The 61,880-nt window shown below is 44.0% G+C and overlaps 2 protein-coding genes across 2 annotated transcripts; one reads left to right on the top strand and one right to left on the bottom strand.

The window, feature by feature from the left end:
- Nucleotides 1-12,318: 12,318 nt before the first annotated feature.
- On the top strand, nucleotides 12,319-18,740 carry EXOC8 (exocyst complex component 8). The gene is made up of 2 exons (XM_075267775.1): nucleotides 12,319-12,819; nucleotides 16,742-18,740. Exons 1-2 carry the CDS (start codon nucleotides 12,371-12,373, stop codon nucleotides 18,351-18,353), a joined length of 2,061 nt encoding a protein of 686 aa, XP_075123876.1. The 5' UTR covers nucleotides 12,319-12,370; the 3' UTR covers nucleotides 18,354-18,740.
- A 5,038-nt stretch (nucleotides 18,741-23,778) lies between these two features.
- NTPCR (nucleoside-triphosphatase, cancer-related) lies at nucleotides 23,779-52,151 on the bottom strand. Its single transcript, XM_075267810.1, has 5 exons — nucleotides 51,876-52,151; nucleotides 48,309-48,471; nucleotides 39,110-39,209; nucleotides 30,706-30,915; nucleotides 23,779-23,916 (listed from the first exon to the last, which is right to left on the bottom strand). Exons 1-5 carry the CDS (start codon nucleotides 51,907-51,909, stop codon nucleotides 23,836-23,838), a joined length of 588 nt encoding a protein of 195 aa, XP_075123911.1. The 5' UTR covers nucleotides 51,910-52,151; the 3' UTR covers nucleotides 23,779-23,835.
- Nucleotides 52,152-61,880: the final 9,729 nt, after the last annotated feature.

Below are 61,880 nucleotides of genomic sequence, written 5' to 3'. Positions count from 1 at the left end.
AGTCTTTGTGGTTTCTTAGCTAACTGTTTTTTAATATGTATAGGTTACCAGGGGGGCCCCCAAGCGGACTCCCCGAATGGAATACTCAATGCAGATGTGAACTGGGCTATAGTGATGTAATGGTGTGGTGCTGAGACACAAAAGCTGCATGTTCTACATTGCTACTGGATTAACAGTATTGTACAGCTGGAAACCAGCTTCTGCTGCAGGAGTCATTGCATGTAAGTAGCTAGATAGGGTGACTCCGTATATCACCCCATCAACTCCCCTTGTGATGGGATTGCAAGTTCAGAGTGGTTGCAATGGCAGCCTGGAGCCACAAAATGGCCTCCTGGTTTCCATGTACAGATGTCCATCTGAGCTGGCCAGAGAGACAACCTAGTAGACCTCTAGTAAAATGTACAATAAACTGAAATTGTTATTGCAGTATATTGAACAGGAAACAAGCATATGGTGAACACCATTGGGAAAAAAAAAAAAAAATTGTTGGCTTTTTGGTCACATTGCTCCCACGAAAAGAAATAGTTATCAGAAAGTCACATGCCCCCCACAAGAAACATGAAGTGTATATATGTATACATATATTACATAAAATGACAGATGTCAAATTTGAAAAGTAAGAATTGAGCCCTACAGCCTCCAAGTTGATTCCCCGCAGCACAACGCCCCAGGGTTCCCAAATCACCTGGAACTTCTCCTCCTCCTTATTCAGGAGCACTGTCTGGAGAAGTACAACTCCTCAAGAGCCGGAGAAACCACCTGTCTACAGTGCTTGGCCACCAGATATCTGGCTGAAGTGAGTAGGTGAATCAGGAGTAGAAGAATATATTTATGTAGTCTTTCAGTGAGCAGGTTAAACTGAAACCTTTTAGAAACCAAAGGGAAGCGTATACCCAGCACCCGTTCAACCAATCTAAACTTGGTGCCAGAAGGGGTGAAGTAGGGGGCAAGACCAAAACAAGTGATAAATATGATCTGGACGAACAACACACCTCTAGCATTTATTCAGTACAGTTGCATTAAAAGAATGCAGCTAGGCCGGAGTGTGGTACCAATGCATCAGCATTTTATAAAAGTTTTTTTTGTATGTAACATATCTGGAAGTCTTGGATGCCCTCCTCCATATCCGCGTCCAGGAAACATCAGACCAAGACTCCCCCAAGTAACCCTCTGACCATCTCATATAGGGGAGCTTAGGAAAAACACCTGGGTTGGCTTGTGAGAATCCTGAAAATATAAGAGATAAGGCCAGCTGTAGACAGTTTGGTTTTAAATGTTTCTCTCACACTCTGCAAGGTCCAACGTAGCAGTGGTGTAACGATCGTGGTATAATGCTGTGTGCGGGCCACTGTGGAGCATATAATACTGTGTGGGGGCAACTGTGGACCAAATTATACTGTCCCAGTATTGTTTACATGCCGTGTGCTTCACTGTTCACTCACCATATTCTTGATAACTGCAGTTGTGGATACTAAAGCTGTGTCCCTTTCAAGTATCTGAGATATCGCTGCAGCACCCATAACCATCACGATCAAGAATTCATTCTAGGGAGGGGTTAGGGGACAAGACCTTAGTTACGCCACTGCAAGGTAGCAATGACTGTAGTGACTGAGGCTGAGAGCAAGCCCAGATAGTGTGCTGGGCTTGAAGAAGGGGTGCCAACTAGTGAGGCTTTAGGAAGTGTAGGCACCATGATGGCCTTGTGCTCTGTGCGTGGTAAAGATACAATTGTGCCACACACACATTCTCTGTGGTGGTACATGGGGTTCTCCAACCCAATCCAATATTCAAAAGAAAATCACAGCACAAATCGATATTGGATAAGATACAGTTTATTGGCTCAACAGAGCTTAAACATTTGAGAAACATCCACCAGTGAAGTAGTCACATATATTTTCATAGCAAAAGTTAAAATAAAGTAGATGCTATACAAGTATAATACATACAAATAAACAATATATAAAACAGAAAAAAGTAATCTAGAACATATAACATAAAGATGCCATTACATGGATATATAACTGTTACTAAACAACTAATTTACATTAGGAATGCAATATTGTAGAGACAAAGAGGACAAAATCCAAAAAGTGGATACAAAATGATGTATCCTACAAGTAAATATATGAAAATATGTGAAATATCACTTTTTTGTCCAATATCATGATAGCAGAGCTAAGGTCAAATTATGTAATGGGATATAGTAACTGTTTGTAAAAGGGTAGCCGCATATAAAAAAAAAAGTTAGGTTATGGTGATTATAAAGCTGTTTTAGTTTATAAGGTACTTACACGATGAGAAATGTATATAAAAAAAAGGGTCACAACAGTGAGCATACAATGATTGGCATTACCATATCAAGTGTACGTGCCCAAAAATGGAGAAAATGATGGGGCTTACATGATGGTTGTGGTCAAGGTGGAGAAGGGATAGAAATCCCTAGATATTTCAGTTGGTGGATCACAAGGTATATATGAGCAACCGTGTCTGCTTATAATAAGAACAGCCCGACCCTCATGAGGACCAGCTGGAAGATAGCGCATCGGCAGTAAAGTAATAGTCACTTGACCGCTGCACTCTAATCATATAGGAATTCAGGGGCGTGGGCATATGATAGCATGTGGTATGTGACATGATCAGATATCTACTGCTAGGCAGACTCACATAAAGAAATGGGAATTAGTAAAAAAAAAAAAAAAAAAGTCATTTTTTTATTCATATGATAATTAGACTGGTGCATGATACATCGTGCACCCCCTTTGGTATTGTTTCCTATGGGAGGCTGCTAATGCTGCTGACTCAGCTTCCAGTTTGCACACACACATAGGAGATAATAGGAGAGATGGGTGCTGCTGGTAACTTCCTGTGCTGGCTCATTAGCATATGAATAAAAACAGACTTCTTCAGAAACCACTGAGGCAAGCTACATAAATAAAAGGTAAGTGTGGAATAGCCTTTCTAAAGACTATGCAAGGATGTGATTAGTTAAAAATGACTTTTCCCAATGATAGAGCCCCTTTAACAAAGATGACTGATCTGTACCAGCGTGAAGCCATCTTGTTTTCTGTTTGGGCCTTTGCTAAAGTATTGTCACTTGTTCCAGTCTCCTGCTCCTCAGAACTGTCTTTCCCAGAATGTTTCTACTCCTTGCTGTAATACCCTTGTGATTGACACTTCGAGCCGCACCCCTGGACTACTGCTCCTCAGTACCTATCTGCTCCTGGTTTATTTCATCTGGCCACCGGATTCCATCCATGTATATCAGTATCGTAACAATAACATCTTCTCTGAAAAAGGAGAAGCAATTTTCCACAAATACATTAATAAAATAAATAAATAGAACTGCAGGATAATATACATGTAATCAGTCACAATTCAGGAAATACATACAATATTCATATTATAACATTAAAGGGGTTTTCTGGGTAAAACATTTTTTTTGTTTTTTTTATATGTCTATTGGAGCTATTACTGGGTTAATAAATGTACCTATATACTTTTTAGTGTGTTTTGAGTGACTTCTGGGTGTCTCTGGAGGCAGGGCCGCCATCAGGAATTTTGGGGCCCCATACAGCCTAAGTGTCTGGGCCCCCCCCCTGCCATTTTTGCTTTGCGCGCCGTGGAAATTTTAGCCCCACCCACTGTTATGTTGACTCCGCCCACTCATTAATTTTCCATTTGCCCGCACACTGTATAATCCTCCTACAGTCACCCGTAAATTATATGTCCCCCTCCGTCTCTCCCCTAGCTTCATATAGACCCTTCATCTGCCCCCAGATTCATGTCCCCTCCATCTCTGCCCCCAGATTCATGTCCCCACATTTCTGCCCACAGATTCATGTCCCCCCATCTCCATACCTCCCAACTTTTGAAGAACTAAAAGAGGGACAAAATGTGTGGCGCGCTTAGCGCGCCGCAGCAAATTTAGCCCCGCCCACTTTTGTGTTGACTCCGCCCACTTGTTAATTTTTCATGTGCCCGCACACAGTATAATCCTCCTACAGTCACCCGTAAATTATATGTCCCCCCTCTATCTCTCCCCCAGTTTCATATACACCCTTCATCTGCCCCCAGTTTCATGTCCCCCTTCCATCTCTGCCCCTAGATTCATGTCCCCACATCTCTGCCCCGTTTCATGTCCCCTCCATCTCTGCCCCCAGATTCATGTCCCCCCAGATTCATGTCCCCCCTCCATCTCTGCCCCCAGATTCATGTCCCTCCATCTCTGCCCCCAGATTCATGTCCCTCCATCTCTGCCCCCAGATTCATGTCCCCACAGTGTCATGCCGTCCCCTCCTTCATCTGCCCCAGTGTCATTCCGTCCTCTCTTTCATCTGCCCCCAGATTCACGTTCCACCTCCACATTAAACTTACCTTCTCCTCCGCTCCCTCGCCGCTCTCTGCGCGTCTCTCTGCTGACACATGCGGCTGAAGGAAGGAGCTGACACAGGTCAGCTCCACGCTTCGCCGCTGGGTGTCTCTCTCGCTGACACATATGCGGCTGAAGCGAGGAGCTGACCTGTGTCAGCTCCTCAATTCGCCGCTGCCGGCTCTCTCGCTGACACATATGCGGCTGAGCCGGGTTCCGGCTCAGCCGCATATGTGTCACCGAGAGAGGCGGCAGCGGCGAAGTGAGGAGCTGACACAGGTCAGCTCCTCGCTTCAGCCGCATATGTGTCAGCGAGACAGGCGGCAGCAGCGAAGCGAGGAGCTGACCTGTGTCAGCTCCTCGCTTCAGCCGTGTATGTGCTCAACTCAGATCTGCGTCCTCTGGACGCAGATCTGAGTTGAAACAGGACATACAATGACTGCTGCCGGCGCCAGGGGGCCCGGGCCCCCCCCATTTTAAAATTTGTCCGGGCCCCTGACGCCCTGTCTGGGGGCCCCTAATGTCTCCTGCTTCCTGCATAATAAAGCTTTATCCTAGTGAACAGAGAGACCAGGTCCTTTAGCCCAGTAGGATTTAGACTGCTTTATATAAGCAAGCAGCACTTATTCCAACCCCCCCTATCTCACAGCAGGGAGCTAGGTGATGTGTATGTGTGGTGCAGACACAGGCTGGCTCCGTACACTCAGCCCCCCCCCTCTCCCCCCACACAGCGGGGAGCTACATCATGTGGCTCCCTCAGCAATGAGCAGGGGGCCAGGTGCTAGTGTCCATAATGAAGTGAATAAAGTAAGATAGTGGACAAACAAAGCAGTTTTGCTGAAGCAATGTATTTAGGAAAAGTCTTAAATCCACATTAACAAGCAGTATAGATAGAATCATTGTTATGATACCACCCCTTTAAATTAGCCATCGCCCCCCTAAACCGCTTCAACGCCCCCCAATCTTCTCTGTGCCCTTTACTGCCCCCCTATAGGCCTCCAGCGCCCACAAGGGGGCGTTATCGCCCACTTTGAGAAAGACTGGTCTAAGTGAAAGTGGATGTACTGGCTGCCTGTGAAAGAAATCGTAGAGGGTATTTCAGAGAAACTATGGAGGGTAGCCTCTTTCCTGAAATCTATCAGACATGTCGTTGATACTTTGCTCTTGGGTGTTTTTGTCAGAGACGATTCTGCTTACCTTTGTGAACGAAAAAAGCTATTTTTTTGGTATTGGGGGATGATTGCTTGTTAAGTGGAGGAGACTATTGTGATCCGTTGGTTTAGTGTATATATCAAACTCCATGTGACCTGTAGTGTATCTAGAAAGTTCACTTTCTCTTGGTCATGATGTAAAGTAAACTGTAAATCTGCATAAAATGTTACTAAGTAAGTCATGAATTGTAAAAAATTAAGTCCACTGGACCTCCCCTTGTTATGAGGTCAGGTATATGTATTTTTCTTACACCATATTCATGTAGATGTTAGTGTAGGGAGGGGGCACATAAGAGCCCATGGCTGTAACCTGTATCTGTAGGTATAGGTCATCCCCAAACAGAAAAAGTTATTGTAGTTGAGACATAACTACTTACTATCACCCATAAAGTCATCATGTTCTAGGAACGTGTCTATTACATGTAAGCTCTTAGGATGCTGGATTGACTATATGTATAAACTATACACAACTCTAGGTAACCAAAATGCTATCTGATGGGAGGGGGGAACAGTTCTTAAGTGCTGAAAAAGTGCACCTTGGCTTATACTCGCATCAATACGGTAATTGAAAATGTCACATGACTGGTCCGCAGTGAAAGACATCTGCGGGAGGCCGCTGGAGCAGCAATAGGTGAGTGGTGAGGCAGCGCTGCCTCCAGGACTGCCCCAAGATGTTTCCAGAGCATCTCCTCTGCCTTGGAAACATCTTAAGGTGGCCCTGAAGACAGCGCTGCCTCACCGACCACCTATCGGCAGCAGCGCTGTTCCAGCGGCCTCCCACAGATGTCTTTTACTGCGGACCAGTGAAATTACCACTTGAGTCAATATGGTAATTGACTTGACCGTATTGACTCGCTGCAGCGGGCCTCCGCTCCAGTCCCGGCCCACTCCCCCGGCTACAACACACCGGGTGACATGGCCACGTTAGCTCAGGCCCGCACCCGGCGTATGTTGATGACGTCTTACTGCGTCTCAGCACAGGTGGCGTCATCACACCCCGTATGCTGAGACGCAGGAGCAGCCGCAGGAGAAGACAAGCAGCCGTGGGAGAAGATGAGCAGTGGCGGCAGTGGGAGTAGCAGCACGAGGTCGGTAAGTATGAGAACTTAATGTTTGTTTGTCCCCGGGCCTGCTCACTGCTGACCCCCACGTCACCTTATACTATAGGCCGCGGAGGCCGGCAGTGAGTAGGCCCGAGCCCTAGCCGCGATCCCACTGCCGCTATTATTATACTCGGGGGGTCTTTTGAGACTCCCGATTATAATAATCAGAGCCCCAGGGGAGGTGAGAGAAAATAATAAACAGTTTTACTCACCTCTCCGGGATCCGATGTTAATCCTAGCCAGCTTCAGGCCTATATGGTACAATCCCAGATGTCACGTGGTCTGGGATATTACCATATAGGCCCAAAGCCTGTGGTAGTAGTAATAGCCTGTTACTGCTAGAACAGGCTTTGGGCCTGTACGGCAACAGGCTGCTACTGCTACCATAAGGCTTTAGGCCTGTATGATAATGCCCCTATATGACAATGGGATATTACTATATAGGTCTGAAGCTGGCTAGGATTAACATGAGCACAAACAGAATGTCATGCATTTTTCCCCCTCGGCTTATACTCGAATCAATAAGTTTTCCCCGTTTTTTGTGGTAAAATTAGGGGGTTGGCTTATATTTAGGTCGACTTATACTCGAGTATATACGGTAAATTATAGGTCTAAATTAACGTATTATTGAAAAAAGTGAAATGTCGAAGTTTCACCTTCATATTGTTTTAAAACCCAAGAAATGGTTTTGGAAAAATTTTCTTCCAAATCGAAGGCGATTAAAAGCAAGGATAAAGTAGATATTATTTATTATTCATTTTCGGTGGTATGTCTGAAAAGCAGAACATTTCACATTTTAAATTTTTTACAAATTTTAAGTTTACCACTAACATGAATTATAATATAGAAAAATAAGCTCAAAAGACTTGCTTGTGTACATTCTTTTTCACTTCAAAAAGGGGTATGTATCCCTGAAACGTGTTGTAGCCATTCAAAAAAAAAATTGCTTTTCCGCAATATGGGGCCTTGAGGCTGCACCCGTGCACGCTTTAGGCGATCCAGCTGGGTTTCCGTCTGCTGCCCGAGAAACTGGACAGGGGACAGAGACCCGGCAGTTAGTCTTCAAACCCGTTCAAGTGAATGGGTTTGAAAAGTGAGCGCCTGTGAGTGTTTTGTACCTTTCTGCGACAAAACTGTTGTTTTTTTTTTTTTTTAACTGGACACAAAGTCCTGCATGTGCAAAAAAAGGTTTTGTCACGGACAGGTTCAAAACGCTTACGGGTGCTCACTTTTAATACCCATTCACTTGAATGGGTTTGAAAACTGACTGCCGGGTTTCCGTCCCCTGTCCACTTTCCCGGGCAGAAAATGGAAACCCAGTTGGATTGCCGAAAGCGCACATGGGCACAGGTGTGAACCTGGCCTAACCTCAAAATCACTTGAGTAAGTTAAAGCGTCTCAAAGTTAATGCCACATAAAGTAACATATCTGTTTTGAAATATTGGGCAGTGTCCTTAAGTGGTTAAGAGGGCGGTCCAGGAATTACAAATCTCTGCCAAGGTCCCAGGGAAGGTTAAAAAAATAATAATAATTAGAGATGAGCGAACAGTGTTCTATCGAACACATGTTCGATCGGATATCAGGGTGTTCGCCATGTTCGAATCGAATCGAACACCACGTGGTAAAGTGCGCCAAAATTCGATTCCCCTCCCACCTTCCCTGGCGCCTTTTTTGCACCAATAACAGCGCAGGGGAGGTGGGACAGGAACTACGACACTGGGGGCATTGAAAAAAATTGGAAAAAGTCATTGGCTGCCGAAATCAGGTGACCTCCATTTTAGACGAATAGTGGATTTCAAATCCGGGTCATATGAGAATGTGAACTTTGTGACTATGAGACAGGGATAGCTGTACAGGCAGGGATAGCTAGGGATAACCTTTATTTAGGGGGGAATGTTATTAAAAATAACTTTTTGGGGCTCTATCGGGTGTGTAATTGTGATTTTTGTGAGATAAACTTTTTCCCATAGGGATGCATTGGCCAGCGCTGATTGGCCGAATTCCGTACTCTGGCCAATCAGTGCTGGCCAATGCATTCTATTAGCTTGATGAAGCAGAGTGTGCACAAGGGTTCAAGCGCACCCTCGGCTCTGATGTAGCAGAGCCGAGGCTGCACAAGGGTTCAAGCGCACCCTCGGCTCTGATGTAGGAGAGCCGAGGGTGCACTTGAACCCTTGTGCACCCTCAGCTCTGCTACATCAGAGCCGAGGGTGCGCTTGAACCCTTGTGCACACTCTGCTTCATCAAGCTAATAGAATGCATTGGCCAGCGCTGATTGGCCAATGTATTCTATTAGCCTGATGAAGTAGAGCTGAATGTGTGTGCTAAGCACACACATTCAGCTCTACTTCATCGGGCTAATAGAATGCATTGGCCAGCGCTGATTGGCCAGAGTACGGAACTCGACCAATCAGCGCTGGCTCTGCTGGAGGAGGCGGAGTCTAAGATCGCTCCACACCAGTCTCCATTCAGGTCCGACCTTAGACTCCGCCTCCTCCGGCAGAGCCAGCGCTGATTGGCCGAAGGCTGGCCAATGCATTCCTATGCGAATGCAGAGACTTAGCAGTGCTGAGTCAGTTTTGCTCAACTACACATCTGATGCACACTCGGCACTGCTACATCAGATGTAGCAATCTGATGTAGCAGAGCCGAGGGTGCACTAGAACCCCTGTGCAAACTCAGTTCACGCTAATAGAATGCATTGGCCAGCGCTGATTGGCCAATGCATTCTATTAGCCCGATGAAGTAGAGCTGAATGTGTGTGCTAAGCACACACATTCAGCACTGCTTCATCACGCCAATACAATGCATTAGCCAGTGCTGATTGGCCAGAGTACGGAATTCGGCCAATCAGCGCTGGCCAATGCATTCTATTAGCCCGATGAAGTAGAGCTGAATGTGTGTGCTAAGCACACACATTCAGCACTGCTTCATCACGCCAATACAATGCATTAGCCAGTGCTGATTGGCCAGAGTACGGAATTCGGCCAATCAGCGCTGGCTCTGCTGGAGGAGGCGGAGTCTAAGATCGCTCCACACCAGTCTCCATTCAGGTCCGACCTTAGACTCCGCCTCCTCCAGCAGAGCCAGCGCTGATTGGCCGAATTCCGTACTCTGGCCAATCAGCACTGGCTAATGCATTGTATTGGCGTGATGAAGCAGTGCTGAATGAGTGTGCTTAGCACACACATTCAGCTCTACTTCATCGGGCTAATAGAATGCATTGGCCAATCAGCGCTGGCCAATGCATTCTATTAGCGTGAACTGAGTTTGCACAGGGGTTCTAGTGCACCCTCGGCTCTGCTACATCAGATTGCTACATCTGATGTAGCAGTGCCGAGTGTGCATCAGATGTGTAGTTGAGCAAAACTGACTCAGCACTGCTAAGTCTGCATTCGCATAGGAATGCATTGGCCAGCCTTCGGCCAATCAGCGCTGGCTCTGCCGGAGGAGGCGGAGTCTAAGGTCGGACCTGAATGGAGACTGGTGTGGAGCGATCTTAGACTCCGCCTCCTCCAGCAGAGCCAGCGCTGATTGGCCGAATTCCGTACTCTGGCCAATCAGCACTGGCTAATGCATTGTATTGGCGTGATGAAGCAGTGCTGAATGTGTGTGCTTAGCACACACATTCAGCTCTACTTCATCGGGCTAATAGAATGCATTGGCCAGCGCTGATTGGCCGAATTCCGTACTCTGGCCAATCAGCACTGGCTAATGCATTGTATTGGCGTGATGAAGCAGTGCTGAATGTGTGTGCTTAGCACACACATTCAGCTCTACTTCATCGGGCTAATAGAATGCATTGGCCAATCAGCGCTGGCCAATGCATTCTATTAGCGTGAACTGAGTTTGCACAGGGGTTCTAGTGCACCCTCGGCTCTGGAACATCAGATTGCTACATCTGATGTAGCAGTGCCGAGTGTGCATCAGATGTGTAGTTGAGCAAAACTGACTCAGCACTGCTAAGTCTGCATTCGCATAGGAATGCATTGGCCAGCCTTCGGCCAATCAGCGCTGGCTCTGCCGGAGGAGGCGGAGTCTAAGGTCGGACCTGAATGGAGACTGGTGTGGAGCGATCTTAGACTCCGCCTCCTCCAGCAGAGCCAGCGCTGATTGGCCGAATTCCGTACTCTGGCCAATCAGCACTGGCTAATGCATTGTATTGGCGTGATGAAGCAGTGCTGAATGTGTGTGCTTAGCACACACATTCAGCTCTACTTCATCGGGCTAATAGAATGCATTGGCCAGCGCTGATTGGCCGAATTCCGTACTCTGGCCAATCAGCACTGGCTAATGCATTGTATTGGCGTGATGAAGCAGTGCTGAATGTGTGTGCTTAGCACACACATTCAGCTCTACTTCATCGGGCTAATAGAATGCATTGGCCAATCAGCGCTGGCCAATGCATTCTATTAGCGTGAACTGAGTTTGCACAGGGGTTCTAGTGCACCCTCGGCTCTGCTACATCAGATTGCTACATCTGATGTAGCAGTGCCGAGTGTGCATCAGATGTGTAGTTGAGCAAAACTGACTCAGCACTGCTAAGTCTCTGCATTCGCATAGGAATGCATTGGCCAGCCTTCGGCCAATCAGCGCTGGCTCTGCCGGAGGAGGCGGAGTCTAAGGTCGGACCTGAATGGAGACTGGTGTGGAGCGATCTTAGACTCCGCCTCCTCCAGCAGAGCCAGCGCTGATTGGTCGAGTTCCGTACTCTGGCCAATCAGCACTGGCCGATGCATTTCTATGGGGAAAAGTTAGCTTGCGAAAATCGCAAACTGACAGGGATTTCCATGAAATAAAGTGACTTTTATGCCCCCAGACATGCTTCCCCTGCTGTCCCAGTGTCATTCCAGGGTGTTGGTATCATTTCCTGGGGTGTCATAGTGGACTTGGTGACCCTCCAGACACGAATTTGGGTTTCCCCCTTAACGAGTTTATGTTCCCCATAGACTATAATGGGGTTCGAAACCCATTCGAACACTCGAACAGTGAGCGGCTGTTCGAATCGAATTTCGAACCTCGAACATTTTAGTGTTCGCTCATCTCTAATAATAATTCCTACATTATACTGTGGGGAGTGGAAGATTAATCCATCTGGAGCCACATGGTGATCATTATACTGTGTGGAGGCCACAAGGATTACATTATACTTTGTGGGGACCACAGAGAGGATATTGTCTTGTGAGTGGGCCATAAAGAGCTATTACATTGTGTGGGGGCAAAAAATGACTGGGTGGGATTGGGTAGCCTCAAATGGGGTATAGATGGGTTAAAGGCATGGCTTATCACATGGTAATTTGAGGCAGTAGCAAAATGGAAAACAAAGGCAACATGGATGGGTGCAGTGGGCAAGACACACGTATTACTGAGGGTGGCTACCAGAAATGGTTTGGAGGGGGGAAGCGCAGGGAGCTCACAGAAATGGAGTCCCTACACCGCCGAAAATGAAAGACTCCAAATGAGAAAACAATGTAGTGCAGCGCACGAGACATCTACTGGCTGATCTGCCATGTTTATCGCCAGTGTCAGTCAGCAGGATCACTCAGCTTCATCGTACACATCGCTGTAGTGTAGAGGAACTCCATCACAACTTCCGCAGCGCGCTGTCATGTGATCCGTGACGTCAGCTCTTCCTACAGGGGAAGGAGTAGCTGCTCCCATCTTCTCCAGGCTTGTCTGCTGTCACTATGGCGGAGGTGAGCGTATCGCTGGTCAAGTTGAAGAAGCAGTTAGAGTACAATAATTTTCAGGCTGAGCAGTACGTGAAGCTTCTCTCTCAGCAATCGGACGGTGACCGGGATCTGCAGGAACACAGACAACGCATCCAGGGGCTGGCGGATGAGACGGCTCAGAGCCTGAAGCGCAATGTCTACCAGAACTACCGACAATTCATCGAGACCGCCAAAGAGATCAGCTACTTAGAGGGGGAGATGTATCAGCTGAGCCATATCCTCACTGAGCAGAAAGGCATCATGGAGAGTGTGGCGCAGACATTGCTGCACTCGGACCGCTCCGAAGCCGCCCGTGAGCTGAAGGCAGCTTTCCATGAAGAGGCCGAGGAAGGCAAATCCAGGAACCTGACTACTCTGTTAGAGAAGGTGGAGGGCTGCAAGAATCTGCTTGAGACCCCTGGCAGGTACTCTTCATTCTTATTCTATATTATATCTGTATTTACTATTAATCTCTAGTCAGATTTCACAATCCGCCTCCCTGGAGGCCTTGATAAATGTGCGGACCATTATGTACCTGGGTGCAGTTCTAGGACCGATCACAGGTGCTGTCCCTTGTAAGTAATTACAACCTATTTCTCATTGGGCTGGGTTCTCACAGTGTGGTGTGGTGTGCAATAACCACCCCCACCCCCCCCCCAAAAAAAAAAAAAAAGCAAGAAAATGCACTGTGTGAACCCAGTGTTGCGCTATACTAGCATTCAGTGGCGTAACTCGGAATCGCAGGGCCCTGTGGCGGACTTTTCAGACTCCCAAGTATAATAATTGAAGACCCAGGGAAGATACAAACATGAAAATCAATGTTACTTATCTCTCCTGGGCTCCGGTGCACTTCCCGCTGATGTCGGCCATCTTCAGTGATGGAAGAGGCGTCACTTGAGCCGGTACTTGTTTCGTGATGCATAAGGACGCAGGCCCCAGCCCATGTGACGTCACCAAGTAGGCCTGAAGCCTTGTGGAGACAGGAGAGGTAAGTAATAGCGTTTTTTCTTCTTTTTTTTTTTTTTTTTTTTTTGTTCCCTCATCTCCCTTGGGCCTCCGATCATTATACTCAGGGGTCTCAAAAGACCCCTGGGTATAATGATAGTTGTGTTTGTGGGGTTTGTGGGCCTGCATAACTTACTTACTATCCCAGCTCCTGCTCACAGCCTTCGCAGAAGGGGAAGCGCCAGCGGCCATGAGCAAGAGCCACCAACAGTAATTAAATGGGGCCCATTACCTGCTTGAGTTACTCCAGCAGGTAACAGCCTATTAAAAAAAAACAAAAAAAACCCCAAACAAATAAAAAAAAAAAACAACAATCCACAGCGGTAGCGCCTGCTGCCGGATCTCCTAATGTCCCAGGCCCTGTGGCAGCTGCAACCACCTCTACCCCAGTAGTTATGCCCCTACTAGTATTTGGGTGGACCCCCCGAACAGAAACATAAACGCAGGTGTTAACCTAGAGTCATCTCTAAATTCCTGGGCAAATAACTTTTTCCCTCCCCCCTCATTCAGTCCTGTAGGTGGGTTGTCATCACTAGAATCACTTGTTTTCCTATTTCCCAAAAGAAGCATAGATTTCAGAGAAATCACTTTTTGTGTTAATATTCGAATTGGCTCTTTGAAGTCTTGAGGGTGTAACTAGACCTGGAAGAAAATCTGCTAGGAGGTACAGTGGTTAGATGCTGGGAAGGCCTGCCTGGAAAAGCACTGACACTTTCCACAACCAGGGTGTGTAAACCAGGAAATATTGCATGAGCTTCAAAGAAGGAATTAGTCCTACTAGTAATTATTTTTCCGGTAGTCCTTCATGTCAGCACCACCAGTTCCCTCTTGACCTCCGAGGGGACAGGCAGAGAGGTTAAAAAAAAATAAAACTCAGGAAATGTTTAAAGAGGACCTTTCACCATATCCGGGCACAGGCAGTGTTATATACTGCCAGAAAGCTGACAGTGCGCTGAATTCAGCGCACTGTCGGCTTTCCCGATCCGTGCCCGGTGTAAAGCGCTATCGGTCCCGGTACCGTAGCGCTTTACAGTCAGAAGGGCGTTTCTGACCATTAGCCAGAGACGTCCTTCTGCCTCGCGGCGCCTATCGCGCTGTGCTGTGGAGCGGGGAGGAACGCCCCCTCCCTCCCTGATAATGCTCGTCTATGGACGAGCTGTGTGAGCAGAGGGAGGGGGCGTTCCTCCCGGCTCCACAGCACAGCGCGATTGGCGCCGCGAGGCAGAAGGACGTCTCTGGCTAATAGTCAGAAACGCCCTTCTGACCATAGAAGAGCTACGGTACCGGCACCGTAAGCTCTTCACACCGGGCACAGATCGGGAAAGCCGACAGTGCGCTGAATTCAGCGCACTGTCAGCTTTCTGGCAGTATATAGAACTGCCTGTGCCCGGATATGGTGAAAGGTCCTCTTTAAACTGTGCTAAACATTTGCAAGAAGCTTATAAAAAGCAGATACAAAGAAGAAAGAGAGAGACACCGAGTGCACTAAGTGTAGTAGACACTATTGTAATAGGACAAAGGTTAGAAGAGTAGAAAACGACCAGTTGGCCTCTACTTGATGGGGTTGTGATGGAGTCACATCACCCAAAGATGCAGTTATATGGTAGATGGTTCTTGGTGAGAGTGGCAATGGTTCCGTCAACAAACACTGGAAAACCGGGGAGGTGAGCAGAAGAAAAAATGGAGACAAGGATCCGCGCTCTGAGGTCGTGCATATGAAGCAGGGAGCAAGAAACAAACGTGTCGTTGAGACCAGCTTTAATGTGCTGTACTGTATTCTATTCCATTAAAGCTGGTCTCAACTACACGTTTGCTTCCTGCTCCCTGCTTCATATGCACGACCTGAGAGCGCGGATCCTTGTCTCCATTTTTTACTCTGCTCTATAAAAAGCAGATGTCAGGATTGCTTGGCTAAATTAATTAAAAATGAGACACCTCTATTTATGGTTGGCATTCGCCAATTGGAGATTTCCCTATATGGAAAAAACTCTCCAGATAACGCTGGGTATGGATAGAGCAGTAGCAGCCTTCACATCCCAGGTGGGGATAAATGAATACCAGAAACAATCAGACCAAGGGGGTACCCCTCCAATGGGGTGGGGATCACTAAATAAGGCACTCCGCTTACTCCGACTTGAAAGAGCACACTAAGCTATTGAAGACACATCATAACACACGACGCTACAACAGCATTTCGCCACAATAGTAATGTATAGAATCTCCCATAAAATTGTGAGAAGAAAAAAAACAAACTGTAAAAAAATAAATAAATAATGCAAATAAAAGTTCTAAATCACTCCTTTCCCTAGAATACATATAAAAGTTGAAAATGACTGTGAAACACATTAGGTATCCCTGTGTCTGAAAGTGCCCGGTCTACTGAATATAGGGTAGTGCAGTGCTCCTGTTCCGTCGGGAAGGGGTTAATAGGAGCACTGCAGATCCCCTATATTCAGCCAGACTGAATTCCAAGTGGGGAAAAAAAAAAACAGTCCTCAAGCTCAGGGAAGGGGCAGACAGACAACCAAAACACCCCTTCCCCATCACCCAGCAACTACTGCACCCAAAAACTCCGACCATTTTAATTTTTAGAATTTTCCAGTAGCTGCTGCATTTCTCCCCCTCGGCTTATACTCGAGTCAATAAGTTTTCCCAGTTTTTTGTGGTAAGATTAGGGGTCTCGGCTTATATTCGGGTCGGCTTATACTCGAGTGTACGGTAATCAAAAAAATAACCAAAACAGAACATGAACCAGGATAAAGTTAGGTTCACACTTGCGCCTATATCATGTTCAGGGTTTCCGTCCCCGAATCAATTTAGAAAATGCGGAGAGAAAACAGGAGCAATAGAAGCATTGTAACACAACTGACTACACTGTTTACGTAACTTAATTAATGGAAACTGCATGACGCTGTTTTCATAGCCACCATTCTCATCTATGGGAGTTGTAGATCAGTACATCCTGTAAATCCTGCCCTAGGGGCCAGGAGTTGGGAGCCATTATTCCCTTTTTGGCAGCGACTTACCGAGATGGGAATAGTGCTTTTAACTGTATCATCCTAAATCTTTCATGAAAAGAAATGTATATGTGACGAAAAGACAGAGTTGGTTAGATGTATAAAATCATCAGCTACTCCCTGACAAAGTGACGTAGCAGATTGCAAAAAACTGAACTTGTCCTTCTGTTATAAAATTGCTTTGTACTAAAGGGTTACACCTCTAAAGGACAGTGTTTAAACACATTTGTCTAAAACCACTATTTCCCTCTATCCAAGTTTCTACTTGCCTCTTTGTAAAAACAAATGGCTAATCTATTTTTTTTCTCCCCCTACCCCTCTACAGGTATTTGCTGTATAATGGTGACCTGACAGAGTTTGATATGGACAATATGGTGCTTATCCAGAAAGTGCATACGTTTTTGATGAATGATTGTCTACTTATAGCGACCCCTTTGCCAAATCGAAGAGGAATGTACAAATTTAACGCTTTATATAACCTGGATGATCTTGCTGTAGTGAATGTAAAGGAAAATCCTCCTATGAAAAATATGTTCAAGATCCTGATGTTTCCTGAGAGCCGGATTTTTCAGGCAGAGAATGCAAAAGTCAAGAAAGAGTGGTTAGATATTTTGGAAGAGACCAAAAAGAATAAAATTTTGACTGAGAAATGTAAAAAAGACGATCTCGTGTGTTCTTCTGCCATAATAGACACATCTGCTGACTCTTCCTTAAATGAAAAGAAAACTGTGAAAGAGGAAAAGGAGGAAAAGATTAATCTATCTTTTGACTGGATTCAAGAGCTTCCTGACAATTTAGATGTCTGCATAGCACAGAGAAACTTTGAAGGAGCCGTTGACTTGTTAGCTAAGCTAAATGCTTATTTAGAAGATAAACCATTAACTTACTCTGTTCGGGATTTGAAGGCAAAAGTAGACCCACGAACAAGACATCTAACTGATGTCTTAGTGTTTGAGCTTTCGCCAGATCGCTCATTACGTGGAGGTCCTAAAGCAACACGCAGAGCTGTTTCTCAACTTGTACGCCTGGGGCAGTCCACGAAAGCATGTGGATTATTCTTACAAAATAGAGCTACTGCAGTTCATACTGCTATACGCCAGCTGAGAATAGAGGGAGCAACTTTACTTTATGTACATAAGCTTTGCAATGTATTTTTTACCAGTTTACTTGAAACCGCCAAAGAGTTTGAGATGGATTTTTCTGGGAACAGCGGCTGCTACTCTGCATTCATTGTTTGGTCCTGTTCAGCCTTGAAAATGTTTGTTGATGCTTTTAGTAAGCAAGTGTTTGACAGCAAAGAAAATCTTTCTACTGCAGCAGAGTGTGTAAAAGTTGCTAAAGAGCACTGCAAGCATCTATCCGAAATTGGTTTAGATCTGACCTTCATATTGCATGCCTTTCTAGTGAAAGACCTAAAAGCTGTTTTACAGAGCAACAAAGACATTATTATTGAGGCCACAAAACATCGCAATTCTGAAGAAATGTGGAGGAAAATGAACCTTATGACACCAGAAGCGTTGGGAAAGTTGAGGGAAGAAATGCAAAATTGTGGTGTGCGTAATTTTGATCAGTATACAGGTGAAGACTGTTGGGTAAACCTCAGTTACACAGTTGTTGCTTTTACTAAACAAATCATTTTCTTTTTGGAGGAAGCCCTTAAATTGTACTTTCCTGAACTGCACATGGTGCTTCTGGAGAGTTTAATAGAAATAATACTGGTCGCTGTTCAACATGTAGACTATAGTCTTAGATGTGAGCAAGACATAGAAAAAAGGGGTTTCATAAGACAGAATGCATCTTTTTTATATGACACTGTTCTTCCTGTGGTAGAGAAGCGATTTGAAGAAGGTGTAGGAAAGCCAGCCAAACAGTTGCAGGATTTAAGAAGTTTATCTAGATTGGTTAGAGTTAACCCTGGTACAACATCCGTTGTGTAACTTTTCTTTTCCTTAAAGAAGTAATATACTCCCTTAAATATGCTGTACCTGCTTTGTTCTTTTAACAAATGTATTCAGGCATTTGTATGTTGAGAGACTATACTTCTACATAATATAACGCTGTCATCTCTGATTGGATACTGCAGGGACACTCCCTATTGACAAGGGGTTTTCATATGTTTATATATGAAACAGCACAATGTATAGTGCTTTTTTGATGGAAACCATAATTTACTAAAACACAAGCTATATTGTCAGCTGCCTCTTAAAAACTAAACAAAATCACAGCAATATGAACTGACAAATATGCCTTGATTATACTAAAACTGCAGAGTTAAAAAAATGTATACAAAAATTGCCTGTACAATGAATAACTTTTTGATGTAACTGCATTTGGAGCAATGTCCTACTTGCTTTGCTTATTAAATTACCCATTTAAAAATGTAAATTGTTTTTTCTTACTTATTCCATGTATATTTCTTTAAAAGTTAATCAATATCAGTTAGCACTAAAAGAAAAAAAAAAAGTAATTTTTGGGTATTATTTTTGGGCAGTAATTGGGTAGTATCAGTAATTTTACTATAATTAAGATTTCTTAGTATAAATGTAGGCTGAACATTATACTGAGAAATCTTATCACCGTATATACTCGAATATAAGCACAGTTTTTGTGCTGAAAAAGTCTGCCTCGGCCTGCTCTATGCAGCCTGCAAAAGAATTGACGATTTTTGCAATGCATTAGTGATGAGACTCTCTGGTGTTCAAGACCCCTAGGGAGTCTAATAAATGTAAAAAAAAAAAAAAAAAAAAAAGTATTAAATTCAAATCCTCCCCCTTTCCCTAAAGCACATATAATTAATATCTAATACTGTGACTATTGTGAAACACATATACGTTAGGTATCACTGTGTCAGAAAACGCCCGCTCTGCAAATATATAAAAATATTTTTCCTGTACGGTAAATGCCGTAGCGGGAAAGAACAGTTGTCTAACTGCCCCTTCCCTGAGACTGTTCCCCCCCCCCCCCCACACACACTTGGAATTCAGCCTGACTACAGCCAGGTTGAATATAGGGTATCTGCAGTGCTCCTTTTCTGTCGGGATGGGGTTAATGAGATACCCTATATTCAGCCAGGCTGAATTCCAAGTGGGGAGGGGGGGACCCAATCCTCAAGCTCAGGGAAGGAGCAGACAGACAACAAACCCCCCCCCCCCCCTTTCCTCCTTTCCCAGCATCTACTGCACCCAAAAACTCCGGCCATTTTCATTTTTGAAATTTTCCAGTAACTGCTACATTTTCCACCCTACGCTTATACTCGAGTCAAGTTTTCCCAGTTTTTTTTTGTTTTATTTTTTAGGTAAAATTAGGGGCCTCGGCTTATATGCAGGTCGGCTTATACTCAAGTATAATTATAGTAAAATTACTGATTTTTGAGGGTGGATTTACATTAGCCATAGTCTATTGTTCTCATATATCATAGGATATAAACAATAGCGCTTAAACAGAATGAAGAAGAAAGAGGGTGCTCTGTCACTATTGCTGTTTAATGTGGAAAACCGAAACAGAAAGATGGATCGTGGACTGCTGGTAGTTACAACAATGTCTGTTAAGCAGGCGTTGGAATAGCCGCACAGACTGTCAAACCTAAGGACCCTTCTGCCATGGTTGAGTATAGCCTGAATGAAGTTACGTAACGTGTAAGTAGTTGGAGAGAGAGGCATGGAGGGTAAAAAAAGGCTACAAGCACAGTGGGCCATTCTATACCTAAACTAAAGCCTAGTGTCAACCAGGCCAGTGACATGGATCAGTATATGCGGTATTTGACTGAAGTAAGTAAAATTAAGATCTTATGAAGGACAATTGGCTAAACTGTCCCTAGAACATTCTCTCTCTGAAGTCTCCAACGTATAATAACGGGTTCCATTTAACACGTGTAACACATTGAAATCAATGGGTTAAAAATCCTCCCACTGATTTCAATGTGTTACGCGCGATAAATGGAACCCATTGAACGCAATGGGATTCTGTTTTGCAGCGCTGATTCTTACATGAGTTATTGTGCAAGAATCAGCGCTGCGTTACTCCGTGTGAATGCCCCTGAATGTGCATTTAAGTGTCTTGCTATTAGGGGAGGATGAAAAAATTCTTGTGCTACTTTTATACTATTATTATGATACTATTATTGTGTTCACAGATTCTCACTTTTAGTTGCTGGCGTGTTTTGCCCACATAAAAAAAAAGATCACAAGTGCAACATAACACATATAATGCTTCTTCTGAGCATGTCATGTGTTCTCAAATCTTGTACAGCTATCCATGAATTCTGGATCCTTCTTAAGGACCTGAATAGTATAGAGCCAACATGGAAAAAAGATGGAAATGTGTCCAAGCATAATGATGAAGCAGTATATGTAAAATGACCAGTGGTTACCTAAGGAATTGTACAATAGAAGGACCAAGAAACACATACAATATAAATATGAACTGAAAGGGATACCGTGCCATTTTAGCATCTCCACACTTGATAAATGGACAGAGTTCCCAGAAATGCAAAGTGTATTTTATGCCTTTGTGGGAACAATAAATGTCATTTTTAACTTATCATGGGTAAGCGCAGTATCCCTTTAAGTTGACATCCATCTTGGATGTGTATCTTCGTCCTTCACATGACTCTATTGATGCAATTTTGGATTCTGCTGCTGCTTAACACCCAGAGCCTGTGTGGCTGATACGTGGTTTATGGTAGTTTTGCCCAGTCACAACCTCCTCAGGTGAGTGTACACCTATCTCTAGAATTTCTTTAGGTACAATTGACGGTAATACACTATGGTCTGCTCGGTGCATTCTTCTCCTTGCCTAAAGAATTGGTCTTTCTGTATCCTGCCAACATGCAACAGTCTAAATGATCCCTCACATCAAGGCCTTGAAGTAGAATATTCCTCAGAATTAGGTCGAGGAGTGTATTCACCCGTATTTCTAGTTCCAAAGTCCACAGGAGGTTGGTGCATGATCATAGATCTGCGGTTTCTCAACCGTTACATCAAGAAGAAGCCATTCAGGATGGAGTCGATAGACTCGGTAACCACCTTTCTATTGCGCAACAAGGTCATGGTCACCCTAGACCTAGAAGATACCTACCTACACATTCCCATCTAACCGCCACACAAGAAGTACCTATGAACAGCCGTTTTTATGGCTGGCCACAGAGAGCACCTTCAGTTCACCGCACTGCCTTTCGGCATTTCATCAGCCCCGTACGTCTTTACCAAGATGGTCGCACCTGTTGCTGCCGCCCTCAGACAGCAAGGCCTGTCCGTGGTTCCCTACCTCGACGACTGGCTTATAAAAGCTCAGTCTACTTCAGTTCTCCATCATCACCTCCGGATAGTCATCTTCTTCCTCCAGGAGTTGGGTTGGCTAATCAACTGGGAGAAGTCAGAAATAGTGCCATTTTCTTACCCACCCAAGGAGAGCAAAAATAGAAGCTTCCACCTGATGCCTTCTCCGGACCCCGTGGATCACAATCCACACCGCCATACGTGTCCTAGGCCTAATGTCATCTTCAGCCAAGGCGGTCCCTTTATGGCATTTGCGGCCCCTTCAGATGGAAGTGTTGAGCGCCTGGAACAGTTCTCCACGGGGACTGCACAAGAAAATCTGCCTTTCTACCAATACCCGTCTTTCCCTCAGATGGTGGAGACACCTGAAAGACGGAAGGTCCTCGGTTCAACCTCGTTGGACCCTGTTGACAACAGATGCATCCCACACGGGGTGGGGAACCCACCTAAATGACAGAACCGTTCAGGGACAATGGAGAAACCTGGAGGAGGGAACTTTCAACTTAAAAGAGCTGAAAGCAGTCTATCTGGCACTGATGTACTTCGCCCCCTTTCTCAAAGGGAAGGCAGTCAAAGTTTGGTCAGACAACATGACAACGGTAATATATCTGAACAAACAAGGCGGCACCAGAGTTCCAGCCCTTTTGAGAGAGGCGAACTTAATTTTCTCGTGGGCAGAGAAGAATCTGTCCCACTTATCCGCTGTTCACTTCAGAGGCTCCCTGAACATAGTAGCGGATCAGTTGAGTCAGGGTATCCCTGTATCGGGAGAATGGTCTCTCATACAAAACTTATTCCAACAAATTGTCCAGAGATGGGGTCTTCCGGATGTCGACCTTATGACAATCCGACTCAACGCCAAGGTGGGGATGTTCTTCTCTCTGTATCAGGAAGACAACCCCTTGGCAGTGGATGCCCTGTCCATCCCGTAGAGGTTCAGGCTGATTTACATCTTCCCTCCAATTTCCATCATACCGAAGGTACTGATGAAAATACGACAGAACCAAGTCTCGGGAATCGCCATAATCCCGTTCTGGCTGAAATGTGGATGAGTCAAGGCAGATACTGGAGGCTTCCCCCCCACCCAGATCTGGTAACACAAGGAGAGCTGAGATGCCACGATCTGAGGAGATTCAACCTGACAGCCTGGAGGTTGACCAGTCCCTATTAAGGAATAGAGGACTGTCTCAAGGCGTCCTGAGGACTTTAGCCAGAGCTGACTCTACTAATAAAAATTACCGTAGGATCGGTAACATTTTTAATGCCTGGTGCACAGATCACGAAGTGGACTCCTCCGATCCCCCAGTGAGGGTGATCCTGGACTTTCTTCAGGATGGCCTAGACAGAGGGCTTGCTGCTTCTACCCTGAAGGGGTAGCCGCTTTGTCCGCCTATCTGGGGAGGCGTTTATCTCAGAATTCTTTAGTGAGCACCTTTATTAAAGGGGAAACTATGCTGAGACCAGCAGTATCTGCTCCTGGCCACTAATGGGATCTCAGCACAGTCCTAACGGCACTTTGTATCGCTCCTTTCGAACCCCTGGAGGAGGTGGATCTGAAATGGCTGATCTACAAGGTGACATTCTTCCTCGCAATCACTTCAGCGAAGAGAGTGGGCAAGCTTCAAGCGCTCTCCTCGGAGGCTCCATATATTGCCTTTTTTGAAGACCACGTAGTTGAGATTCATTTGAATGGGTTTGAAAGATGTCCTGCCGTGAGCGTTTTATGCTCGCCACCGCAAAACCTTTTTTTTAAAATCGGAAACAGAGTCGGACATGCAGTACTCTGTGTCCGATTTAAAAAAAACGGTTTCGCGGCGGAGAACATAAAATGCTCACCGTGCACATGGCCGGACCCGGTCTGATAGCTTTCCATCTTCTGCATGCAGAAGACGGAAAGCACATAACGGACTCCGGGAACTAGTGTGAACCTAGCGTTAGTGTCAATGTGCAAGTTTTGATTTTTGTTTTTTTGATCCTCTGACAGATCAGTCAGAATGGAAGTGTAAAAGAAGTCTTAACTATAAAATAAGACATAAAAATGACCACATAGACCTCAACTCCAGTTATGTAGCATGACAACTGTTTAATTTATGTCAAGCAATGTGAAATTAAGTGATAACTAATTATTCACAATGTTTACTTCTTATTTGGATTTCTCAGTACAGCAGTCTTGTATGGAGGTCACTATTTCATGAAGTATTTCATTTCTGTTTTCTTTTGTTACCTAAAATAGAAAATGTACAAAATTATATAACAAACTTCAGATTACACCCCAACATATTATAGCATTATAACAAACACATAGCCAAGTAAATACCACAATTATGTATATTTCCTACAAATAGCAGTTAAAAATATACTTTATAATTGTATTAACATTAAAGGGGTTTTCTGGCCCCAAATTGAATTTTCATACTGATGACCAATCCACAGAACAGGTCAGTAGTTTGTGATCTGTGGGGTCCCACACAGATCATCCAACCATTCTAACAGATTCCAAGTGCAGTGTTGACCAAAGTTAAGAGTAGATGGCACACAGGGAGACTTGCACAATATGCCATTTCAGTGCCAAATATCTTGTGCCCACCTAATGCAGCTGGCAAAAACCACCACATATATTCAAGAACAAATCCAATCAAGAACAACATCTGTAAGGAGTTTGTATTTTTGCGTGGGTTTTCTTCCTGTACTCTGGTTTCCTCCCATGGCGCCATACAAGTAAGCTAAATCCTACTATTATAAAATGTGAAAGTTTGGATGTTTGAATAACAAACATCCAATCACGCAAAAACAGCTGAACGGATTTTAATGAAATTCGGCACATAGATAGTAACCTATCACATAGGCTACTTTTTATGGCGGTAAATGACATGGCTTCACGACTGTTATGAATTAATGTTCACATACTATATTACACTGCTCTTATCTCAGCTTCTGAGAAAGCCAGAGTTGTTATCTCTCTGTGTAAACACACTAACCCTAGGTGGTTTGTGTACAAACATTTGCATATTATCTGATCTCACCAGGCTGACACACTGGATGGGAAAACATCAAATTGGCAGTTTGCTAATATTAAACATGCCGGGGAAAAGAAAATCTAATTTGTTGCAAAATTCTAAAACGACAGCTATGAAGGTAGCCAGAAGGCACAGAGCTCTCCTCAAGCAGAGCTGACGGGGATTAACGAGCCAACAACACGCTCATCATATGGTTTCCCAGCGAGCTGATGAGATGCCGGAACAATCACAAGCACAGCGCGAGGAATGAATTCAGTGGCAGGCCAGCTTAACATCTTCTGAAACGCCGGAGCAGGAGGATCATCGACGCCAACATGCTCATTATATGGATTCCCAGCGAGCTGCTGAGATGCCGGAACAATCACAGGCACAGTGCGAGTAATGAGTTCAGCGGCAGGCCAGCTTGACAGCTGTCAAAACACCGGAGCAGGCGGATCATCAACGCCATCAACGTTATGTGAAGCCTGACTATTAAATGTCCAGCAGGTCATTATTCTGCTTATTAGATGGTGTTTTGTGTAATTGACAATTGTGTTTCAAGATGTGTAGAATCTGTAGCCAGATAAACACATTTTAAAACAAAAAAAAATAGTACTGTTATTAAATTTGTCTAGAGTAGACAATACGGGAATGAAATTTTAAATAAAATCACTGGACAGCCACAGGAAAGCAGGGATGAAATATATGCAATTGTGTTCATTTGGTCTATTTTGGGGTATTGCCTAGGCCTACAACAGAGCCAAGGTTGAAAATCTGATGGTCTGGACAAAATTTCGCTAAAATTTGAATAAAGCTTGGGGTTTAAATCAAGTCACAAGTCAGTGACAAGTCAGTCAATGAAATATCTTCAGCTGTTTGTAGCTGGTCTTTGGAGTATGGCCTGAGCACATGGGCTAAGAAAGGAAAGAAAGCCATAAAGCATAATTTTGCTACAGATCTGAGTATTCTAAATAGAAGAAAAAAATTGGGATTGGCACTTATAATCAGCAACTGCGCATTATTGCTAATCAATATCAAAATGTTATCAAACATAATTTTAAAAAACGTTACATAGAAATACATGAATGAGATGAAACAAAGAATACAAATAGGTCTCAGACAAACAGCAGAGGTCAAAGTAAGTATATCAAATGGGTCACCTGCTAACAAAGTGCCAAAAGATCTATACAATAAATGGCATAAGGTGCCATTCAAAAGGAGATATCCGAATAAGTAATCAAAGACATCAACAATGATGGTATATCATCCCAAACAAAAACAAAAGTAATGTGAATACCGGGGCCTTAAAATGTAAATAGACAAATACATAGCAGAGGTGACAAACTGCTAATAGTTAAATTGTGAACACCAATAACTAGATAAGAAATGTGGCCCCGTTATACACCTAATGGCATGGAGCTAGTGCTAAAAAGTTGAAAATAGGAAAAAAAGCATACCCTTTGTAGTGTTTAATAAAGTAAGGCCTCAGTGTGCTGACACCATGCCCGATGTGGGTCTCAACGCTATGGCTTCATCCGCTGGTGGTGTCAGTGGGGCAGGATATGGCCTATATAGTGAGCTAATTATAACAATAGTATTCCAGTGTGTGAGGATTGTCTATACATAAAACAACCCCTATAACATATAACATAACATATGGTACATGTCTTCCAACATGACCAGTGGGTCATACGACTATACCTGCGTTGTGATTTCGCTGACACAAGTCGCAATGAACAAAGATTTTATCACGTCGACCGCGTTATCAACCATGATGGTTGCGGGCAGACCTATGTAGAGCCCTGATAGGTCTGGTAATGATGTGCGCACCAGAGGTAGGGCTCTAAATAGAGAAGGATTATTAACCACTTCAGTACCGGGCCATTTATGGTCCAGGACCAGACACGTTTTAGTTTTTTTTTGTATGTGCAGTTTTGAGGGCGGTAACATTTTTCTCATATGTCTCATTCAACTAATTTTTGCGTCTTTTTTTCAGGGACAGATAGGGCTTTATTTTTATGTTGTTTTTATTTTTGAATGTATTTTAATATTTTTTTTATATCCAGGATAATATAACAAAATATGAGGGAAATTGTGTCTGTTTTTCACTTTTATTTTATTTAACACCACAAAGTGCTACTGAAAAACTTTATAAAATAGTTTTTACTCTCCGTTATGGTAATTTTTATTTTGTACGGTGTTGTTGGAGGTGGGGCTACAACCTTTAATAACAGCGTTTTATTGGTGTATTATTTTATTTATTTTTTTAATTATTTTATTTACATTTTTTTTAAACTTTATTATTTTTTACTTATTTATTTTTTTCAAATTGTGTTCCCATAAGGTCATAACAGACTTTTGGGGACATCTGATGACTTTTTTCTTTGTTAGGGAGGCTGATTTCCCCTGTAACTGGGGCTGGAACATTTAGCCCCAGTTGCAGGAGGAATATAGCGTATTCATTAGACTTACAGAGCTGATCTGGGTCCTGTAGGACTCAGCAGCTCGTGCAAGACACTGAGCCCAGCGGATCACATGTCCGCCAAGGCAGAGGGTGGTCGCATCATGGTAATAAACCTTCCCTGCCTTCTCTCTGGGAGCTCCGGCTGATGTTACAGCCGACTCCCAGTATCACGATCTCGGGCAAGGCAACCCGAGAACAAGGCAACCACCTTCTGGACGTTTATAGTCTATGGGCGGTCCGGAAGTGGTTAAGAAAAGGCCAACAAGTCTGCTCCTACTCTGTTAACCACCCATATATAACAGAACCAAGGAATGACAAAAAAAACTATATGATAATATTAAAGGGATGAATAACAGAAAAAAGGAAGGAAAAAGAAGAAGGAGAAAAGAGTGAAAAACATAAAAGTGAAAAAGAAAGTGAATTTAAATGTGAATAAAGCTTGGATCAAGTCCAACAATATAATTCCAGCGATGTATGACACATTTTAACACTCCTTTATACATAGTTCTGGCTTCTCAGGGCTCATACTATACTGTTATATGATATATTTTTATATGATATATTTTATATTTTTATCCTTTTTTATTCTTGTGTACTTTGCACGTATTTTACTTTTTCCAAGCACCCTTATCCCACCCTCCCCCACTGGCCTAACCCTAGCATGCTTTTTCCATGCTATAGATATTGTAGATTTATGGCGAGATTGCAATCCTACTAGATACGATTACACTTACACCAACTACACACACAAATCATTTTTTTCTGGGGATTCGGGGATCCCAAATCTTGGCTACTCCCTAGTCAGATCACGATCCTCTGTAGCTTGGTATTATAAACTTGTGCATAAACCCCACCACCCACACACACCTTCTCCTCCTGGCGTCTTAATGAATCTTTGTTATCAGATCTGAAATTGGTGGGGAACTGGCCAAGATGACTGATGTGTATTCCCAACCCTGTTAAGTCACATGTGAAGTCATTGCTGGAATCTACATACAATATATCTAATGGATTGGCAGATCCAATCTTTTAAAAATAATGATCCTACCTAAGATATTGTATTTGTACCAAACCCTCCCTATACCTCTTCCTCCCCACTTTCTTCTCTTCACTGCATAGGCTCTTCTCCCACTACATTTGGCACAACTCACACCCTAGAATGGTGCTACATACTCTGACCATGTGTAGGAAGTCTGGAGGCATAGACATACCGTATATCAAAATGTATTTGCGAAGATGAAGGAGGTAAGGTCCGCAACTCTTGTTCGTAAAAAATATAAACTTTATTCCATCATTTAAAAAAACTTGACAAAAGATGCCATACAAAAGAAGTGAAGAAAAAGAAGAAACGTGAAATAAAAACACAAAAAAAAAAAAAAAATCACATCTCTGGCTTGGCTAAGCCAGAGATGTGATTTTTTTTTTGTGTTTTTATTTCACGTTTCTTCTTTTTCTTCACTTCTTTTGTATGGCATCTTTTGTCAAGTTTTTTTAAATGATGGAATAAAGTTTATATTTTTTACGAACAAGAGTTGCGGACCTTACCTCCTTCATCTTCGCAAGTATTTTTTCTTCTTAAAGTCCGGTAGAATTAGGTCGTGCACCTTGCATCGAGTGGTGAGTCATATAACTTTTTTTCGTTTTTTTGATATATCAAAATGTATTATCATGCAGCACAACTTACGAGGACACTTGATTTTTTTCCAAATAGATGCTCTGAAGCTCCATGTGCCAGTGGAGGAAGCTACCATAGGCCTCCCTCTCACCACCATACCTTGGCTTCCACATAACAATACTAAACAGGCCTAAGGACTACTAAAATGGACCTTAGTGCTAGTTCACAATGGCAATGAGGCAGATTTTGACAGCAGATTTCGCCTCAAAATCTGCCTCCATACAATGGTGGTCTATGCTAGCTTTTTTTTTTCTGCTAGCAGTTTTTTGCTGCTAGCAGAAAAAAAAAAGCAACATGACCTTTCTTCAGGCGGATTCTGCCTGAGGAAAGCAATAGAAGTGAATGGGAGGCGAAAAAAGCCTAGCGTTTTTTTTTGCAAAAAAACACGACTGAAAACGTCTAGCGTTTGTTTGTTTTTTTTTCTTTTTACAGTCAATTGACTTTAGGGGAGGGGAAAACCGCCTGGCGTTTTTTGAAGCAGTTTTTACTGCTCCAGAAAACGCCTCAAGGTCAAAAAACCGCTTCCTAATTAGGAAGCTTTTTTTTTTCGGGACCAAAATATGCCAGGCAGTTTTACGTGTGAACTAGCCCTAAGGGTCCATGCGCATGGAGGAAAATGACGCTTTATTTGGCGCTGAATTTTCAGCGCTGAAAAAAAAGCCTCCCATTGACTTCATTCATTCGCTTGTGTATAAAAAAGCTAGTAGAAACCATAGAAATCAATGGGAGACTTTTTTTTCAGTGTGGAAAATTCAGCGTGGAAAATTACACCTGCAGCTACAAGTAATGGTAACAATTTCAGAAGCGATGCTGCTTGCTTGCCATCCAGAGTGTAGAGGTAGGTTTAGGTAGTGCAGTGGTGTACAACATATGGTGGGTGAGCAACACAGCTCCTGACATGTTATTATCTGTAGCCGCACTCGGTCTGTCTCGGTACTGCTGATCTGCAGTGGTCCTGGCGATGGGCCCCTAGAAACAATTCCACTGGTGGGCCCTAGACACACCAGTCCGACACTGAGTGGAGGCGTCTGGTAAGAGAAGTTTATGCTACTGAGCTCTCTGGAGGGAGCTTGAGAGCAAAGCCATGCCCACCATATTTCTACATTTCATCTGGAGACCCCCAGAGACAGATTTTTTAAAATGATTTTTCACTGACAAAACAGCATGGTTTCTATGAGAGAAATATATAAGTATGAACAGTATGAGATGTGCTATTGATACATCATAAGTTAGTTGTAAAATTAGAACCCTGGTACAAAAACAATTTTAAGCCCCAAATGCATACATTTCAAGAATTTAAAAAAATACTGCAAAAGTTGTGCCTTGAAGAAAAAGCAAATGATATAAATAGTCATATGACATCAATGATATTAGGTAAAAAATATGCAAATCTATTCTCCAGGATGGAATTAGGAGAACAGTGCACTCTGTACGCCACCCTATAGAGGGCAGCATCCTTAACATCATGAATGACTCAGTTATAAAGTCTTTTAATCATAATGTGGATTTAATTGCTAAATCAGTATTTCTGTCCCAAAAGGAACAGATTCCCAGCTATGGACAGCGCAGTTTCGGCCTATTGGGCCATCCTCAGCATAGCGTAGGGATACTGATTTGGCAGAGTGAGAGACTATAGACCAGGGTCAGGAAAAAATATGCAAATCTATTCTCCAGGATGTAATTAGGAGAACAGTGCACTCTGTACACCATCCTATAGAGGGCTATATTAATAATAATAATAATATATTTAATTAATAATATCAATGATATTAATAAGTCATGCCAAATTACAAAGCGATATGTAGAATTAAGGATGCAAGTTTGCATTTGTATCAGTAGCTGTACCTGTAGTAAATTAAAATAGTAAAATACACCTACATGAAACAGTTTAACATCCTGCCGATGTCTTATTTCTTCCACAATCGGTAGACCTCTCCCTCTGGATATGGGCAAAGTTCCAAACACTACAACAGAGGGGTTATCCAAGATTTTTTTTACAGCAGAAATGAATGGTTGACTGAACAGCTCCATTTTTCCAATTTCATCAATAGCACAAATAGGTCTATGGAGCATACTCGTAGTTGACCTCTGAGAAAAAACAAAAAACACAAATGTTAAACATATTCACAAATATAAATTATTTTCTAAACATAAGTGAACTGGCAACATCGTGGTATATGATGCTTACCAAGTACGGTATGTACATTTCGAAGGCCTGATTCACATCTGTGTTCAGGTTTCCGTTTGGGGAGTCTGCTTGGGAACCCCCGAACGGAAACCTATTTGCATTAAAAAGTGGTTAACTTCAGGAAACCCGTGGATTCCATAGACCAGGGGTGGGCAATTAATTTTCCCATGGGGCCACATAAGAAATTGAAACTATTCTAGAGGGCCATGCGCGCAGCTGCAAATTTAGCTCCACCCCCTTCTATGTTGACTCCGTCCATTCTCAATCATCTTGTCATGTGCCCCCACAAAGTATAATCCTCCTACAGTCACTCATACATTATATGCCCCCACATTATAATGTTCCCTTCCAACTGCCCCACAGAAATAAGTCCCTCTCCTAGTGCTCCAGTTTAAACTGATGGAAACTAGAGGGGGACATTAAACTCGGGCAGCTGGAAAGAGACATTAAACCGTAGGGGTAGCTGGAGGATGACATTAAACTGGGGCAACTAGAGGCAGACAGGTCCCCCTCCAGCTACCTGCACGGTTTAATGCCCCCTCCAGTTGTCCGCAGTTTAATGTCACCCCAATTTAAGTGCCACCTTCATCTACCCCCAGTTTCATGTCCCCCCTCCATTTCTCTACCAGTTTCATATCCCCCTTCATCTACCCATTTCATGTTCCCCCCTCCATCTCTCCCCAGTTTCATGTCCCCCCCTCCATGTCTGCCCCAGTATAACACTAACCCTCCATATCTGCCTCCAGTATAACATTCCCCTTCCATCTCTGCCCCAGTATAACATTCCCCCTCCATATCTGCCCCCAGTATAACACTAACCCTCCATATCTGCCTCCAGTATAACATTCCCCTTCCATCTCTGTCCCAGTATAACATTCCCCTTCCATCTCTGCATCTAGGTTACTGAGACAAAGACACACACACACAGACACACACTCTCCACCTTGCATCTCATATCCCCCCTCCCTCCCCTCTCAGTACCTTAGGACACACACCACATGTCTCCATCCTCTTGCACTGTCCTGCCGGCACTAAGACACGCCTCTCTAGTTAAGCCATGTGGGCCTGACTGAATCAGTCAGGGGGGGGCGGATATGGCCCACGGGCCGTACATTGCCCAGGTCTGCCATAGACTGTAATGGGCCACACCAACTCCAATATAGTCTATGGGGTCCGCAGGTTCCCCAGGTAACCGCTTTTTAATGTGTATAGGTTTCCACTCGGGAAGGGGGGGGGGTGTCCCGAAGTGGACTTCCCAAACAGAAACCCCAATGCAGATGTGAATAGGGCCTTATCAACTCAAGATGAATACAACAAACTCAAAACAACAACCACACCCGCATTTCAATAAAACTTTAGAAGTTTATTTTGTATCCAAAGTTAAAAATATAAGGACACATAAAGACAAAATCATACACATAAATAACAGGGAAACCGTGAGGTTAAAGTGCCAGCAACACCAAAATGATACAGATAAAGGTGCAGTATTATAGTACTTTTCAATGTAAACATTGCCCACAATAGGATATAAAAATACACAGTGGCCCCACACAGTATGATCTGTGCCACAGATGGGTGCCCACAGAGAGGACTCTGAGTGCCACTTCTGGTTTCCATGCCATAGGTTTGCCATCACTTGATGTAGGTGGTGAAAAGTCCTCTTTAAAAAGCATTCGAAATTATATGTAATCAGTGGTGCACCTTCCATAAGGCAACCTGAGGCAATGGCCTCAGGCAACACCTCATAGAATAAACTGGGGGATGGTATTCTTTTTCTATCACGCTGCTACGTATTGTATCAATGCAATAAGTAAGAGCTGGTACTTTTTACTCACCTATCCACACTTCTATGCAAGTTGACTCTGCTGCTGCCTCTACAGTGCACTGTAGCTGATGAAGAATGCCAGGACGCTGGATGAATTGTTCTGGCATCCTTCAGCATCATGACGTAAGTGCCATCTAGAGATGCCATCTAGAGATGCCATCTAGAGATGGCAGCGGAGCTGTAAACAGGAGTGTGGATGGGAGAGTAAAAAGTATCGGCCACTACTCATTGCAATAATATAATAAGTAGCGGCCAATTAAAAAAAAAAGAATGCCACCCCCCAGTCATGTATTTGGTGGGGCAACATAAAAAATCATAATAAGATAATCCTTTAATAGTCCCACCATGGGGAAATTCAGTGTGTTACAGCCGCATGGATAATACAACAATACAAGAAAAAAACTAAATATAAAAGCTCAGAATAGAAAGATAAAAATGATAGTATAAGTCTTAACAAAAAGAAACTTCAGGATCATTTAGTTCTCTGTACGGAGTGCTCTACACTTAGCATGGGGTTGATTATACTGCCTAACCATGGTTGGCAAAAAGGACCTCCGATTGCGCTCCTTTTCACACTTAGGGTGAAGTAGTCGGTCACTGACAGTACTGCCCAATGCTGTCACAGTCTCATGCATGGGATAGGAGTTATTCTCCAGCATGGAATTCACCACAGACAGTATCCTTCTGTCATCCACCACCTGTACTGGGTCCAGGGGGCTTCCCAGGACAGAGCTGGCCCTTCTAATCAGCCTGTCAAGTGCCTGGCTGGTATGCTACTCCTCCAGCTGGCCACTCCGAAAAATAAGGTTGATGCTACAACAGAGTTGAAAAAGGTCCTAAGAAGTGCCCTTTGGACTCCAAAGGCCTCAGCCTCCTGAGCAGGTAGAACCTGCTGTGACCCTTTCTGTGCAGCGCCTCCAGGTGATCTGCCCTGTCCAGCTTATTATTGAAGAGGTACTTATAAGTGTTGACCATCTCAATGCCTGTCCCCTGGATGTCCACCGAATTCGGAGCACATCTCTGCTTACTTAAGTCCACCACCATCTCCTTGGTCTTCCCAGCATTAATCCTGAGGTTGTTCCGCTGGTACCATTCCACAAAATTCCAGTTCAATTCTCTATACTCCCTTTCTTCTGTCTGTGATGAGGCCTGCTATTGCATCATTACAGTCAACGGAGTACTTTTGTGAGTAGCAGCCAGATTAGTTGCATCTAAAGTTGGGGGAGAGAGGTGCCATATACTGTGGGGAGGACAAAACAAAACTGTGGTTTTTTTAATTTATTTTTGAAAGGTTTTTTTTTATCCCACTAGGGGACTTTAACCAGCAATTATCTTGTTCAAAGTTATATACTGTAATACTGACAACTTATGTAATTGATCCTGAATAGAGGATCACAACAACAGGAAGAAGAGGCAAGCATGGAAAAAGTCTATATAAATGGAATGCTTTATATCTAGGAAATGGGAAGATTCAATCTGCCCTTTCCCCAGCAAAGTCTACTTATTGCCAGATGTATGAGATGTATGAGAAGTACTGAAAGGTAGGTCAAGTTAAGTCAACAATATTTTTATAAGATACAATTGATATAATATTCAGTAATGGCCGTGTGTTTTGGCACCCTTGAAATTTTTCCAGAAAATGAAGCATTTCTACCAGAAAATTATTGCAATTACACCTGCTTTATTATACACATGCTTATTTTCTTTGTGTGCACTTGAACAACACAACAATTAAGAAAAAAAAGGCTCCAAAAATGGGCTGGATAAAATTGTTTGTACTTTTTCAAAATTGTGAGCAAATAACTTTGTTTCAAGCACGTGATGCTCATTCAGACTCACCTGTGGCAAGTAACAGGTGTGGGTAGTATAAAAATCACATGTGAAATCTGATAAAAAGGAGAGAAGTTAACTCAATATTTGCATTGTGTTTTTGTGTGTGCCACACTAAGCATGGAGAACAGAAAGTGGAGTAGATAATTGTTTGAAGGCTTGAGAACCAAAATTATAGAAAAATATCAACAATCTCAAAGTTACAAGTCCATCTCCAGAGGTCTTGATGTTTCTTTGTCCACAGTGCACAACATAATCAAGAAGTTTACAACCCATGGCACTGTAGCTAATCTCCCTGGATGTGGACAGAAGAGAAAAATTAACCAAAGGTTGCAATGCATGATAATCTGGATGGTGTATAAGCAGCCTCAATTAAGATCCAAAGAAATTCAAGCTGTCCTGCAGGCTCAAAGTGCATTAGTGCATAAGTGTCAGCGCAAACTGTCCGTCGACTTTTGAATAAAATGAAACGCTATGGTAGGAGACCCAGGAGGCCCCACTGCCGACACAGAGACATAAAAAAGGCTAGACTGCAGTTTGTCAAAATGTACACGAGTAAGTGGGAAAACATCTTGTTGACTGTGTGTAAGGCATGATAAAATCTAAAGATTACCAAAGGATTTTGGGTCTCAATGTATAGCCCAGTGTAAGAAAGTTGGGTTTGCGTCCTATGTCATGGGTCTCAAAGCCGGACAATGTCTCCAAACATACTTCAAAAAGCACCCAGAAAAAGGGGCAACATAGTGGCTCAGTGGTTAGCACTGCAGCCTTGCAGCGCTGAAGTCCTGGGTTTGAATCCTGCCACAAACAACATCTGCAAGGAGTTTGTATGTTCTCCCTTTGTTTGCATGGATCTCCTCCCATTCTACAAAGACATACTGATAGGAAAAAAATTGTACATTGTGATCCCTATATGGAGCTCACAATCTACATCAATCTTAAACAAACAAAAAAAAGCACCCAGAAATGGATGGAAACAAAGCGTTGGAGAGTTCTGAAGTGGTCAGCAATAAGTCTGGATCTAAATCCCATTGAACACCTGTGGAGAGATCTTAAAATTGCTGTTGGGAAAAGGCACCCTTCAAATATGAAATACCTGGAGCAGTTTAGTCCAAAATTCCAGTTGAGAGGTGTAAGAAGCGATCGATTTCAGTTATTTTTTTTCCAGAGAATGTGAAAGCTGAGGGTGCCAATAATTTTGTCTGGCCTATTTTTGGAGTTTTTAGTGAAATTATATGATTTTTGGCTTTTTTTTGTGTTGTTCTAATATGCACAAAGGAAATAGACAAATGTATGTCAAAACACTGAAATAATTCAGTTCTCAAAAAAGTTTCATGAGGTGCCAACACTTACGGCCTTGACTGTGTGCACTATAGATGACAGTGGTTAGTCACACCTCAGGTATCCTATCTATACTGGTAGCTTATGTTAATTAAAGACTTTTCCTATATATTTTGTCTTAGAAATGCTGCTTTGTTTTCCCGCTATGTGAAAGTTCATTCCTCCCATTGTTTACACAGCGCTTCCACAACCACGGACTTGTGAGATAGGAAAAGTGAAGTCACTCACTGCTCTGCTGGCAGGATAATCAGTTCAGCAAATTATAGTTTGCTGATAAAGCCCTGTCTATTATCTTTCTTTGTAAACACACAGATAACTCTACAAGAATGTACATATTATCTGATCTGCATAAGTATTGTGATACCTCATAGTGTCCTAAGCTGGAGTGTGTGTGTGCGTGTGGGGGGGAATACAGGAAATGAGAAGAAGAGACAGCAGACAAAGCTGTAAAGGGCTTCCCTTTCTCCGTATAATTTCAAGGGATGAAACAGGAAAGCAAATCACCATGAAGGGGTATTTGAGATCACGTTATACTCCAAAAAGATGCCCAATGGATCTTTAGATTTAATTCTTAATTAATGTGAGGCTAGGAGGTTTTAACGACGCATTATTATTTGCTCGCTTTATTTAGCCCCCATATCCAGGACCCGAGGTGTCAAATTAACGTTCATTAGCACATAGTCGAGAGCCCTAGGATCAATATATTGTTAATGGTTGGATTTACCACATTTTTTGGACTATCAGATGCACTTTTTTCCCAAAAAATCTGGGAGGGAAATGGGGGGTGCATCTTTATAGTCTGAATATGAGGCGGGGCCGTTGCTGCAGGAAAATGGTGATGGCAGAAGTGGGGCAACGCTGCAAGCTCTGGGCTTTTAGGAGAGGGTGTCTTCCCAACATCCGTCATACTACTACGGCGGATGCTGGCTGCAGAGCCGCTGCCATAGTTACTGAGTCTCCGCTGTGCCCTTGATCACAGTCCACTTTGACCGTAGGCATTACTATGGTCTATGATCAGCCTCAATAGTAATGTAGAGAATCTTCCACAGACTGCAATACAATTGTATTGCAGTCTTTGCGACTTGGAATCAAACAACTGCAAGTTCAAGCCTTCTGGGGAGGGGAACTAATAAATTAGTAAAAAAATAAATAAAAATAAATACATTTTTTTAACCACTTCCGGGACCGCCCATAGACTATAAACGACCGGATAGTGGTTGCCTAGTTCTGACAGGACGTACCGGTACGTCCAATCAGAACACAGAAGCTGCACGGAGATCGTGCAGCTGCTGAAGCTGGGAGCCGGATGTATACACGGCTATGGGCGCCGCCATTATGCGGCCGCCCTCTGACCCGGCATTCACGTGATCCGCCGGGCTCAATGTCTTACAAGAGCTGCTGGGTCCTACAGGACCCAGATCAGCTCTGTAACTGTAAAGAACAGTGTGCAGGTGCAGACCTTCTGGAGAGGGGTGGTTGATCTCCTGATAGACGTCCTCGATCGCCCTGTCCCGTTTTCCCCTGAAGTTTGTTTATTTGGTGTATTGGATGAGGAGTTGTGGCAGCATCACACCCGGATTTTTCTTCGGGAATGTCTGTTCTATGCCAGGAAGGCCATCGCCCTGCGGTGGATGGCCCCGCGCCCCCCATCAGTATCTCAATGGCGGAGGCTGGTCAATTCTATTCTTCCATTTAACCAGATTATATATAAAGGTAGGGGCTGCCCCCAAAAATTCACCAAGGTGTGGGGAGCATGGTGTGATTCTCCTAATACCCAATACTCTGCCTCCTCGATGCGCTCAGCACTAGGCGCCTTCACATAGTAAGATGGTTACCCACCGGATGATGCTGTACTCCCCCTTGTCTGGACTGCTTTACTCTCTGTTCCGTCTTTTGTAGGCGGGGTGGGTTTAGCCTGGGTCGGGATGGCGGTGTGGTGGATCTTTGTTTGTTTAGACTTTTTTCCTTTTCATTGTATTTTATTTTGTATGTTTTGATTATGTGTACTCCTGAGTGTATTGTTTCATTGTTACATCTTTTTCAATAAAACGAGTTTAAAAAAAAGAACAGTGTGCAGGAGGCTGGATTCCTCCTGCAACTGAGGCTAAATGTAGCAGCCTCAGTTATAAGGAAAATCAGCCTCCCTAACAAAAAAAAAAGTGATCAGATGTCCCCAAAGGTCTCTTATGACCTTATGGGGACACAATCTGAAAAAAAAATTATATATATAATAAAAAAAAGTTAAAAAAATGAAAATAAAATTTATTTAAATAAATAATACGCTAATAAAACGCTTTTATTAAAGGTTATAGCTCTACCCCCGACAACATCATAAAAAATAAAAATTATTGTAACAGAGAGGAAAAACTATTTTATAAAGTTTTTCAGTAGCACTTTGTGTTATTAAATAAAAAAAATAATAATAAAGTGAAAACCAGACACAATTTCCCTCCTATCGGGTTTATATTTTCCCAGATATAAAAAAAATTAAAACACATTTGAAAATAAAAACAACATAAAAATAAAGGCCTCTGTGTCCCCGAAAAAAGACGCAAAAATTAGTTAAATGAGACATACAAGAAAAATGTTACATGTTACCATGACAGCGGAGAGTCTTTTGAAGGAGTCCTCAGCCTGTCATTGAATGGATTCTATTGCAGGCTACTTTATATAGCCTGCAATAGAATTGCCCTTTTTTTTTGCAATGCATTGAAATGCATTGCATTAGTGATCAGACCCCCTGGGGTTCAAGACCCCTAGGGGGTGTAATAAATGCATTACATTTTTTTTTTAAGTAATAAATAAATAAATAAATAATAAAAGTTCAAATCGCCCCTTTTCCCTAGAACACATATGAAAGTACTTAAATACGGTGAAACACATACACATTAGGTTTCCCGTTGTCCGAAAACACCTGGTCTACAAATCTATAAAAATATTTTTCCTGTACGGTGAACTGTGTAGCAGGAAAAAAAAAGTCAAAAGCGCGGGGTTAATGCTAATTCTTGTTTTAACCTTGTAGAAAACGGGTTTATGCTGAAAACTTTTGATAATAATACAATTACCATGTCAAGTCAAGATGCTCAAAAACAACTTACAAAACGGTCCATAACAGGAAGTACTGCTTTTTCAAATGAACTGATGTCCACAGTATATTGCCCAACTCTGTGTACCGGCTTCTTATTATTTAAGTCATCACTGAAAGAGGAAAACACAAATCATTACCTATAAACCTAATACAGTATAAAGGATAAGGCTACTTTCACTCTACTGTTTCTATATTTAATATCTTTATTAGAAGTTCAATATTACAGTTACTACATAGATGCTATATTATAAGTACTTGCAGCATTATAAATACTCTACTCACCCCCTACCACTTCTGCATAGGACAAAAAAAGTAGAAAATGTAACTCTTATTTCCCCAACTTGTCCAAAAGGATCATTTTACAGGAATTTCTTCTGTTTTATATTAATTTATTCATTTGCATTATCCTGTGCACCAGTGTATCCCAGCCCTCCAGGTAAGAGGACATACCAGATATCCATTTTTGCAACACTATCAGTCGAGCAACATAAACATGTTGACACAACAATTTCTTTCTTGAATCTATTCCCAGCTTCATCTATACATTACGGAACAAGAAGATTAGAAAGTTAAAATCCAGTTTTATCTCAAATATAATTGATGGAAAGAGTAATTTATTGCCAATATCTGTGAAGCTTTGACACTACAACAGGTTTACAAGGTCATCACTTAACCAAGACAATAGCAAACTTAACCCAGAATTTATAAACCAACTTTCTAAGGTGCTTGAAATATTGTACAAGCTCTCTCAAGGTGGAGTCCCTTCTGAAAAAGTAACCAACACTTGTAAAAGTGCTAATATTTTCACAATAATCATATCTCAATGATCCCATTGCTTACAAGGAAAGAACATCAACCCCTTCAAGAATATCTAGACTTTCCAACATGCTAAAAGTTAACCCTCATATTCTTTCAGGTTATGTGCTGCCAATTGTGTGCGGCCCCAAACTGAGGCCTGCATGATGCCTCTGTTGAATACATACTTGCTTTATTAGTCCGACAGGTAATGGCCGATATCATGTTCATTAATCACAAAAGTTTGATCCTTCTCAGGCTTGACCCTTGTTTGGCTCCAGGCAATGCCACATATTCTGTCTGGATGCCAAACAGGTAACTGGTATGAAGAGGCACTAATGGAGCGTTATACTTTGTTCACTAAAAGGGCATTATTTTGTCTTATAGGCAGTGAGGGATCAGAATACTGTATGAGGTTGCTAAGAAGGTATCATAACACCTTTTTAGTGCTCCCCCATGCAATATAATACTCTCTAAGCATCCTCACACACCTTAGGAAGCACCTTAGGAAGTTGTTTTATACTGTACTATACTATACTATACTATACTATGTTTTGTACTATACTATATAAAGGTAATAAAGCTTCATTATACTTTTTGGGGTAACTACATTTTCATTATGCACTTTGGGGAATGTATGGGGGCATTATACTGTGTAAAGCAGTCCTGCAAAAATATGAGGAATTGTACTTTTTTGACCAGATTTTTTTTCACCTGTAATCAGTGGGAGGGACATGTCAACAGGCGACAATGTCTAAATTTTTTTTTATTAGTTGTGTAGCAAAAAGTATAATTCAAATCAGAAAAAGAAACTACCCCTCTAGCAGTCTTAACCCCTTGCCCCCCTCCCCCCCCCCCCCCACAGTCATTTCACAATTTTGACTCAACACCTTAACAAAGCTTTTTAAATCTGTCCGTTCACAGAGCCATATATGCACTTTGTTTTTGCGGGACAAATTGTACTTCATAACGGTACCATTTAATATTTCATACAATGTCCTGGGATGCTGGAAAAAAGTTCAGAATGGAGTGGAACTGGAGAAAAACTGCATTTGTGTGACTTTCTAATGGGCTTTGTTTTTAGAACGTTCACTGTACAGTCAGGATGTCACCTGTATTCTATGGGTCAGAAAGATGGTAAGGATAACAAATCTATACAATTTTGTTATGTCTTAGGCCCGGTTCACATCTGTATTTGGGAATTCCATTCCCCGCTCCAGCACTTCTCTCATTTTTCATGCAGAAACCACATGATAATAGTCTATAAGGTCTGCAGGTTTCCCAAGGTAACTGCTTTTTTATACGGATTAAAGCAGACCCCTGAACAGAAACCCATGAGCAGACGTGAACTGCGCCACTTAAAAAAACAACATTTAAAAATAAATATAAACAATAATTGAATTTCTGGAGTTGCTATATTTTGACACACATAACTTTTTTTTATATTTTCCATGTATAGGGTTGCATAATATGTGTTTTTGCGGAGCTAGATGTGCTTGTTATTTAGATATTGAGGAATTTCTATTACTTTGATCGCTTTTTATTAACCGGTTAAGGACCAGGCCCAAAAGTATGTTAAAGACCAGGCCTTTTTTTTCAAAACTGACATGTGTCACTTTAAATGGCAATAACTTTGAGACGGTTTAACTTACACAAGTGGTTTTGAGACTGTTTTTTTCGTAACACATTATACTTCATGTTAGTGGTAAATATTAATCAATATTTGTGTATTTATTTATAAAAAAAAACTAGGAAATTTGATGGAAATTTGGAAAAAATTGCAATTTTCAAAATGTGAAATTCTCTGCTTTTCAGGCAGATAGTCATACCACCCAAATACATAAATAAATATTATCTCCCATATCTCTGCTTTATATCGGCATCATCTTTTGATTGTCTTTTAATTTATTTTGGACGTTACAAGGCTTACAAGTGTAACAGCGATTTTCTAGATTTGCAAGAAAATTCCCCAAACCAATTTTTTAGGGACCGCTTCAGTTCTGTAAGGAATTATAAAGGCCTGTATAATAGAAACCCCCATAAATCACCCCATTTTCAAAACTACACCCCTCAAATTATTCAAAACAGCATTTGGGATGTTTGTTAACCCTTTAAGTTTTTCATAAGAATAAAAATAATATGGCAGTGAAATTTAGACATTTTATTTTTTTTCATTAATACATTCATTTAGACCTAAAATTAACACATTCACAAAGGGTTAAAGGAGAAAATGCATCTCACATTTTGTTATGCAATTTCTCCCGTGCACAGAAATACCCCACATGTGGGCGTAAACTGATTTTTGGGTACACAGCAGTGCATGGAAGGGAAGGAGCGACACTGGGTGTGTGAACAGCAGATTTTGCTGGAATAATTTTCAGGCACCATGCCTCATTTACAGAGCCCCTAGAGTACCAAAACAATGGAAACCCCCCAAAAGTGACCCCATTTTAGAATCTACACCCCTCACAGAATTCATCAAGGGGTATAGTCAGCATTTTGACCCTACAGTTGTTTCACAGATTTTACTAACATTGGGATGTGTAAATGAAAAATTACTAAAATGTCACTTTATCCCCAAAGTTTTAATTTTCACAAGGGGATAAAGGACTAAAAGCCCCCCACAGTTTGTTACACAATTTCTCCTGAACACGGCAATACCCCATGTGTGGCCATATTCTGCTGTATGGGTACATGGCGGGGCTTGGAATGGAAAGAGCGCTATTTGGCTTTTGGATGGCAGATTTTGCTGGAATAATTTTAGGTGCCATGTCTCATTTGCAGAGCCCCTAGAGTACCAATACAGTGGAAACCCCCTAAAAGTGACCCCATTTTGGAAACTACACCCCCCACAGAACATATTAAAGGGTAGAGTGAGCATTTTTACCCTACAGCTGTTTCACAGATTTTATTAACATTGGGGCATGAAAATGAAAAATTACTTTTTTTCCAATAAACTTTCAATTTAGCCCCAAATTTTTCATTTTCACAAGAGGATAAAGGGGAAAAAGCTCCATAAAGTTTGTTAAACAATTTCTCCTGAACACAGAAATGCCCCATATGTGGTCATAATCTGCTGTATGGGAACATGGTGGGGCTCAGAATGGAAAGAGAGCTATTTGGCTTTTGAAGGACAGATTTTGCTGGAATATTTTTCAAGTCCCATGTCGCATTTGCAGAGCCCCTAAAGTACCAATACAGTGGAAACCCCCTAAAAGTGACCCCATTTTGGAAACTACACCACTCATAGAATTTATCTAGGGGTATACTGAGCATTTTGGCCTCACAGCTGTTTCACAGATTTTATTAACATTGGGATGTAAAAATGAAAAATTACTTTTTTTCCCAATGAATCGTCCATTTAGCGCCATATTTTTAATTTTGCAAGTAGTTAAAGAATTAAAAGCCCCCCACAGTTTGTTACAAAATTTCTCCTGAACACGGCAATACCCCATATGTGGCCATAATCTGCTGTATGGGTACATGGTGGGGCTCAGAATGGAAAGAGAGCTATTTGGATTTTGGAGGGCAGATGTGGCTGGAATAGTTTTCAGGTGCCATGTCGCATTTGCTGAGCCCCTAAAGTATCAATACAATGGAAACCCCCCATTGTGACCCCATTTTAGAAACTACACCTGTCAAGGAATGAATCAAGGGGTATTATCATTTTGTGCCTAAAATGCTTCCAAAAAATGAATGTCCAAAATGAAAATTTAAATTTTGAAAGAAATATGCCATTTCGGTGCCCCATACATTGCACCCACTTTGTGTTGTCAGAGACCTGCACTCCTAAAACTATTAAGGGGCCATCCCGAGGGGCAAAAAATATATATATGTGGGTGTAAACTGCTGCTTGGGCACACAGGAGGGCTCAGAAGGGAAGGAGCACTGCGCTTTTTAGCTTTTGGGGTACAGATTTAGAGGGACTTTCTGGGGGCCATGTTCCTTTTAGAGAGACCTGGAGGTAACTGTAAACCCCATTTTGTAGGGGCAAGTTTAGGGTCTCGGCAAAAGTGTCATGGCATCCAAAACCAAACCGTCTGCGCTCCAAAAACCCAATAACCCTTCTTCCCTTCTGTGTCCGGCTGTGCCCTAATATCAGTTTATACCCACATATGACATTACGTCCGTTATCCCGGGTACACCAGTGTCATACATGTGTCATACATGTGGCATAAACTGCAGTTTGGGCGCACAGCAGGGCGCAGAAGGGAAGGAGCGCGATGAGGCTTTTGGAGTACAGATTCAGATGTTTGGTATCTGATCGCCATGCCATGTTTGTAGAGCCTGTAAGGTACCAGAAAAGTGGATTCCCCAAAGGAGTAACCCCATTTTGAAAACTGCACCCCTCAAAGAATTTCTCAGGGGGTGTAGTGAGTATTAGTATCCCGGACATGACTGCACAGCGGATGGCGAAGAGGGAATGTGTAAGCGGTGCGGAGTACATTGCAGACACCAAATTCCCTACTATGTCCCAGTAGCTCCTATGATTGGGGGAGTCACTCTGGGGCTCATTTTGGGGGTCACTTCTGGTGTCTTTCCCTTGTAAGCTGTAAATCTGGGGTGTCTCCTGAAGTACACTGACACAGCTTATACATTCCCTTCCTGACGCCGCCAGTTGTATTCTAATAATTTGGCGATTTTGGGTTTTTTTGTCTTCACATTGATAGATGCTATATTTTCTTTATTCTTTTGGTGACGCGGCCATATAAGGGCTTGTTGTTTGCGGGATGTGATATATTTTGTAATGACACCATTTTTGGGTGCCTACAACATACTGAATACATTTTATTAACTCTTTCTTGCTGGATTTAAAAAAAAATAAAATCCTGGCATTGAGTTGTACCCTTTAAATTTTTCGCCATGCAGCGCACAGTAAAAGTAACATGTTCCCTTTATTCTGCGGGTCGGTACGGTTACGGCGATACCTCATTTATACTATTTTTTTATGCGATACTAATTCTGCAGAACAAAAACACATTTGGGGACATAAATCAGTGATTTTTGCATCGCCATCTTATGAGAGGCGTAACATTTTTATTTTTCGGTTGACAGTGTTGGTTGAGGGCTTATTTTTTGCGGGACAACCTGCGCTTTTTATTGGTACTGTTGTGGGGTGCATATGATTTTTTGATCACTTTTTATAGCATATTTTGTAAGGTGATATGGTGAAAAGTCACTACTTCTGGCGGGTTTTTTCCGGTTTTTTTTTCAGATGTACACCGTATACATTAAATATTATTTCAGTTTTATTGTACAGGTTGTTACGGACGCGGCGATACCAAATATGCATTGTTTTTATTAATTTTTAGTACTTTTTTATATAGTTCATTTTGTATAGAGAAAAAGGGATTTTTGGGCTTTATAACTTTATTACTTTTTTCATACACTTTACTTTTTTTTAAACTTTTTTTTTTTTTAACTTTTTCATGTGTCCCTTTAGGACACTTGAATCAGTTGATGCTTTCATGAAAGCATCAACTGATTTTGTATAGTAGCTTGCAGGACACGAGCAGGACATGAGCCTGCTCGTGTCCTGCAAGCAGCAGAGGAAGTGAGACACATCGCTCACTTCCTCCATCGGTCGGCAGGATCAACCAGGTATGTTGGGGATACGGTAGTCTGGGGTCACTGGCCAGACCCCAGACTACCTTTTACTGACATCGGCACCCCCCGATCTCGCCGCGGGGGGTGCCGATCAGCTTCAATCTGCGGCGGATCCCTTTCGATCGCGCCGTGATGTTTCACGGCACGATCGAAAGGGTTAAAACGTTCAGTCGGAACTGAGTCCGACTGAATGTTGTTGAGGGGGTGGTTAGGTGTTAGTAACACCTAATACCTGCCCTCCCCCCGCCCCACCCCCTGCCTAGTGAGTCTCTGAAGACCGGCCGTAAATTTACAATCGGCTGGTCTTAGAGACCAGGACTGCTGGCCGTAAATTTACGGCCAGCGGTCCTTAACCGGTTAAAATTTTTATAAAAGGTGAAATGGGAAAAAAAAACCTCAGTTTGGCTCTTAATTTTTTTTTTTTTAAATAATTTTTCACTATGGCGTTCACCATATGGGAAAAATATTTTATAAGTTTGTAGATCAGGAGTTTTCATGCACAGGGAAGTACTTTTATATGTGTTGTATGGAAAGGAGGGCGATTTGAATTTTTTATTTTATTTTATCTTTTTTATTTATTTATTTTCACCTATCATATTTAGACCCCCTAGTGGTCTTGAACCCCAAGAAGTCTGATCAATAATACAATACACTGCAATGCATTATAAAATAGAACTGCTTCTATTACAGGCTGCATAGAGCAGCTAGTAATTGAATACATACAATGACAAGCCTGGGAGCCTTCAATAGGCTCCCGGCTGTTATAAAAACAAATAGTCAGTTCTGAATCTCATCTTTGAATGAGGTGTCAGGGAGGTTAATAACTGCGATCATTGCTGCCGAGTCTCTGCCGTGTTTAACCACTTCCCGACATCCACTGTAATAGTACAGCACATCTGGAAAGGACTTTCCACATACAGCCGTAGTATTATGGCATAAGCATAGTGCACACACAGAAACATGCCTATAGCATTTGTCAGCCGTTTTTTACAGCTGAAACTTTCCTGTAGCACTGTGCTCGGAGCTGAGCTCAAACATGACTACGGCATCTCAGAGGTTTTTCTATATAATTTGCCCCCGATCAGTCCCCACGATGTGTTCAGGAGATTCCGGTATTCAGATTCGGCAGCCTGGGGAACAAACAGAACAAACTAAAGCATTTTTTATCCCACACGGTTAATGATGTAGAAAAAATGGTACCAATAAAAGTGAAAGATTAAATTATTACACTCCTCAGGAGACAGTGATCCAAAAATAACAGATTTTTTTCCCCAAATACATTTTTATTCTGCAATATTAGTAACTAGAGATGAGCGAACAGTAAAATGTTCGAGGTTCAATATTCGTTTCGAGTAGCTCCTTAATATTCGACTACTCGAATCGAATATCGAACCCTATTATAGTCTATGGGGGGAAAATGCTCGTTTCAGGGGTAGGCAACGTTCAATCAAATTATACTTACCAAGTCCACGAGTGAGGGTCGGGCTGGATCCTCTGAGAAGTCTTCTCCTTGCAGCGTCCCCACGGCATCTTCCGGCTCTGAATTCACTCTGCCAGTCATCAGGCCTGGGCAGAGCAGACTGCGCATGCCCACACAACAAGCGGACATGCGCAGTCGGCTCTGCCCAGGCCTGATGCCTGGCAGAGTGAATGAAGAGCCGGAAGACGCCGTGGGGAAGCTGCACAGAGAAGACTTCTAAAGGTAGGAGAAGAACCAGCATTGATTGGCCGACTGTATAGCATTCGGCCAATCAATGCTGGTTCTGCATCGAACTTTTACATTCGAGCAGCGAGTGGTACTCAATCAAGTACGAGTATTTCGAATACCGTAGTATTCTATCGAATACCTACTCGATCAAATACTACTCGCTCATCTCTATTAGTAACGCATAGAAAAACTATATAGGTTAGGTAAAGGTAAGACATTATTTTGTATTGTGTGTGAGCAAAAAATTTTAAATGTTAAAAAGCAATGCCAGAATTTGTCTTTTTTTCCAATCCCTGCAGAAAGAGTTAATACAATTTTGTAATGGTTTCATTACAAAATACATGTCATCACACTAAACACACTTCACCAGAAAAATAAAGAAAATTATAGCTTCTACAATAGCACAACTAAAAAACAACGATTACTAAATGTTCAGGACTAAAATGGCTGCTGCAAGAAAGGAAATGTACGATCTGTGTGAGCATATATTAGGGTACATCCCAGATTTAAAGATTATAAGGTAAAAGACGCTTAAAGTGACCCCTCACAACCATAGGAGCTACTAGGAAAACAGTAGGCTATTTGGTGTACCCAATGTACTTCACATAGTTTATATATTCACTTTTCACAATCCCCTGTGCATTCACATCTGGGAAAACTAATACTCAATATGGTCCTTGAAAAATTATTTTAAGGGCGCAGTTTTCAAAATGTAATTTCCTGGTAACAGAAAAAAGAAGTCAACTGCAAATTAGCTATAAGGGAGACAATTGGTGACAGGAACTTTCGAGAGGTTTTTCAGGCAGATTTTTAATTAGAAAGCATAAGCATTACATGCTGTACGAAATGAGAAGAAATTGTCTGAAAGGTTAGTGACCACAGGCAGTTTCATATGAGCAGGGACTAGCTACATGATCTTCAATTTTATGAACAGAAGTTTTTTTTTTTGTTTTAAAAACTGTACAACTTGTCAGTCTTTCTAAATTGTAATTTTTAGATTCCCTGACTCCAGTCTTTCAGTCTATAAATAATAGAAAATAAAAAGTTGTAAAATGTAAAATTTTGAAATAGATAGGTTTTATTTTTCTTGTTTTCATACCTAATTCTTGCCAATTTTTCCCGATTTCCCGACAAGGTAACCACATCGAATCCTACTCTTCTGTGCCCTTGTCTGACTTCTTCTGTATAAAACCCATCAACAGGAACTCCAGATGATGTCAACACTTCAGAGACTTTTCGAATTAAAGTCGTCTTTCCAATACCTTAAACAAAACCACACAGATATACATTATATATCTACAGAGTTAACCCAAACTTCTGCGGTTAGTTAGTGTGTATTAGTATCTCATCATAGATCACAATAAAAATCAATGAAGAGTCATTTAAAAATGTTTTTCCAATGACTCCATTCACATAGCCATAAACCAACGTTTGACCGCAGTGTGTAAAGGGCACCGACCGCTGCTGTTAGTGGCAGGTCCTGGCTGTATGATACAGCCGGCATCTGCCCTGTATGGAGCGAGCTCAGCGTGTGAGCTCGCTCCATACATCCCCATGCGACCCATGACGTACTGTTACATCATGGGTCTCTAAGGGGTTAAAATGCAATGCCAAACAGGAAAACAATCGGGTGCCCCTGGTCATCACATACAACCCACACCTGTAGATGCTGAGAGGAATCACACGCAAACTACATCCACTATTGCAAGAAGACAACCGTCTAAAACTCAATGTTTTCAGACCTCCCTCTCCTGTGCTATACACAGCCACCAAATCTCAGGAATATAGTTATTAGCAGCTCACTGTTACCTCCAACTAACATTTCCGTGTCCGTGCATATACTGCTTTCCATCAATTGTGCATCAAATACGCTATTCCTGTATAAGGGCCCATTCACACGGAGTTTACGCTCCATGTATTCTGTCTACGCGCTGTGTATTCTGTCCATTTTAAACGTGTAAAAATACACGCGTAAAATGTAGTTAGCCATTGAGTTCAATGGCTTGTTCGTATAACGCGCGTCTTTTTGCGTGCCCTCGCAAAAAGGTGTAAGAAGACGCACGTTATACGAAGGGGCCCTAAATTTGCTTCCCTTCAGATATTGTGTTATACCAGCCTGATGAAGAGACCGGAGTAATCTCAAAAGCTTGCAATCTGACATCATTTTTTGTTATCCATTAAAAAAAGTTATCAACTACTGAGGACTCTCAATCTTTACATTTCATATCCACTGGCTAATACGATACAAAGATAAATATTTTTTATACTGATAAATGTATACTCTTTTTTTTTTTTTTTAAAGATTGACCATTTCAATGGTTATCCTAGTGGCTCCTCCAAACAGGTGATCAGTGAGGGGTCTCGGATCTCAGGCTTCTCCATGGGTCTTTTAATGATGATTTATTCTCAGGATAGACCGTCAAAAATAAACTGGAATAACCCTTTAACTAAATATAGTTGTGAAGACCCCATAACTACTGACCAGGAAACATTGTATAATAAAGTCTTCTATTATTTAAAGGGGCTCTATCATTGGGAAAAGTCATTTTTATCTAAGCACATATTTGCGTAGCCTTTAGAAAGGAAGTGTCTGTGATCACTGTGTGCTCTATGTGTATGAGAGCAGAGAGGCTGCTACTGCTGATGACTCATCTCTCTGCTCTTATACACACAGAGCAGACTGTGCACACAGACGTAGCATATGAATAAAAACAGACTTATTCAAAAACTACTGAGGCGATTTACATACAAAAGGTATGTGTGGAATAGCCTTTATAAAGGCTATGCAAGTATGTGCTTAGCTAAAAAATGACTTTTCCCAAAGATAGAGCCCCTTTCAGAGTTCTTGGTAAGAACACACTTAATTATATAAAGAGCCTCAATAAAGACCCTTAAAAGCCTAGCCACAAATAGCAATATAATGATAAAAAATGAGGAGGAGATTGTTATAATTGATTATGATCATAATGAAATTTGTGAGATCATGAATCTTAATTTTATTAAGTTATTCCAAATAAAAAACAGTAATAAAGAGTAACACACACTGTTAGGGTATGTTCACACAGCGAAAAATGGTTTACGCTGTGCAAACTTCCGCTCCGCTAGCTGTAATGAGATGCCAATGCATTGCATCGGCATTCCGTCGCGGCATCCCGCTCCTGATTAGGCCCAAATGAATCCACGACAAGATAGGGCATCTCGCTTCTTTTTTCGCTACTAGCTAGTGGGAAAAAAAAGCGCGCAGCTCCCATTGAAGTCAATGGGAGCCGTTTTTGCAGGCAGATTTTGAGGCAGAATCCACCTCAAAATCCAGCTGAAAAAACGCCTCCCATTCATTTCAATGGGAGTCACTAGCGTTTTTTTTCAGCTGGCAGATAATAAAAAGCGACATGACTATCTTCAGGCGGATTCTGCCTGGAAAAACCCATTGAAGTCAATGGGATGTAGAAAAAACATGACGCGTTTTTTTGTCACTATTTTTGATGCTAGCGTTTTTTTAAAGAGAAGTTTCCAGGTCCATACACTGTGCTGGAAAAAAAAATGCAACGAAAAATGGATAAAAAAAAAAACGTGACAAAAAATGCATCATGTAAAAAAGCGCATCACAAAAAGTTTCCTAATTCCTGTAGCAGATTTTTTTTAGCTTGCAAAAAACTCCGTGTGAACGGACCCTAAGCTTTCGTTCACACGAGGGAAAATGGTGAGGAATTTGGTGTGGAATTTCAGTGCTGAAAAAAAAGCCTCCCATTGACTTCAATGGGTTCCTTTTTCTGAAAATATTTTTTTTTAAATTTTCTAAAAGGAATCCATTGAAGTTAATGGGAGACTGTAACATTTTTATCATTTGCGTTATTCACCTAATTTCTGTGTCTTTTTTTCGGTGACACATTGGGCTTTATTTGTATGTCATTTTTTTTTTCTTTAATGTGTTTTAATTTGTTTTATATCTGGGAAAATATAAACAAAACAGGAATGAAAACGTGTCTGTTTTTCACTTTCCAGTTTTTTTCATTTAGTTTAGTGATACTAAAAAAACTTTTTAAAATAGTTTTGTACCAAATGTACCAGTGGATTGCATGATTTCCAGGTCAGAAGGCAGCCGCATCATGGTGGCGATAAATGCGATCTATACACAGCGATCAGGAAGGCAGGGAACATAATAAACCTTCCGTACCATCTGTCTGGGAGCTTTGGCTGAAAATACAGCTGGCTCCCCGTTTCAGCAGCTGCACGATTTCGTGCAGCTGCTGAAATCTGCTTGGATGTACCTGTATGTCCTTGCAGAACAAGGCAACCACCTTCCGGATATAAAAACCCAGAGATACGGAAGTGGTTAAAGTGATCACTAAATGGCATAAATAACAATTGCGCATTTGTGAATTTTAATTAGCTAATAACAAGCTGAGGTATAACATTGTTATATGGGCTCTGGATATATGTAACTGCCTATTTATAAAGGCCACTCCCACTTATGATTCACCCTGTGAAGGGCTCTCCCAGGCTGACGTCTCTACATGTGATGTAGGCACACTATGTGCCAGTCACACTTGTGGTGAGCACAGTCATGTCTATGCCACATAAAAGGTCAGAGATGTCCCATAGGGGGCATATGGCTGCCTCACAGAACGTATCACAACAAGCCTGAAACAAGAGTGAACAGCTTTACCTGGAGGTCCAGTTAGAAACACATGACCGGGCATTGTCTCACGCTGTTTAAATGCAATGAGTTTTTTTTAGTACAAAGTGAAGTCCCTTTAGGGTAAAAACTAAGTAAACAGTAAAGGTAAAGGCTAAATACTAGACACCGTAAGGACCTTCTGACGTCACAAGGTCACATGACCGGATAGGCGTGTCTTTAATTGTAAGCAGGACCTTCCACTGTATCCTGTGTAGTGGAGTAACCTGGAGAGCGGCTGTGAGGTGCACGATGTAGTGAAGGGGGAAGATACAGTAGGTGGACTGCAGGGAGTAGTGTAGAGGGGGAGAGATGGTGGGGTGCAGGGTGCAGTGTGGGGGGGGGGAGAGATGGTGGGGTGCAGTGTGTAGTGTGTGTGTGTGGGGGGGAGAGATGGTGGGGTGCAGTGTGTAGTGTGGGGGGGAGAGATGGTGGGGTGTAGTGTGGGGGGGAGAGATGGTGGGGTGCAGGGTGTGGGGGAGAGATGGTGGGGTGCAGGGTGTGGGGGAGGGGAGAGATGGTGGGGTGCAGGGTGTAGTGTGGGGGGGGGGGAGAGATGGTGGGGTGCAGGGTGTAGTGTGGGGGGGGGAGAGATGGTGGGGTGCAGGGTGTAGTGTGGGGGGGGAGAGATGGTGGGGTGCAGGGTGTAGTGTGGGGGGGGAGAGATGGTGGGGTGCAGGGTGTGGGGGGGGGAGATGGTGGGGTGCAGGGTGTAGTGTGTGGGGGGGGAGATGGTAGGGTGTAGTGTGGGGGGGGGGAGATGGTGGGGTGCAGGGTGTAGTGTGGGGGGGGGAGATGGTGGGGTGCAGGGTGTAGTGTGGGGGGGGAGATGGTGGGGTGCAGGGTGTAGTGTGGGGGGGGGAGATGGTGGGGTGCAGGGTGTAGTGTGGGGGGGGGAGATGGTGGGGTGCAGGGTGTAGTGTGGGGGGGGGGAGATGGTGGGGTGCAGGGTGTAGTGTGGGGGGGGAGATGGTGGGGTGCAGGGTGTAGTGTGGGGGGGGGAGATGGTGGGGTGCAGGGTGTAGTGTGGGGGGGGGAGATGGTGGGGTGCAGGGTGTAGTGTGGGGGGGGGGGAGATGGTGGGGTGCAGGGTGTAGTGTGGGGGGGGGAGATGGTGGGGTGCAGGGTGTAGTGTGGGGGGGGAGATGGTGGGGTGCAGGGTGTAGTGTGGGGGGGGGAGATGGTGGGGTGCAGGGTGTAGTGTGGGGGGGGAGATGGTGGGGTGCAGGGTGTAGTATGGTGGGGTGCAGGGTGTAGTGTGGGGGGGGAGATGGTGGGGTGCAGGGTGTAGTGTGGGGGGGGGGAGATGGTGGAGTGCAGGGTGTAGTGTGGGGGGGAGAGATGGTGGGGTGCAGGGTGTAGTGTGGGGGGGGAGAGATGGTGGGGTGCAGGGTGTAGTGTGGGGGGGGAGAGATGGTGGGGTGCAGGGTGTAGTGTGGGGGGGGAGAGATGGTGGGGTGCAGGGTGTAGTGTGGGGGGGGAGAGATGGTGGGGTGCAGGGTGTAGTGTGGGGGGGGAGAGATGGTGGGGTGCAGGGTGTAGTGTGGGGGGGGAGAGATGGTGGGGTGCAGGGTGTAGTGTGGGGGGGGAGAGATGGTGGGGTGCAGGGTGTAGTGTGGGGGGGGAGAGATGGTGGGGTGCAGGGTGTAGTGTGGGGGGGGAGAGATGGTGGGGCGCAGTGTTGGGGGGGGGAGAGATGGTGGGGCGCAGTGTTGGGGGGGGGAGAGATGGTGGGGCGCAGTGTTGGGGGGGGGGGGAGAGATGGTGGGGCGCAGTGTTGGGGGGGGGGAGAGATGGTGGGGCGCAGTGTTGGGGGGGGGGAGAGATGGTGGGGCGCAGTGTTGGGGGGGGGAGAGATGGTGGGGCGCAGTGTTGGGGGGGGGAGAGATGGTGGGGCGCAGTGTTGGGGGGGGGAGAGATGGTGGGGCGCAGTGTTGGGGGGGGGAGAGATGGTGGGGCGCAGTGTTGGGGGGGGAGAGATGGTGGGGGGGGAGAGATGGTGGGGGGGGAGAGATGGTGGGGCGCAGTGTGGGGGGGAGAGATGGTGGGGGGGAGAGATGGTGGGGCGCAGTGTGGGGGGGGAGAGATGGTGGGGCGCAGTGTGGGGGGGAGAGATGGTGGGGCGCAGTGTGGGGGGGAGAGATGGTGGGGCGCAGTGTGGGGGGGGAGAGATGGTGGGGGGGGAGAGATGGTGGGGCGCAGTGTGGGGGGGAGAGATGGTGGGGCGCAGTGTGGGGGGGGAGAGATGGTGGGGCGCAGTGTGGGGGGGGAGAGATGGTGGGGCGCAGTGTGGGGGGGGAGAGATGGTGGGGCGCAGTGTGGGGGGGGGAGAGATGGTGGGGCGCAGTGTGGGGGGGGAGAGATGGTGGGGCGCAGTGTGGGGGGGGAGAGATGGTGGGGCGCAGTGTGGGGGGGGAGAGATGGTGGGGCGCAGTGTGGGGGGGGAGAGATGGTGGGGCGCAGTGTGGGGGGGGAGAGATGGTGGGGCGCAGTGTGGGGGGGGAGAGATGGTGGGGCGCAGTGTGGGGGGGGAGAGATGGTGGGGCGCAGTGTGGGGGGGGGAGAGATGGTGGGGCGCAGTGTGGGGGGGGGGAGAGATGGTGGGGCGCAGTGTGGGGGGGGGAGAGATGGTGGGGCGCAGTGTGGGGGGGGGAGAGATGGTGGGGCGCAGTGTGGGGGGGGGAGAGATGGTGGGGCGCAGTGTGGGGGGGGGAGAGATGGTGGGGCGCAGTGTGGGGGGGGGAGAGATGGTGGGGCGCAGTGTGGGGGGGGGAGAGATGGTGGGGCGCAGTGTGGGGGGGGGAGAGATGGTGGGGCGCAGTGTGGGGGGGGAGAGATGGTGGGGCGCGGGGTGTGGGGGGGGAGAGATGGTGGGGCGCGGGGTGTGGGGGGGGAGAGATGGTGGGGCGCGGGGTGTGGGGGGGGAGAGATGGTGGGGCGCGGGGTGAATTGGGGGGGATTTAGAGCTGTGTTACAGTAGGGGATGACAAGCTATGGTTGATGCATTGGTGGATTTAGGGTAAGTTCACATGGGTTTTTTTGGTCAGGATTTTGAGGCCGTCTCCGCCTCCTGACCATACAGACAGCTACCATTGAAACGAATAAGAGCTGGTCTGTTCTTTGTTCTGAGAGCCGTTTGTTCCAGCTCCCGGAGAATAGAACGGACATGCTGATTCTTCAGGCCGAGTCACCTCGCAAATCCACCTGAAGACACTCCGTCCTCCCGACTAGGCCCATTCATTTGGACCTAATCCGGAGCGGAGTGCGCTGCACCGACATCCAGTCGCGGCTACCCGTATTTTGTACCGAAACCTGAGGCAGCCTCCACCTCAGGTTCTGGTCCAAAATACCCCATGTGAACCCGGCCTAAGGTTTGCATAAGAGGCACAAAGAAACTCCTCCATTGGCGGTGCAGAGGTGATTGACAATGTGCTTTAGGTTAAAGCCCCACATAGGGGGCCACAGCCAAAAAGCCCTGCAGGAAAAACCTCTGTGGAAACACATTGCGATCTTCCCACAGCGCCTTTCATATAAAATGCACAATTTTCCTCTGCGGACTTTCCACTTTCGATATACTTATAGGGAGTCTGCCAGCGTTTCCATAGATATAGTTTCCATGTGCTGCAACGTCCATAAACTCCCCAGGTATTTTCTGATATTTGTGGATGGGATTCGCTAGTCTCCTCTTTGCAGGGACTGTAAACGCTGCGGTTTTTGCTGTGGTGTTTCTGCCATGTTGGGCTTCAGCCTTAATAGACACATGGGGAGCTGTGGGAAACTTGTTTGGGGGGTCTCTTAGCTGTGGAGTGCTTAACACTATGGGGGTGCACTAGAGAGATGTAGAATGCTTGTGAGGGGGTGCACAGGAAATATATGGCTATTGGTGAAATGCTAGCATCGCGGGGGCAGGCTTATAGGAGCTATCTGACCACAAGGTAACCCCTCCCCGTGGGCATCATGCACAGGGGTGATAAGAGTTTGTGTGTTTTGCACACCAGTCTGAATGGAATGGCTGCTCTTTAAGGTTCATGGGGGATAGTAACAGTGTGGGGGTACACTGGAGGGACATGGAGGACAGTGCGGTGCTTGTTAGTAATGTGGGGTACACTGGAGGGACATGGGGGTATAGTGCGGTGCTTGTTAGTAATGTGGGGTACACTGGAGGGACATGGAGGATAGTGCGGTGCTTGTTAGTAATGTGGGGGTACACTGGAGGGGCATGGGGGATAGTGCGGTGCTTGTTAGTAATGTGGGGGTACACTGGAGGGACATGGGGGATAGTGTGGTGCTTGTTAATAATGTGGGGGTACACTGGAGGGACATGGGGGATAGTGTGGTGCTTGTTAGTAATGTGGGGTACACTGGAGGGACATGGAGGATAGTGCGGTGCTTGTTAGTAATGTGGGGTACACTGGAGGGACATGGGGGATAGTGTGGTGCTTGTTAGTAATGTGGGGTACACTGGAGGGACATGAGGGGATAGTGCGGTTCTTGTTAGTAATGTGGGGTACACTGGAGGGACATGGGAGATAGTGAGGTGCTTGTTAGTAATGTGGGGTACACTGGAGGGACATGGAGGACAGTGCGGTGCTTGTTAGTAATGTGGGGGTACACTGGAGGGATATGGGGGACAGTGCGGTGCTTGTTAGTAATGTGGGGTACACTGGAGGGATATGGAGGACAGTGCGGTGCTTGTTAGTAATGTGGGGTACACTGGAGGGACATGGGGGATAGTGCGGTGCTTGTTAGTAATGTGGGGTACACTGGAGGGACATGGGGGATAGTGCGGTGCTTGTTAGTAATGTGGGGTACACTGGAGGGACATGGGGGATAGTGTGGTGCTTGTTAGTAATGTGGGGTACACTGGAGGGACATGGGGGACAGTGTGGTGCTTGTTAGTAATGTGGGGTACACTGGAGGGACATGGGGGGATAGTGCGGTTCTTGTTAGTAATGTGGGGTACACTGGAGGGACATGGGGGATAGTGCGATGCTTGTTAGTAATGTGGGGTACACTGGAGGGACATGGGGGATAGTGTGGTGCTTGTTAGTAATGTGGGGTACACTGGAGGGACATGGGGGATAGTGTGGTGCTTGTTAGTAATGTGGGGTACACTGGAGGGACATGGGGGGGATAGTGTGGTGCTTGTTAGTAATGTGGGGTACACTGGAGGGACATGGGGGACAGTGTGGTGCTTGTTAGTAATGTGGGGTACACTGGAGGGACATGGGGGGATAGTGCGGTTCTTGTTAGTAATGTGGGGTACACTGGAGGGACATGGGGGATAGTGCGATGCTTGTTAGTAATGTGGGGTACACTGGAGGGACATGGGGGATAGTGTGGTGCTTGTTAGTAATGTGGGGTACACTGGAGGGACATGGGGGATAGTGTGGTGCTTGTTAGTAATGTGGGGTACACTGGAGGGACATGGGGGATAGTGTGGTGCTTGTTAGTAATGTGGGGTACACTGGAGGGACATGGGGGATAGTGTGGTGCTTGTTAGTAATGTGGGGTACACTGGAGGGACATGGGGGGATAGTGCGGTGCTTGTTAGTAATGTGGGGTACACTGGAGGGACATGGGGGGATAGTGGGATATACCTGGATGTAGTTATAGCTGCACTCATTAGTATCGGGTCTCCATTATACAATACTGTGAAGACCCAGTGGCTATGATGGCCACCATCTTTAAAGGTCCAGCATGTACTATTACGGATGTCGGGAAGGGGTACAATTATTTAAAGGGATCCTATCATTAAAACGCATTTTTTTATGACTAACACGTCGGAATAGCCTTAAAGGGATCATTTAAACACTTTTTTTTCTAGCTGACACGTCAGAATAGCCTTAAGAAAGGCTATTCATCTCCTACCTTTATCCGTCGTCTCCGGCCCGCCATTCAGTAGAAATACAGGTTTTTACAGGTATGCAAATTAATTCTTTCACAGCAGTGCTCAGACAGCACTGGGGGCGTCCCCAATGTTGCCAGAGAACTCTCTCCAGCGACGCCTCCATCTTCAGCAGCAACCGCCTCTTCTGCGTCTTCTCTTGGGTCACACTCCAGCGCCTGCAAAGTCGATTCTGCCATTGGGACGCAGGCAAGAGCAGAGTGCACAGGCCGGCTGGCAGCTATTATTTTGGAGGTCACTACACACGCATACGCAGTAGGCTCCTGTTCTCCATACAACTACAGGAGCGTACTGTGCATGCGCGCATAGTGGCCTCCAAAATAATGGCCGCCGGCCAGCCTGTGCGCTCGGCACTTGCCTGCGTCCCAATGGCAGAGCAGACTGCGCAGGCACCGGAGTGTGACCCCAGCCGGAAGAAGACGTAGAAGAGGTCGTTGCTGTTGAAGATGGAGGTGTCGCTGGAGAGAGTTTTCTGGCAACATTGGGGACGCCCCCAGTGCTGCGAAAGAACTCATTTGCATACCAGTAAAAACCTGGTATTTCTACCAAACTGCGGGCCGGAGACGACTGATAAAGGTAGGAGACGAATAGCCTTTCTTAAGGCTATTCCGACGTGTCAACTAGAAAAAAAAGTGTTTAAATGATAGGATCCTTTTAAGAAGGGATATTCGTCTCCTACGTTTCGTTGTCTTCTCCCGCCGTTTGCCTGAAATCCTGGTTTTTGTCGGTATGCAAATGAGTTCTCTTGCAGTACTGGGGGCGGGCCCCAGCGCTCAGATAGCACTGGGGGTGGCCCTAATGCTGCGAGAGAACTCTCTGCAGTGCTGCCTCCATCTTCATCAGCCACGGCCTCTTCATCTTCTTCTTTCGGTGCGCGGTGGGCCAAAATTCAACGCGTGCACAAGTCTGCTCTGCCAGTGGGCCTTGGGCAGAGCCAACTTCACATGCGGGTGGCCCTTTTTTTGTGGCTGTTTACACGAGCAGGCACAGTAAGAACTCCACAGAACTACAAGAGTGTACTGCGCCTGCTCGCGTAAACGGCCACAAAAAAAAGGCCGCTGGCAAAGCCGACTTGCGCATGCGTTGAATTTTGACCCACCACGCATCGGAAGAAGATGAAGAGGCCGTTGCTGACGAAGATGGAGGCAACGCTGGAGAGAGCTCTCTCACAGTATTGGGGATGCCCCCAGTGCTGTTTTTTTTGAGCGCTGGGGCCCGCCCCCAGTGCTGTGAGAGAACTAATTTGCATACAGACAAAAAAACGGGATTTCAGGCGAACGGCGGCGCGAAGAAGACAAGGAAACGTAGGAGAAGAATAGCTTTTCTTAAGGCTATTCCGACGTGGTAGTCATAAAAAAAAAAAAAATGCGGGGCCACACGGTGGCTCAGTGGTTAGCACTGCAGCCTTGCAGCGCTGGAGTCCTGGTGTTCAAATCCCGCCAAGGGCATAAAGCCATCTGCAAGGAGTTCGTATGTTCTCCCCGTGTTTGCATGGATTTCCATCCCATATTCCAAAAAAAAGACATACTGATAGGGAAAAATGTACATTGTGAGCTCCATGTGGGGCTCACAATCTACATTAAAAAAAAAAAAAAATGCATTTGAATGATAGGATCCCTTTAAAAAGTGACCTCTGAGTTTGTTCATGTTTTGCTGTTATTTTGTTGTTTTTACTTTATGTATTGTTTTGCCCCCAAAATAAAATTTAATAAAAATAAGTGTAAATAGTGTTTTCTGAGTGTCATAAATTTAATAGTAAGTCATAACTTAGTAGCCAATTAGCCATAACGTGTGAGCTTTTACGCAAAATCACGGCCACAACATCACGCGGCACTTTACTCCGTGTGAACTCACCCTAAGGGTTACTAATATGAGAGGTACCTGGAGGCAGTAATTAAGTAACTCCACTATGGAGATCCTTAAGGCTGAGGCCCCACGTTGTGGAAACGCAGCTTTTTTTTGTTGCAGTTTTTTGAGCCAAAGCCAAGAATGGCTACAAGAGGAATGGGAAATATATAGGAAGTTGTTATACTTCTACCTTTTGCACAATCCACTCCTGGCTTTGGCTCAAAATACTGCAGCAAATAAAGCTGCGTTTCCGCAACGTGGGGCCTTAGCCTAAAGAAGTATTCTAGGAATATGCTGTAGAGCTCCACTTCTACTCAGGTAGTATCTGTACGTCACACGGCCATGCTGCAGTTCATTCTAATTGAAATGAATGTGGATGAGCTGTAATACTCAGCACGGCCTCTGTACAGTGTATGGCGCTGTGCTTGGTAAGTAGAGAAGAGACCGCAGCAATCAATATCATAGTCCCAATAATCCCTTTAATTAATACCTTCATGTAACTCTAGGCTGAGGCCACACAAAATAGGACTGATCTAAGGGCGGCTCCACACTTGCGCCCGGTCTCTGCTTTGTGAGTTTCCGTCTTGTGCCCCAGAAACCCTGATGGAAACCCGGAATTCAGTGTCCGCTGGTGAGCATCTTCTGATTTCCGCAATGAAAACATTTTTTATTTTTTAAACAGACAAAATGTCCTGCATGTCCGACTTTGTGTCCAGTTAAAAAAAAAACAAAAAAAAAAAAACGGTTTAGCCACGCAGACCAGAAGACGCACACGGGCAGACACTTTGCAAACCCATTCAAATGAAAAGTGACTGCCAGTTTTCGTCTCCTGTCCAGTTTCTCAGGCAGACGACGAAAACCTGCAAAGCGGAGACCGGACGCAGGTGTGATACATTCAGCACAGTTTACTATACAATTGTATAGTGAATACTGAATATTACCGGAAAACAGCGGCTTCACTCACAAAACTGCTGCCGATGTTACAAGCCGTGCAGCTTCTGGGTAATACAGCAGTTATCTACTATATATAAGCAGTATACAGTACTCATATTATAAGCCTACATTCACACCACACTGAATAATGGTCATGTCATCACATGGCAGTCTTACATTCAATGAGGGGATTCACATATCCGGGTCGCAGACCATCAAACAATACAACATGTTCTCTTTCCTCACAGATCTCTTCATACACTGACTATATACTATCTTATACCATCTGATACCTCCTAAGTACAGTATATGATCTAACACTTACATCCTCTATTATCAGAACCTCCCACGCTCGTATACAAGACTTCTCCTGAGCTGCACCACTTCTCTGGAATGCTCTACCCCGGACAATAAGATTAACTCCCAACTTCTACAGTTTCAAACGCAAACTAAAGACGCATCTTTTCAGACTAGCCTATCACAATTCCTAATGCACAAAATTGTCTGAACACTGTATAAGCAATGCCGCCCCTGCTACCTCTTGTGTCACCCCCTCTACCTCATAGATTGTAAGCTCTTTTGAGCAGGGCCCTCAGTCCCATTGTGTGAAATGACGTTCTTTGTTATGTATGTCTGTATCTGAACCCTATAAATTGTACAGTGCTGCGGAATATGTTGGCGCTATATAAATAAAATGTATTATTATTATTATATGATACATGGATACAGTGTGAGACATAAGAAAAGGTCCTTACGGAGTATAGTAAATAACCAGTTCAGTGTGAGACGGCTAAATACTATCACTGGAAAGGACCTCACCAGTATGAAACCTTGTAAGTATAGGATACATGGAAAAGGTCCTTACGGAGTATAGTAAATAGCCAGTTCAGTGTGAGACGGCTAAATACTATCACTGGAAAGGACCTCACCGGTATGAAACCTTGTAAGTATAGGATACATGGAAAAGGTCCTTACGGAGTATACTAAATAGCCAGTTCAGTGTGAGACGGCTAAATACTATCACTGGAAAGGACCTCACCGGTATGAAACCTTGTAAGGATATGAAAGGTGGAAAAGGTCCTTACGGAGTATAGTAAATAGCCAGTTCAGTGTGAGACAGCTAAATACTATCACTGGAAAGGACCTCACCGGTATGAAACCTTGTAAGTATATGATACATAAAAAAGGTCCTTACGGAGTATAGTAAATAGCCAGTTCAGTGTGAGATGGCTAAATACTATATCAGTTAAGGACCCGACCACTAGGGGGCATAAAGGTCCTTACCAGTAATGGGAAATAGACAACTC

The sequence above is a fragment of the Leptodactylus fuscus genome, chromosome 3, assembly GCF_031893055.1.
Source record: "Leptodactylus fuscus isolate aLepFus1 chromosome 3, aLepFus1.hap2, whole genome shotgun sequence".
In the NCBI taxonomy this organism is placed as follows: Eukaryota; Metazoa; Chordata; class Amphibia; order Anura; family Leptodactylidae; genus Leptodactylus; species Leptodactylus fuscus.
Note: the sequence above shows the minus strand (reverse complement) of the source record. Positions and strands in the feature narration are given on the sequence as shown.

Coding starts and splice junctions, on each gene's coding strand:
- NTPCR (XM_075267810.1), bottom strand. CDS start 51,909: ATGCCCGGTCATGTGTTTCTAACTGGACCTCCAG. Junction 48,472..51,875: donor GTTTCTAACTGGACCTCCAG/GTAAAGCTGTTC, acceptor GTTTTGTTTAAG/GTATTGGAAAGACGACTTTA. Junction 39,210..48,308: donor GAAAAATTGGCAAGAATTAG/GTATGAAAACAA, acceptor TTCCTCTTTCAG/TGATGACTTAAATAATAAGA.
- EXOC8 (XM_075267775.1), top strand. CDS start 12,371: ATGGCGGAGGTGAGCGTATCGCTGGTCAAGTTGAAGAAGCAGTTAGAG. Junction 12,820..16,741: donor CTGCTTGAGACCCCTGGCAG/GTACTCTTCATT, acceptor ACCCCTCTACAG/GTATTTGCTGTATAATGGTG.